General features: G+C 36.8%; 1 protein-coding gene across 1 annotated transcript; it reads right to left on the minus strand.

Moving 5' to 3' along the window:
* Window positions 1-27,142: 27,142 nt before the first annotated feature.
* LOC131074475 (PHD finger-like domain-containing protein 5A) lies at window positions 27,143-53,378 on the minus strand. The gene is made up of 2 exons (XM_058011096.2): window positions 53,187-53,378; window positions 27,143-27,780 (listed from the first exon to the last, which is right to left on the minus strand). The coding sequence occupies exon 2, from the start codon at window positions 27,747-27,749 to the stop codon at window positions 27,417-27,419; it is 333 nt and encodes a 110-aa protein (XP_057867079.1). The 5' UTR covers window positions 27,750-27,780; window positions 53,187-53,378; the 3' UTR covers window positions 27,143-27,416.
* Between the last annotated feature and the right edge of the window lie 18,711 nt (window positions 53,379-72,089).

Below are 72,089 nucleotides of genomic sequence, written 5' to 3' on the forward strand. Positions count from 1 at the left end.
GTGATGTGTACCCTGGATGTAATGAAGGATGCATTTGGCGGCTTTCCAATGAAGCTCATGTGGTTCTTGCATGAAGCGGGAAACCATGCCAACTACAAATGAAATATCAGGGCATGTATGGGTCAAGTAGATGAGACTATCCACAAGCTGATGATACAAAGTGGCATCAACTGGTGGAGAAGAACACTGAGCCTCAAGCTTGACTCTGGAAAGAAAAGGAGTCGGTGCAAGCTTACAATCAGCCATATGAAAGTGTGCAAGTAGATCAAGAGCATACTTGGGCTGCGATAGTGTAATCCTGGAAGGTGACTGTGAAATCTCTATCTTGAGAAAGTAGTGCAAAAGACCCAAGTCAGTCATAGCAAATTTGTCATACAAAGAAGATTTGACCCTGCTAATGATGGATGCGATACTCCTTGTAATGATCAAATCATCAACATAGAGCACAAGGATCAAGTGAGAGTCATCCTGTCACAAAATATAGACATTCGGATCAGAATGACACCAGGTGAACCCTGCTAAGAGAAGAAAGGAATCCATCTTGGCATACCAAGCCCTAGGGACCTGCTTAAGGCCATAGAGAGATTTCCTTAGTTTGCAAACCAAGGAAGTATCCTGGATGAAACCTTGCGGCTGCTCCATATAAATCTCCTCATCAAGGTCACCATGAAGAAAAGCACCCTTCACATCCATCTGATGTACAACCCAACCATGAGCTGTAGCAATAGCAAGTGTCAAGCAATTGGAATTCATCTTGGCTACGGGCGCAAAGGTCTCAGTATAGTCAACACCTGCAACCTGAGAGAAACCTTTCGCAACAAGTCGAGCCTTATACTTATCCACACTACCATCCGCAGCATACTTGGTCCGATAGATCCACTTACATCAAACCATCTTTCTCCCCTTAGGGAGATGGACTAAATCCCATGTGTTGTTCCTCATCAAGGAACTATACTCTTCCTCCATAGTTTGGTCCCACTCAGGAACCCCTGATGCTTCTCAAAATGTATGTGGATCGGAAGTGATAGCAATGAATGCATGTGGAAGATCCTAATGTTGTGATCGAGTTCTCCGTGTACCTGAAGGATCCCCAACAAGAGAACTCGCAGACTCAAGTGTCTATCGAGCCTAACGAGGTCTAGGTGGAGGTGGAGAATGAGGCTCCTCAACTACAAGTGGACCCTGCGGAGCTGTAACCCTATGAGTCAGAGTTGAAGGAGTCTCATCATCTGAATCACTAGCATCACTATCCACAATGGAGCAAGGTGGAGGAGGTAGAGAGGCTAAGCTAGGAGAGCTTTCCTCAAAGTGAACGCTCCTCTCAATGAACACCTCATGTGTCTCAGGATCCATGAATCTATATGCCTTAACACCCTCAGGATATCCAATAAATATGCAAGGTCGACTCTGAGGTTCCAATGCCTTGCATTTCTATGGAGGTATGCGAGCCCATGTTGTTGGCATATGGAGACTCCAATGAGACATTGTGTGTGATTGCAGGTTTTGTCATTGATGGCAACCTTGCAATCCTATGGCACTGGCAAAGCATTACTCAGGCAACCTTGCAATCCTATGGCACCAGCAAGACATTATACCAGCAAAGCATTACTCAAACAAAACAATGCTCCGGCATCAACAAAATCAATCTACACCGGCACCGACACAGAAGATGTACACCGACATAGAAGGAAATATGTATACCGGCACAGAGGCTGACAGGATTTTTGATATGTAATATTTTGTTTATCACTGTAAGCCAACTTGGCAAATTGTAAAATGACTCTTGTATATAAAAGAGATCATTGTAGGCATTTGTAGGATATGGATAGAAAGCAATAAATAAATTATAAGGCAGACCTAATGTGCGAATTGTAGGTCAAGGGTATATGTAAAGAACAGAGCAAGAACTGGTACTGAATCTGACATTGAAGATGCTATTGTAAAGCAGTATAGAATATTGGATTTGTGTAAATCCTCATTGTAAGTCAGTGTGACTTCTTATTGAGCAGTGAGCTCTAAGCAGTTGGCCTTCCTGCATGTGCAGGCCCCTATTGTAAGTAATATTCTCTTATTGGCCAGTAAGTGAATATTGTGGGTCACAAATCCCACCGAGGTTTTTCCCACACCAGGTTTCCTTGTTAAACATCTTGTGTTATGGTGTTCTTTTCATGTGGATGCTTTTGATTCTATTATTTGCATTAATTCTTGCATACCAGTATACTGTTACTTTATATTCTGCATATTCAGTTTTAAGAAAATTTCATTACCGGTCAGATACTGATTCACTCCCCCCTCTCAGTATCTGTGGGAACCCTAAAGATTGGTATCAGAGCCTGGTCCTCTATTTTCAGAAGCCTAACAGCTTGAGGAAGATCTTGACACCGGTAAATATGGAAAATTTGATGAAGCAACTTGAAGGAGCTCTTACTGACTATGATGCAGAGAAGTTGAAAAATATCAAATTAGAAGATGATTTAAAAGCAGCTCAGGGCATTATTCAGGCATTTCAAGAAAATCTTACTGTTACAAGAAACAAGAGAAGAGAACTTTGTGAAAAATTGCAAAATGAAAATGATGAAAAGGAATCACTAAATGATATGATAAGAAAATTGAAACAAGAGATCATGACAACAAAAAATGAAATGCAGGATATGACTATGAGATTCTGCAAAGAGATTGAGGACATAAAGAAGAATGAAGAAGAATTGACCAGAAGACTAAGTGATGCAGCAAATGAGAACACAAGACTTAGCTATGAAAATGACATGTTGAAGACAGATCTGATGCATACTCAAAATGACTCGAATGAACTAATGAGACAAAAAGAGATCTTGGAAAGGGAATTGGAAACTGCAAATCAACACAAAGAAAAATTCAAGAAAAGCTCAGAAGAACTTGGTACCTTACTGAAGAATCAAAAACCCAAAGGTGACACATTTGGAGTTGGATTTGAAGTTGGAGAAAGCTCCGGTACTGCAAATACCCAAGATCAAAGCAAACCGGTAAGACCCTCTAATACTTACAAATTCAATGGAAAATGATTTAACTGTAATAAATATGGTCATAGGGCAAATGAATGTAGATCTAAGAATTATCAGAACATCAATCCTCCCACTGGTCAATGCACCAAATGCAACAAAATTGGTCATAACTTTGAAAATTGCAAAATGAATGTAAGATGTTATGTTTGTGGAAGATTTGGTCATTTATCAAATAAATGCAGAACACAAACCGGCATAGGTTATGGGAAAGCTATTCAGAAAAATAATGCAACTTGTTATGCATGTAACAAGATTGGTCATATTGCTAAATTCTGTAGAAGTAAAGGTACACCGGTAGATAACAAAAGTACTAGCTTGAAAGGTAAAGAAAAGGTTGAAGAGGTTAAGCAAGAATTTTCAAAGCAATGGATTAGAAAAGGTGATCTAAATATTGGGGTTACTCCTCCACCGGTAGAACCATCAAATGTTTCACCGGCAGGATAATATGATGATCCACTAGCAAGACAGAGCAATGCTCCACCGGCAGGATGTTCTTCATCAAATTGAAGAAAATTATCTTGAGGGTTTGGCAATTTAATGACACATGTGCTATTATTCCCTCGGTTAGAGAAAAGAAGTTGAAAATCCTTCATTACCGGCAAATAAAGTTGAGTTAATACATTGTTGGCAAACAATTAATGTGGTAGGTAGCAGAAAAGACTTTATAAAATAAGGTTTTTGGCTCCATTTCATTTCACCGTGAATTCAAACTTTCAGAGAGCGTGAAGATTTCCGAGCTAAGGCATTCTGAGAAAAGAGGCAAAGAACTTCAACAATCAATCCATCCAAAGGCAGAAAAATGTATTTATCATCACGGCATCCTCCTCTGCACCTGAATTCATAGCAAACCCTATAGTAGTCAAGGTTATAAAACAACCTAGGCCCATGTTTCAGCTAGTTCCCGAGGTAGCTAAGAAAGATGACAACACAGGGGCTTTTTCCCAAATTCCAAAGGGTGTTGTTTATGCAGAAGACCCTAGAATGTATATTCATTGCAACATAGAGGAATTAGGTGATGAAGAAATAAAAAACATGTATAAATCTGTTATATGTGACAATGCCAGAAATGTGAAACCTGAACATAAAATTGTTGAAACCCTAGGATTCACTGAAATCCTCTGCATTCTTGAATTTCCCAAGGAAGTGGTTAGGATAGTTCTTAGCAAGGTACATGGCTCATTCTTTTGGCTTGACTCAGTGCATAAAATTACAAAGGTAGTTGTGAAAGCAGTAATAGGGTTACCTTCCACCGAAACCAAACCCGACAAAACCAAGAAGGTCTCCAATGACCTAGTAATGAAATTAACTGGTGCAACATCTGACAAAAGATCATTGAGGGTTAATGATGTGACCGATACAAATGTGAGATTCATTAGCATGATTCTAGGTTACAAAGCAACTCATGCAAATAGGCTTAACTCTGTTTCCAGTTTATGCATAAAAAGTGCTTATGACATGGTTAAGGACAATGTAAAAATTGATATCTATGAATGGTTAAAAGATGAGTTAATTGACAATTTGGCAAAAATCAAGAAGGATAAGAAAGGAACCTTTAGATTTGGAAATTTGCTTGTATGCTTAATGTTACATATAACCAAATAGGCTCCCGGTATAGGCTATAAGGATTTTGGATTCGACATACCTGTAGGAAGACAATTATCTGACTTATTCAACAACATGGGTGAAAATAGAGAAAAGAATATCAATGAGTATTTTCAAGCACTAAAGGTCAGAATGAATAAAAGAATCAGACTATCACAAGAAATTGTCAACAAATACAAGGATGATATATGGTTTGTAATAAAAAAGGATGAGATCTGGATGGAAGCAGTCATCCCAAGAACAATCTGGGTTATAGAGATGGGGTATGAAATAGATGACCACATAGTGGAAACTTATGCCAAAGCACTTCTGGAAGCCCCCAATGAACCAAAGGAAGAAGTATTTGGTAGTGCTGAGACCATCGAAAGTCAAATTCAATCTAAAAAGAGAGTAAAGAAAGTTGAGGCATTTGTGAGGAAAGGAACCAGGCAAGCAAAAGCCATAAAAGATGATGTATTAAAGAAAACCAGCATAACAGAAGAAGAGTTGGCAGCCCAACAGCCTGAAACTCATCTATCACCGGTAGATACCTCCTCAGAAGGAGATATGCCAGCAACTTTCAAAAGAGTTGTTAGGAAAAGAGACCCCTCGCCGGTATCCACTCCTTCACCTAGAAGGACAAGACAAAAGCAACAAGCTGTGAGGTCTCCAGTCAAGAAAGCCACACCTAAGAAAAAGCTGACCCCCAAAAAGAAGAAGAAGACAAACACTGACTTGGCCCCTTTTGACATATTACTGAATGAGATCACAGAGGAAGGTAAATTGAAAAACATAGGGAAAATCTATGACACCCTATCAGATGATGAGAAAGGACAAGTCGAGGAAAGTGTTATATTACACATGGACATGTATAAAAAGTTTTTGATGCAAGTCCTAAATGAAATTCCTGATGAATTATATAAAAGATTTTAGGCCAGAAGGCAAGGAATAGTTGAGTTGGATAGGAAAATTAAAATAGAAAAATTACTTGCAGTATACCCGGTCAACTCACCTAAGGAAATTGATGATTTGATAGCTCAGGCCAACCGAACAGTTTTTTCCACTTCACACCAGCAAATATCACTAATGGCAGGTAGAGTTACTGAAGTTTCAAATGAAATAGAAGATGGTTGGGATACATTCTTGGTTGAAAAAGAAAAACAAGAAGAATATAGGAATCCCAAGCCCATTCTGGTATATCAAAAGGACAAAGGGAAAGGTAAAGTTGGTGGACCACCAAGTATCAAGATTAGAGACAACTTACCCCCACCTCCTTTAAATACTCCACCGGTAAAAACAACAACTGCAGAAGATCAACCGATAGCTAAGAGCATGGACACAGAGGATAATAATCCTAATCTTGAAGTCCTATATACTGTGAATGTTGATACTCAAAAAATCAACATAGTGGTAGATAAGGATACCACAGATAACAAAGAGCAACCGGCAACAGGAAACAAAGAGCAACCGACAGCAAATTCAGAGAAAAAGATGGAATTTGGAACACAAACAGAGCAACCAACAGAGCTAAAGGCTCCAGAACAGATGCCACCGGTAAGAAATGATGCAGGAAATACTGTGCTTAAAGAGATGGAGACACAAACAAACCTACCAGAGGTCAATACCAGCATGGTCACTTCCACCGGCACTTAGTTTATTGGGTCACCATCAAATGTAACAGAGGTATTGCTCGAATCTATCAAGAAAATAATTGATTATAGCTCACAAGCCTATAAAGTGATAGATGATTCAATTCCAGTTTTGAAATCAATAGCTCTCAATTGTAATATAGCCAACAAAGATTCTTTAGGCCAGTTGGATACACTTTGTAAATATATTTCTGAAAATTTTGAGCAAACAAAGGTAGAAACTATAAAGGAAAGTGTAGAAAAAGAGAAACAGAAATTCTTTGAGGAAGGAATAAAAAAGTGTAACAGAGAATTTGACACACTTCTACCAGAACTGTGCAATTTATTAAAAGAGTACAAAACTCTGTACAAAGACACCTGTAAGATAAACTTTTTGACCACGGATGTAGACAAAAAGATGAGCAAGGTACAGGAAGAGATCAATAAAGTTGCTGATAATTTTGTTAAATCACCCGATACATTATCAATTTTTGAGAAAAAGATAACAAATTTTGAGGAAGAATTGCTCAAATTAGAAAGAGAAAAAGAGAAAATAATAAACAAGGCAAAATTTTTGAGATCTAAACTAAGTCCAAGATTGGACTATTTAGCATCTTTGTGTAAGGAAATCTCAGAGGCACTAACACAGGGTAGCAAAACACCGGTAGAGCACTTGCAACATCTCACCAGTACAGTATACAAAACTGAGATAGCAATAAAGGAGAGCAAGAAGTTTATGGATGGCATAAACTTAATTTTGGGAGATATTCTTCAGATAATAACTACCCAACTACAAGGTTGAGGTTATGAATTGGTACAACTACAAAATCTACTAACCTTTGTCATTGATGCCAAAGGGAGAGTAGTAGATGAGAAAATTCAAAACACAGGGATCACATGCTCAGGGGGAGCTCTCACATTTTTGGTAACATTTTTTGTTCTACACATTTTTGGATATCTTTTTGAAATTTCTCATGAGTGTTGCCATCAATGCCAAAGGAGGAGATTGTTGGCATATGGACACTCCAATGAGACATTGTGTGTGATTGAAGGTTTTGTCATTGATGGAAACCTTGCAATCCTATGGCACCGGCAAAGCATTCCTCAGGCAACCTTGCAATCCTATGGCACCGGCAAAGCATTACTCAGACAACCTTGCAATCCTATGGCACCGGCTAGACATTATACCGGCAAAGCATTACTCAAACAAAATAGTGCTCTGGCATCAACATAATCAATCTACACCGGCACAGGCACAAAAGGAATTATGTATACCGGCATAGAGGCTGACAGGATTTTTGATATGTAATATTTTTTTTTATCACTGTAAGCCGACTTGGCAAATTGTAAAATGACTCTTGTATATAAAAGAGATCATTGTAGGCATTTGTAGGATATGGATAGAAAGCAATAAATAAATTATAAGGCAAACCTAATGTGTGAATTGTAGGTCAAGGGTATATGTAAAGAATAGAGCAAGAACCGGTACTGAATCTGGCATTGAAGATGCTATTGTAAAGCAGTACAAAATATTGGATTTGTGTAAATCCTCATTGTAAGTTAGTGTGACTTCTTATTGAGCAGTGAGCTCCAGGCAGTTGGCCTTCCTGCATGTGCAGGCCCCTATTGTAAGTAATATTCTCTTATTGGCCAGTAAGTGAATATTGTGGGTCACAAATCCCATCGAGGTTTTTCCCACACCAGGTTTCCTCGTTAAACATCTTGTGTTATGGTGTTCTTTTCATGTGGATGCTTTTGATTCTGTTATTTGTATTAATTCTTGCATACCGGTATGCTGTTACTTTATATTCTGCATATTCAATTTTAAGAAAATTTCATTACCGGTCAGATACTGATTCACCCCCCCGTCTCAGTATCTGTGGGAACCCTAACAATGTTTGACACCCAAAGACTCTGAAATGTCTCACAATCGGTTTCCTACCAGCCCAAGCCTCAAAAAGAGTAATACCTTGCAAAGCTTTGTGAGGAACCCGATTCTGGATGTGTGTGGCACAACTGATAGCCTCTGCCCAAAAAGCGAGATGAAGAGAACGTGCATGTATCATACAGCTACCCATTTCTTTGAGAGTTTTATTCTTGTGTTCTGCAACTCCATTTTTTTGTGGAGTGTATGCGACAAAATGTTGAAGATCAATCCCCTCAAATGTACAAAAAACCTCAAGTCTTTTGTTCACATATTCCCTTCCATTATCTATGCGAAGAATCTTCACCTCTTTCCCAGATTGCTTCTCCACATGAGTCTTGAAGTCCTGAAATCTATCAAATACTTCACTCTTATGAATAAGAAAGTAGACCCAAGTGAAGCGGGAGAAGTCATCAATGAAGGTGAGGACATAGCGGGCCTTACTAAATGAAGGTGCTGGAAATGGACCTGCTACATCGTTGTGAACAAGTTGAAGAACTTCCAAAGCTCTCCAAGCTTTCCCTTTATCAAACTTTTCCTCGGGATGCTTGCCCATGGAACAACCTAAACATACACCCTCTGAAAAACTGATTCGAGGTAGACTTGTGACCATGTCTTTAGTGCTGAGCTGCTGAAGATAGCGGTAGTTGAGGTGACCAAACCGCTCATGCCATAGCTTACTTTCTGAATTTGAATGAGTAAGCAAGGCCCTAGAAGGTGAAATTGGCACAAAGTGGGAGAATGAATAAAGCCTTGAATTGTCATTGACTTGTCCCACTACTACCAAGGCATCATCATCAAGTTCCTTTACCACAACTGAATCTGGTGTAAACTCAACCTTTTTCCCATTCCCATAGTGAGTGATTTGGTAGATAGAGATAAGGTTGGTAGACAAGTTAGGAACATAGAGAACATTCTCAAATGTTCCATCATCCATGTCAACTGAACCTTTCCCTTCAACCTCTACTTGTGTATTATCACCTATGTAAATGTGAGGTACCTTGGATGGCTCCAATGAAGAAAACTGCTCCTTTGTAGAACCCATGTGATATGAGGCACCTGAGTCAAGTATCCACTGCTGTGAAGAACTTGTTGTAGCCACAAATGCTTGCCCTTTTCCCTTAGAATGTGAGGAAGAGGAAGGAGATGAATCCTTCTTTGTGTAGGCGGATGGCAAGTTGATGTTGTTTTTCTTAAGAAGATTAGTTAACTCATCAACTTGCTTTGTGTGGCATCGATGCTCATCATGACCATACTTCTTGCAATATGCACAAGTTGGCTTATCCTTCTTAGGTGGTGTCCCCTTCTTGGAAGAGGATGAAAAATCGCCTTGTGATGGAGAGGATGATTGTCCTTTTTCCTGTTGTGGCTATGACTTAGATTGCTTCTTCTTCTTGTTGGAATCTTTGCCTTGACTTCCTTGATTCCCTTGATTAGCCACCAAAGCCTTACACTTTGAAGACTTGAGAAACCCCATGTTCAACAACTTAGATTGTTCCAATATCAACATTTCTGTGGAAGCATCAAATGAAGGCATAACATAGGAACTCCCCACTGTCAAACGATGAGTTTGGAAGCTAGACACAAATGTTGCATATTCTGGTGCAAGCTTGTCCAACAAGTTGAATATCAACTGAGCATCCTTTTTGTCAATTCCACAATCCTTAAGCTTTGCTCTTAGCTCATTTGCTTTGGTGACATAATCTTGGATTGTATCAAAACTCTTGGGATCCAAGTTGGTGAGCTCATTGTCAATCTTATAACCTCTGATTTCATCAACTTGACCATACAATTTCTGAAACATATCCCAAGCATCTTTGATTGTAGTACACTTTTCAATATGAAAGATGAGGTCATTTGATACATACTTGCGCAAAGTTCCAAGAGCCATGCAATTATTAGTGAGCCATTCTAACTGAGCATTAAGACTGGCCTTAGGATCAGGTGGTGCTACTATTGTTCCATCTATGTAATGCATGAGACCTTTTTCCATTAATTTGCTCCATACTTTAATTTTCCATGATGCATAATTATGTGGACTTAAAGGTGGAAATTTATGAGGACTCATTGCAACAAAAATGGAAGAGCACAAGGAAAGAGAGGCACAATCACACAAGACACCCCCCCAAATTCACTCAATCAAATAACCCCCCCAAAAGTGATGATTTGACACTTTATACTTAGTGCATGTACAATGGGCCACTTGCAAAAAATGGCAAAGTGGACTTCTGATTTCAATTTTACAACTACCTCAATAAGGCCAAACGAGACTCAAACTAATAATGCAAGAGATCTAAATTAAGATCCAAGCAATTTACAAGTGCCAAATAGGCCAAATAAGACCAATATCTCAAAGTATAATTTCTACTTAAAATCTCTAAAAACTGATCATAGATTATGAAACTAGATGAAAAAACATGCACTTTCAAAAAAAATGGCACCTGAAAAGGAGGTCGTATGAGTTCAAACGAGGCCTTTGAAGTTGTAGAATTGAGGATTGGACAGGTACATCTAAGAGAATCTGAAAATTCCAAGAAAACCTGTGCACCAAAACCAGAAAATAACCACACCACTGCGAAGAGCACAAAAAATTAGTCCAAACTAAAAAAATTGCACCCAAAAAGGAGCAAAATTGAGCAAGTTATGGGCCTCCAAAGTTGACCCAAAAATCCAAACTGTTCAACGGAGAGGGGTCTAAAAATTTCCAAAGAAAATACTGACTAGGCGTTGACTGGATGTTGCTGACTGGGCGCTGACTATGCACTGCTGACTAGGTAGAAGCTGACTAGGCAGAAGGTACGGATCCCAAAAATAATTTTAAATTTTTTTATTTTTTTTCAAAAAAAAAATTCAAACTGGAAAATAATTTTCAGAAAAAAAAAATATTTTAAAAAAAAAAAAAAAAAAATCCGAAAATTTTATACCGTATCGCTCGAATTGGGCAGAAAATTTCCTCCACACCCAAAAATCGATTTTCACCAAAATAGGTCGAATTTATACTCGATTTTTATGGAAATGGCCTCTCGGACACAATGGTGAGGTTGAAAATGCTCTAAGATGCCTCCAAAAAATGCAGTCCCTTAGATCCAAAAACAGAAGCCTTCCACGATGTCTCCAAAAACCAATCAAAGAAGCCCTAATGGCTCTGATACCATGTGAGATTATGTCAAGATCAAGGGCACAATGAAAAGTATTAAAATAGAGACAAAAGAATGACAAGAACAAACTGTATTCTCATCAATATGCAAAATGATCAACTGGATTCACTAATACAATGAATATAGGCCTTCTTATATAAGCAAGGCCATATGGATGTACGAGCACACAATCATGACATGTGGCTCAATGAGAAACAAGGGTAGGTAAGAAATACTAGGGGCAGGTAGGAGAAATAATATAATATTCCACAAGAGGTGGATGACCCACCGAATGTGGAGTGTAACAACAAAACAAGACCACAAAAGGTGGAATTTCTCCTACAGGCTCTATCCCTATGTGCACACTTCCCTAAGTGTCTCAAATCCAAACTATGAAGAAATGCATTATCCTAAGTTAACTTAAGTAAAGTGTAATAATATCCATAATGAATATTTATTTACAACAACAATATGCAAAGAAAGCACAGAGTGGCATAACCAAATCATCGAGCAAGGTCATAGCGAATCTGCCAGTCTACGAGGCAAACTAACAACCCTGAGAATGACCATGCAAAAGGATTTGTGTTGCGTAGATGTCTAGTTGCTTAAGGAGGATAGTCAAACTTTGGAAGATACAGCAGAAATGATCAATCAATTCAGCAACCACATTAAGCAAATTAAAGTGGATAAATCTTTTGCTGTGGAAGATTTTACGAAGATTTCCAAAGTGGAGTCAGTGCTCACAGTTTGCCTAGATCACTTGGATTCACACAGGGATAAAGTACAGATGGTGAAAAAGAAGAAAGAACTCTGGAAGAAAAGGGTAATACACATAAGCCTGCCACATGTAGCGGTAATTCAAGAGTTCTCGAAGGTTCATCGGGAGTGGAGCGTAGTGAAAGTGATTATGGTGTCCGTCCAAAATAACAACTCGGGCAATCCGACTGAAACAAAATCGACGACATGACTAGCACTGCTGGCAGTTGTTTGCCAGCGAGTCTAGTTGTCTCTTATTTTCAGTTATGCAGTTAGGGTAGTTTCTCATTAACTCTTTCAAGTTAATTTTACCTTTGGTTAAAACTATTGGTCTGGCGACCTATTTATAAACTTTGTAATGACTTTGATGGGGTTCACTAAGTTTTTGAAAAAACTATCTTTTTAATTTTAGCTGAAAACTTTGTGTATGTGGAAAGTTGAGGACCATTTATGAATAAAAATCAAATGACAGTTATATTTGTCTTCAAATCTGTGTGTTTGGTGTTTGAAATTTGATTTCTGTGAGAATCTATTTCAAGAAAGGATCTATCATAACTTTCTATGTATGCAGAAAATATCAGTGGAATTCATCTTTTAAGCTTTTTCATTTTGTTTTAGTGTAAATGTGAAGTCTGACGGCTTTATACAAAGAATTATATATGAATCAATGCTTGCGTTCATTTGGCGTTGACTGGTGAATGCAATTACCTTTATGTGCTTTCTAGTGAAAAGTATAATATTGGTTGTGTGTAATTTGGAGCTAATTAAATATTTATTAAAGGGAGTTATACCTTAATTCAGAGGTTAATCAATATAATGATTTTCCAACTGTTTGGTGAAATTTGTCTTTCATTTCTTGGGCTAAAGAGTATAAAAATTAAATAAATTGTGAGAGACAAATCTCTTTACCAACAAATTTTTGGTGACTCTATTGGGGAGAACGAGAAAGTTGGTTTTAAAAAAAAAGTCGTCGTTATGGTGATGCTTTGTTCTTTATAAATGGTGTTGCCTCACGAAGGGTTTTTACCTATTTTACAACCAAATTTAAATTGGGTGGAAGAAGAGAAAAGTAACATTATCTCTGAGTTAGATACTCTAGCCTGGAGACATAGAAGAAGTCGAGCTGAATATGATAGAATAAGTGCTTTCCTCGACGAAATAGAAAAACAAGCAGATCATCCTATGTTAGTTTTTGAGAGGGTGATTGTTCCTAGAATTTTATTTATTCGAGTCCCTGATAATCAATTACAAAATCCCAGACGCTTGTTACCCTGATCGTTCCACACTGGACTCCAAGCCTTATACTATATCCCAAAGAAGGGAGGGGGTTTTGATCCTGTCTTTGAAGAGTTGCAGAACTTAAATTTGCATCCTACCTTCTCACCTCAAAGAAGGGCAAGAAGTAGACCTCCTTCCCCATTGCCATCATCACCTGTGCCCTTAGTTTGTCAAGCTTTGACCCTGCACGGTGTTGCCTTGTCGAATATATTCGCATATAATATCCATCATATATCCTACATACAAATGTTCTCCAAGATCTCATACTTATATATGAGCCTTATTACAATATGCCTTGTTGTCTTTCAAAAAGATATTACAATTAATTACATTTTGCATTAAATAAAATCATGTCGGTCAGGGTGTCGGTAATCAATCTTTTCGGTGCTGGTGAATGTATGCTGGTGTAGAGTCTGTCGGTGTCCGTGCCTGTCGATATCATATGATTGTAAGGTTGTCATCAATGACAATATCTCCAATCACCTACAATTTCTCATTGGAGTGTGCATTTTCCAACATATTCAACCCGACCCCTCTCAATATCATACTCCCAATGGCAGCGAATAATCCTTGGGGGGTTGTTGTGGGCCCGTTGAACTTAGGTTTGAATCTTAACCCCTTGCCAAAAGGTGCTAGGGATCATTTGCCAAAATTTAGTGGAGATGGAACGATCACCATTGATGAGCACCTGAATGCCTTCAGTGTAGCATGTGGGGTAATAGCGGTTCAACATGAGGACGTTGTTGTCAGGTTGTTTGTCCAGACCCTAACAGGGGTAGCAGCCAATTGGTTTTATCACTTACCGAATAGTGTGATAACAACCTAGAAAGATCTGAAGACACGATTTGAAGCAAGATTTAAAGTAGCTGAGGATGAACATTCCCTCTTAACCCAATTATCCCAGTTCAAAAAAAGAAATTCCTGAATCTATGAGGGACTTTGTGGCAAGATTTGATAAGATCTTGCAGAAGATTCCAGTGAATCAAAATCCCTCAGATGACAATCTTAAGTGTTTCTTCATTAATTTTATGCCTTCTGAAATAGGTTCCCTAATTCGTAGGCAAAGGGTTGCAGATTTAAATGTTGTTAAAACTCTTGCAGTTGAATTAGAAGATGATTTAATCATAGTGGGTAAATGAAAAAGAGAAGTACGGACACCTAGTGCTCAACCTTCAACTTCTTCTAATCCTGTCATCCAACGGTTAATGAATGATGTGATTTCCCTAAAGAGACAAGCTCCTAAAGCAAGTAATTCATATTCTAAACCATACCAAGACATTCCTAGAAAATATCCTAATCAACAGGGAGGAAACAATTACCTCCCATGCAACAAAGACTTGTTATTGAAGTGCCACCTCCTAAGACAAATACATGTGTGTTTCATTTAACTGATGAACACGATGGTTCTTCATGTCCAGAGATGGTTCGTTTTTTCTCAAATGATCAGTAAAGGAGAAACAATCTTAGAAGCTGGTGAAGGAGGTTCCCAAAGTATGCCTGGTGGCTCTGAAATTCATTATATGGAATATGTCTCTGACTCGGAAAGGGGAGGAAACATGTTGGTCTCTTTGGAAGATTCCTCATATGCAGTTCTTACTAGAACTCAACAAAATTTGAAGTCTCAAGATGTTGTAACACCGGTCCATAGCACTATAAAAGGTAAGGAAATTTTGACTCGTCATGGAGGTGTTTCAAAAGTTGTTCAAGAAGTTGCTTCTTCAAGTTCTGATTCATTTAATAATTCTTTTGATATCATTGAATTTTGCAAGTCATCCTGTGTTCAAATCACCCTGGCTGAGTATCTGAAATTGAACCCTAAGGAGTTAGATAGACTAGTTGAATTCATCAAGGGAAATGATTCTCATGCTTTAGCAAGTGAAACCCAAATGTCGGTGATTTGTAATTCCTCAGGGCATGAAAATGTCAGTCCTACCTTAGTAATTTCAGAAGTCTCATAAAAAATTGTTCCTCAACAAGTTGAATTGGTTCAACCTAACCTTGAAAATAAACCAGAACCTTTCTATGTGTCCTTGTATATCAATGGGCATAAATTGAGTAATTGTATAATAGATTCTGGAGCATCAAACAATGTCATGCCCTCAGTAGTAGCAAAAGCTTTAGGCTTAACCTTAACAAAGACCTTTGGAAAATGTTATTCCATGGATTCCAAGCAAGTTCCTTTGTTAGGGAAAATTAAAGATGCACAAGTCGCCTTAGTAGCACATCCTGACAAGAGAATCAAGTTGACGATTCTGGTGGCTGACATCCCTGCTAGTTATGGTATGTTGTTGAGTTGTACCTTTTGTAAAGATATGGGAGGGGAAATTAGAATGGATTGGTCTCAGGCAATGATCACAGTTGGAAAATGGAGAGTCATTCTGCATCCTGAAATAAAAGCTAAATACACAATCTTTCCTTCAGATGATCCGAAAGCTCAGATTTTGTATCAAAATTGTGGTTTTGGAAGTTATATGATATCAACTGATCCTCAAGGTGTGGATAAGGCCATATATCCAGGTATGTTTGATGAACTATGGTCTATGGAATTTGATGGGAGTTGTTCATCTTTTGGTTCAGGGGTTGGGGTTGTATTAATACCTCCTCAAGGTAAAGTTATTCCTTATGCTTTCAAATTGGAATTCCAAAACACTAATAATACGGCTGAATATGAAGCTTTGTTATTAGGTCTTGCTGAAGCGAGGAGATTGCAGATCAAAATGTTGAAAGTTAGAGGTGATGATGAACTTATTGTAAAGCAAGTGAGAGGTTTATTTGCTATTAAAAATGAGAGACTGAGACACTACAGAAATCGTGTCTGGGACGAGATTGAAGCATTCAATGCTTTCTCAATTGAAGCTGTACCAAGGGAGTTTAACTCGAAGGCTGATTCTTTGGCGGTATTTGCAGCTTTATTAGTGTCTCATCCTGATTTCACAACTAATACCTAGAGGGTAGAATTAGTTTATAGACCTAGCATGCCTGACAATTCCGAATCCTGGCAGGTATTTGAAAATGATAAACAAATTCAGAACTTTTTACAGTGTGCTGAGATTTTCACCTCCTTGTTTTATGAAGGATTAGAGGTGAGTTGTAAAGAGTTTTCTCCCGATTCACCAGAAGGGCTGCATGATGGGGTGTTACAATTGAAAGGAAATAAAATCCCAAAGGGTTTAGTTTCTCTTGAACGTCTTTTTGATAGAAAGGATGGATATGTTAAGCAAGGGGAGAAAGAGACTCTTGTAATTCAAAATTCTGGTGAGTATGAACGAATCAACATTGGTACTGAAGAAGACCCTAAATTTGTTAATTTGGGAAAATGTTGTTCCAAAGAGGAGAAAAGAAGGTTCATCAGCCTGTTGGTTGAGTTCAAAGATGTTTTTGCATAGAGCTACGACGATTTGAAGAATTTCAGAGATGGTAATTTCCAACATCACATTCCTTTGAAACCAGGTGTCAATCCTTTCCGGCAGAAGTTAAGGAATTTTAATCCAAAAGTAGCAGAAGCGATCTTTCATGAGGTCAACAAGATGTTGAAATCCTAAATTATTTATCATTTACATCATTCCACCTGGATTCCTAATATCGTCCCTGTTCGGAAGAAAAACGGTGAAATACGAATTTGTGTTGATTTCAGAATCTTAAACCAAGCAAGCTTGAAGGATAATTATCCTCTGCCGCAATAGATCATATTTTACAAACTATTTCAGGATCAGAGATGATGTCCACGTTGGATGACTTCTCTAGATATAACCAAATCAATGTCTCGAAGCAAGATCAACACAAGACAACCTTCATTACTCCCTGGGGTACCTTTGCATATAATAGAATGCCTTTCGGATTGATTAATGCAAGGGAAACGTTTCAGAGGGTGATGGATCTTTCCTTTGGGCATTTGAGGGATAAGATCATTGTGGTGTATTTAGATGATTTGACTATTTTCTCTAGGAAGAGGAAACATCATGTACGGGATTTGAGGAAAGTTCTAGTGAGATGCAGAGAGCATGGAGTATCATTAAATCCTAAAAAGCCTATTTTTGGTGTCACAGAAGGAAAACTTCTTAGACATATTGTTTCACAGGAGGGAGTAAAGGTAGATCCACAGAGAGTAAAAGCAATACAACAACTCATTCTTCCTTCCAACAGAAATGGAGTGAGGTCCTTCTTTGGACAAGTGAACTTTCTAAGGCATTTTATTCCCGATTTTGTTGAGACTACTAAATATATTGTAAATATGATAAGTGAGAAAGTAGTTTTTAAGTGGAATGAGGTAGGTAAAAAGGCTTTTGAAGAAATAAAAAGGGCAATTGCACATGCACCTACTCTAATTAATTCGGATTTTAGTAAAGACTTTATTATTTATTGTTATGCATCAGAGCATACTATGTCTGGAATTTTAGTGCAGAAAAGTGAAGATAATGAGGAAGTTCCAATTTCCTTCATGAGTGTACCTCTAAAGAAGCACGAGTTAAAATACTCGCAGACAGAAAAGCAAGCTTATGCAGTAGTGAAAGTTGTGAAACAATTCAGGTACTATATACTTCATTCACATGCAACTATCTTTGTTCTGAACTCTGCAATGAAAAGTGTTTTAACCCAGCAGGATGTTGGTATCAACAATAGAGCATCTTGGGTGTCTAAGATTCAGGAGATCAATTTGGACATCAAGCCCACTAAGTTGGTCAGAGGACAAGGCCTTTGTAAACTAATGGCGGAGAACAAGTTTGAAGAGGAGGAGAGTCTGTCCTTAACTCTATTTGTTAGTCATCAGGATTCTTGGTTCACCGATGTTGCCTATTATCTCACTTATGGAGACTGTCCAGATCATTTTTCTCCTAGGGAGAAACGGAATTTGAAGTTGAAAGCTGCAAAGTACATTATTTTTTATAGCATACTATATAAGAAGGGTTTAGATGGCACCTTTCTCAGGTGTGTAGACAAATAGCATCAAGAGGCTTTATTGAAAACTTTTCATGATGAGGTGTGCGGTGGTCATTTCTCTTCTACGATTACTACATATAAAATCTTGAGAAACTGTTACTATTGGCCAAGAATGTTTAGAGATGCATATGCTTGGGTGGCGAAGTGTGAAAAGTGCAAATTGTTTACAGGTAAAGCCCAATTGGTTGTCTTACCTTTTAGACCTGTAGCAATTGAGGAACCCTTTAAACAATGGGGATTGGATTTCATTGGTCCTTAGAACCCAACTTCCAATGCAGGGCATACTCACATATTAACAGCAACGGATTATTTCACTAAGTGGGTGGAAACTATCCCTGTGAAAAAGACCACTACAGAGGTTGTGTGTGTGTTCCTTAAAGACAATATTCTTGTCAGGTTCGAGGTTCCTCAGAAAATAGTCACAGATAATGCCTTAAATTTCTCTTCATCCGAATTAGTTTTATTTTGCTATGATCATGGAATTTATTTGGCATGCGCTTCTAATTATTACCCACAGGGTAATGGTCAAGCAGAATCAAGTAACAAAGACTTAATCAACATCATGAGGAAGTTGGTTAGTGAGAGTTTCAGGGACTGGCATAAGAAGTTACATGAAGCACTGTGGGTAGATTGAACTTCACCTAAGCGAGCCATAGGGATGTCCCCTTTTGAGTTGGTATATGACATTGGTGCCCAAATCTCTCTTCTTCTAGAATTAGCGGCTTCAAAATTGCAGACTATAGTAGAAGATGCATTCTTTCAGAGCTCTTTTGAAAAGAGAATTATTACTTAACCAAGATTGAGGAAGAGAGGGAAAAGTTGGTTGACAGGACTACAGAACATTAGATGAGAGTGAAAAAGATTTTTGATCAGAAGGCAAGACCTAAGAAGTTCATGAAAGGTAATTTGGTGTTATTATGGGATAAAAGGAGGGAGTTGAAAGGCGCTCACGGCAAATTTGAGTCACTGTGGAAAGGACCTTATGTAATTCATGAAGTAAGAGGTCCCAATTCTTTTAAACTTGCCTATCGAGATGGATTTGAATTACCCCTGTCCTACAATGGGTAGGACTTAAAATTGTATCAATTGTAAGCAGAAGTCCCTTGCCAGTTTGTACATACAGTTTTTGTTGTGTTTAGTTTAGGTTTGCAAGTTTTTTTTTTGTGAGTTGGACCTTTGTTTTAAGTCATTTTGCGAAACTAGGGATTCTAAGGTTCATTGCTTGGGAATTTACAGTTCCAATCCCCATGCAGAGCCATTGTTGGCGGTACATATAAAAATTTCCATTATATATGTCGCCTTATTGAGTTATGTCCCTAACTGTTCCTTTGGTCGCGTTGTGTGCTTTGAATTCTCTGTGTAATCTAGTCTTCGTTGTTTTCTTTAAGTTTCACTATATTGAACTTGAACCTTTTGGTTCAAGGTTCAAAGTTCAATGGGCGTCGTGTTAAAGTTTATTCTCCCGCACGACTTCATAAGTCTTCTTTAGTCTTTGTCGGTGTTTAGCATTGCTTGAACCTTGAACTTGAACCTTTTGGTTCAAGGTTCAAAGTTCAATATTTGTCATGTTTGTGGTTTTGCATTGCTGATTGTCTCTCACGGTTCAAAGTTCGATATTTGATTTCTTGGAAATCATGTGACTTTTCATGAGGTAGCGGCACGGATTTTGAGATACGGTTGACGGCGGCAGAAAAAGGGAATATTCTTTCTTAATAATTTGAAAGTTGTCATTTATAGCAAGTATGGCGTGGAAATCCATGTTTTCAGATATGAAGTGACTTGTTCTTAAATGCATGCTCGATCGCAATCATTTCAGAGTGATGTCGCACGAGTGGAGTAATGATGATAATTTGTGGTAACCATGGGTAAGATTTTCTCGCCTATTTTAAATTGAGCAGTTGTCTTGTTGAGATTGTTATTTGTGAATAAGTTTTAAGAAGAGTTTTTGGAGCGGGAGGAAAATAGACGGTGACGGGGGTTTTGTAGATGACAAAGGAAGGTATGTTCAACAACTTTCCTAATTGCTACAGTTTTTAAAAGATCTGGGTATATTGTTTAGCTACTTGTTTCCGTTTTACCTATTTTATTCTTTGTCTGGGTCGATTGGGGAAAAATTACGGGTTAAGCATGAGGCCTACTTTGCCTAAATTAATGAACTCTTCTTCCCTTGTAAGTTCTTTACCAGAGCTCGCTGATACAACTTTAGTTCAATTAGATTTAGATGTTTTCTTAGAAAGAGTAAGGAACCTAGCTGTTGATTCTATGATAAAAGACATTGCACAAAGTGATTTATTGGAAGCGGCAGCATTTCCCACAGCTACCCCTTGTCCTAAGTTGGTTTTAGAGTGCATGAATCACTATGATAAAGCTAACAGATGCATTAGGAAAAATAATGGTGAGGTTTTGTTGTCTATTGATAGAGAGACAGTAATCGCTGCCATGGGTATCCCACATCGGGAACCCCATGAGGATTGGACTATTGGAAAGTCTTATGGGGTTTATTCTAAGAAGAAGCAGTACTACAGAACCATTATTGCACGGAATTGGCTTTTGAGATTTCAAAAGGGCAGTTCAAGGTTGCCAAGGTCGTTAACCTGAGAGCATTTGATTCTTGGAATTAGAGATTTGGTAATAATGTTAAGCAGAATTAGAGGAAATTCACACTCCTATTGGGAAGACTGGAAGTATTTCTTCATTCAGGTCACTCTCAACAAAAAACGGTTCATTGAATGGGGCACCGTTATTGCAGAGAGGTTGCATGAGGGTTTGAGAAATTACCCTGGGATGTCAAATTTCTACATGTCTTCATATCTGTTATATATGCTAGCTTGTGTGAGGGAGTAGCCTGGACTGTTCCATGCAAAATGGGTTTAGGGTATTAAATTTATGAATATCACCCCCATTTGACCCAAAAAGGACATGTCGATAATTACCTTCGCTGGAATGATATTTTCGCTGGGAGGTTGACTTTTGAGTTACAAAATAACATGCACAAAAGAATGTCAGTAGAAGCGGTTGAACTAATTAACATCTATGGTAGCTTATTTACTCAATTCAATCACTTCACTTACATAAGGGTTGGAGGTTTTAAAGGTGAACCCTTTAGGCTACCTAGATATGTTTCAGACTACTGTGTTTTGATTGAAGTTCTCAGGCAGTTAGCCTATGTTGTAAAGGATTATGGTGAAGATTCTGGCACGAGTGGAATTTTTCCTATTGATTTAGGCCATTACAGTTGCAGGTTAGTTTCTGATGCATTGAATCTTGAGTTGGAATTTAAGAGGTTTCAGTTGAGAACTTTTGTGAAGAGAGACAATTTTGACAGCAAAGGTTGTATTGCCCAGTATGTGAAAAAGATAATGTCTGATCAACATGTGCCACAGCTGGAGGATTATTGGGAAGACTGCCCAGATGAGTTTGAAGTGAGAAAAAGGAGTTGGTCCAGGTTAACTCTGAAACAGATTCTTGACATGAAATTGCAGATGGATACCTCTAGTGTCACTATTGATAATGAAGATGTACTGGATTCCAAAATTCACGAGACGGGTACACAATGAACCCCTTCTAGAGGTAGATTGGAGCAGAAAGATGGAGGATAGTATACAAGCACGCATCTTCAGTATAATTCGTAGAACTGAGAATTGGCTAAGAAACTGCAAATTTCATCCGAGAAAGGCAACCAGTTCAAGAAATAAAGGTGGAAAAAGGAAGAATGTAAGCAAAACTATTGTTTTAACTGACATCCTTGTTTTTGTTGCAGGAAAGAAGCAAGCTAAGATTAAAGAAGAAAAACTCGACTCTGAAGCTGCACACTCCATTGGTGGCCGGGTGACCAGGTCAAGATACAAGAAGAATTTTCAGCCACCTACCGCTCATCTCATTCTTGATTTGGACGCCGAGGAAGTATAGGGAAATATGACAACCCCTGTTTATGATGCTAACAAGTTCTTAGCCGATTCTGATGCCGCTATCCAGGATTCACAGGTGCTTGATGTTTTGTCTAATGCAGATAATTCTACATTGTCTCCTCTTAGAGGGCCTTCGCCCACGCAATCCAAACATCTGACTATGGCTCCTAAATGGTTAAATGATTCAATTACCAAGAAAAAAAATATGGTGCCTATTTCGGTGTCAATGAAAGATGTCGTGAGCAAATGTTTGGGAAGAGCCACAAAAACTAAGTGGCTAAAAATGGAGACCATGATTGGTTTTGATGAAGGCACAAAACATTGGACCGCAGACATTGCCAAACCTACATCTGATAAGGATGTTATCACTGCTTCAGAGGCTGATTATACTATTGAGCGAGTTGATTTGGGGGTATGAACCAGAGCAATTGATTTGAAACATTTAGAGACTTCAACCAAAAGGATTATCTCCCGCACTTGGAAGGACGAAAAGGATAAAGTAGAGTTGAAGCAGAGTTTAATGCAAATGGCTCAATACATTCATGCTCTGTAGAATAGTCCGTTGCCATTGTCCCAAAGCTCTGTTCCCTTTAGTTCAAAATCCCTTGGTAATCAGAAGTTCTTTGATGAGAATCAACAAAACAAGATGATTGCAGAGATTTTCTCTGAGTGGCTCACATCGATTGTGCATCAAGGAACTAATTATATATCCGATTTAGTTCAAATTTTCAAAGATGCTAAAGAAGTTACCAAGGAATTGGATGTCGACTTAATCTCGTGGCAAAAAGAAAAGACTAAATGGGCAGTGATTTCAAAGAAAATGTGCGATATTCAGCGCTCTGGCTTGATGAATTTTCTTGTCGAAAGACAAGTGCTAGGGTTAAATGAAGATTTAATGTTCATATGCAAAGAAAGCATAGAGTTGTGTAACCAAATCATCGAGCAAGGTCATAGCGAATCTACCAGTCTACGAGGCGAACTAACAACCCTGAGAACAACCATGCAAAAGAATTTGCGCTGCGTAGATGTCCAGTTGCTTAAGGAGGATAGCCAGACTTTGGAAGATACAACAGAAATGATCAATCAATTCAACAGCCACATTAAGCAAATTAAAGTGGAGAAATCCTTAGCTGTGGAAGATTTTATGAAGATTTCCAAAGTGGAGTCAATGCTCACAGTTTGCCTAGATCACTTGGATTCACACAGGGATAAAGTATAGATGGTGAAAAGGAAGAAAGAACTCTGGAAGCAAAGGGTAATACACATCAGCCTACCACATGTAGCGGTAATTCAGGAGTTCTCGAAGGTTCATTGGGAGTGGAGCGCAGTGAAAGCAATTATGGTGTCCGTCCAGAATAACAACCTGGGCAATCCGACTGAAACAGAATCGACGACATGACTAGCATTGTTGGCAGTTGTTGCCAACGAGTCTAGTTGTCTCTTATTTTCAGTTATGCAGTTAGGGTAGTTTCTCATTAACTCTTTCAAGTTAATTTTACCTTTGGTTAAAACTATTGGTCTGGTGACCTATTTATAAACTTTGTAATGACTTTGATGGGGTTCACTAAGTTTTTGAAAAAACTATCTTTTTAATTTTAACTGAAAACTTCGTGTATGTGGAAAGTTGAGGACCATTTATGAATAAAAATCAAATGACAGTTATATTTGTCTTCAAATCTGTGTGTTTGGTATTTGAAATTTGATTTCTGTGAGAATCTATTTCAAGAAAGGATCTATCATAACTTTCTATGTATGCAGAAAATATCAGTGGAATTCATCTTTTAAGCTTTTTCATTTTGTTTTAGTGTACATGTGAAGTCTGACGGCTTTATACAAAGAATTATATATGAATCAATGCTTGCGTTCATTTGGTGTTGACTGGTGAATGCAATTACCTTTATGTGCTTTCTGGTGAAAAGTATAATATTGGTTGTGCGTAATTTGGAGCTGATTGAATATTTATTAAAGGGAGTTGTACCTTAATTCAGAGGTTAATCAATATAATGATTTTCCAACTGTTTGGTGAAATTTGTCTTTCATTTCTTGGGCTAAAAAGTATAAAAATTAAATAAATTGTGAGAGACAAATCTGTTTACCAACAGATTGTAAATAAACTCCATTTTCATTGAAGTTATGGTGAAGTGTGTTGTTTCTTTGCAATATGCATGGTCTCTTGTTGAAGCTTCATTTTAGATGATAGATAATTGAATTGAATGAAAGATGTTATTGAATGCACTCGCATGGAACCCACCTAGTCCAAACCACTAGCCTGTTGTTGACTGGAAGAGCGCCTTGTGTGGTCAACTGGCATAGAACAAGCTTAATCCCGAGTCATAGCACCTCTGTTGTTCATGCATTATTTTGAATGGTGATCAGTATCTCATGGTGTACGATTTGGACATATTTGAAACATCCCTTAGAAGATCGCACTGAGTTGGTGTTGAATTGTTCAACCTGATGGTGAGACTCAGCCCACTAGGATTCCACCTAGTCATTCATCCATCTTCTCGCATTCTAGGTCTTAGAGTAGACTTCCTGAACCTTGTAACTTTTGCCATTTCTTTATCTTCCAGTCAGTAAATAGGACTTGTGATTCCAGCAAATCAGACGTTCAAGTCGTCAAAAGTAAGTCCCCTTGTGATTCCAGCAAAATCACATCATACCGCAAGAGCTTATCCACACGTAGAGAACCTACATATTAGAACCTTGGAGTTACTCCGATCGATCCTTCGGCGAGATCTTCAACAGTCGGGAAACTTTGTTCAAGAGAGGATAAGGTACCTTTAGGTATTTTATTCTGTGTTTGGTCGTGTACAAAAGACACATCAACAGGAACCAGCCAAGGGAGTGATCTTCCCGATGTAGTCTTACAATGATGGTCTCAATGCTAGATTTTATGAGGGTCTTGGAATTACTTTAATCCCAATGGGGTAGCTAAACCTCTTGACAGCTTTTATGATTGCTTTCCTCTAGTAACATAAGCAAGGAAGTATAAAGAGATCATTCCAATCATTCAAGGACCATTCCAATCATCGTTCCAATCAATCAAATCAAGCAAACAATCAATCAACAAATCACTCTATCAAATCAGCATTCATTCAATCATCAATCACCAATATATCAAACCAGCCTTCATTACATTATCACTCACCAATACCTCAAATCATACAATCAAAGGTATCCATTCAATCAATCAATCACTCATCGATCATTCAATCAGTTGATCAAGGAGAACTTATCCAAATGAGAAATATTCAGGACATAAGGACGGTTAAATAATCTACAAGTAATTTGGCATGAGATATTGTGCATTGTTTATTATATGGGTATCTTTTAGACATTGATCCTAATAAGATTGATATAGCATTACATCTCTTTAAATGTATAAATCATGTATACATTTATCTCATAGTCAATCAGATGTAAAGTTGGAGGAAATAAGCTAGGGATGTGCAGTTTACCACTTCCCTCAAACTAAGTAGACCATCCCAAGGGATGGAACTTATCATAGTGAGGCGTTCTTGCCACTTGTGGGCCAAGGGGTGAATTGTCATAGTTGGATGCTACGCACTCTTGGGCTTTAGTTAGGCTGAGCAATTTACTGATGCCCTTTCGAGTTTTCCTATTGAACTAAACTATGATGGGTTACAAGGTAGTTAGCTAGTAATGATGTTTAAAATTCCATATGATGTAATTGTTCACTAACCCATATATTTGTTCATTGGTTCTTAAGTTTATTAATGATTAGATGAAGTCACTTAAGTATGTTACTGTTATAGATAAATTATATGGTTGAAATTGTCAATTTGGACACAAGAAGAAAATCCCAATTTGAGGACATTGCATGTTCTCATGTCTACTTACAAACCCCCATTTCAAATGTCTTTTTTATTCATTCTTAAAACCTTGATGTACGGAACAAATATGCATTGCAGTAGTTTTGGAGAAACATAGCATCGAGTGTGCTACAAATACTAAGTAAGAACACACAGTAATCTATTTCTTCTTCTTTCAAAAGAGCCAAAGATCAGAACAGCCAAGAAAAATTACACAACCCATAATGACGGGCTGGAGACATAAAATGAGTCAATCTAGAGAAAAGAAAACAAATTTCCATTGGGATCAACCCTCTCATGAGTCATCATTGCCAAGTATCCTTTGCACCTTGCTACTAAATCATCCACGATGCTAGCTAAGTTCTAAAGCGATAATGTTGTCAAAGTCAAAACAGTGTGCTGCCAAAGTGAGGCTACTATCAGAGATTCAACTGTTTTTTCTATTGCTACTGAAGTAATTTGGAACTTTCTTTGATCTCCTAGACTTGTCCATTCATGCCAATTTCTATGAAAATCAACACACTAAACCAAAATATATATACGACTGTCACCAAAAAATGACATCATAGACAAGGTTGACTGTCAAATTAAGCATCTGCTTGCTCATGCCTGTCAGTTTATTATATATGTAATTGAAAAAAAAAAAAATTTAACTCAGAAACTATACAATTCCATATAAAGAAATCCTACATAGAAAATCAATGAGATGCTTACAATGAAACTTAATCCCTGAAACCTGTACAATCTTACCAGATGAAATGTCAGAACCAAGTTTGCTGATAGTTTTGCATTAGTCACACTTTGTCACCCAATTATTGCATATCCCTGTCACTTTCTCATTCAGATGTGCTGAATCACAATTCTTTTATTAAACACAATGTATGGTTTTCACACTTTCTGACACCTCTAAATAAGTCGCTAAAAGATACTAAACATTAAGATGGGCTAATTTCCAACCTTTCTTATCCATCCTATAAAGGTTACTTGAAAGAAAGATGAATCAAGTTTGAACTTGCGCATTATCATGATCAAAGATTATTGACAATTTTCTTGATACATATTATGTCGCAGCATCTGCAAGCAGTATAAGCACAGAGAGTGACAAACACAAAATCCATAAGAACGTGTAATTTCATACAACAAATACAAATCCTATCTGGAAATATGAGAAAAAGCATTTCAAGTTTCAACACATAGTAAGACACCATTCTCAAAACTAAATAAGCTTTGGATGATTACACCATATCGCCAACAAGTTCATTTAGTGTACCTCCATGTACAACTCTTTTTAAAGAAAAAATACAAGTATTCCAGTGTACAGGCTAGATAATTAAAATAAAGCATGTACTGCAATGATCAATGAATAGATACTCAAAAAAACCCCTGCTACTATCTCTTCTTGAAACCATATTTCTTCCGTTCATAAAATAGATCTGTTTTTGCACTTCCAAGATTGACTATTTTTGGGCATCCATCCCTATCTTTCTCCTGTTGGGTGCATTCCTTGCAGTAATATGCATCAGAAATACCTAATCCACCACAAATCACACACCTTCCCTGGTAGGATCCGTAGTTGCATTCATCACAAACTCGAACAAGGGTACAAGGTCGCACATAAGAATCACAAATTACACATTTACCATCACATTTCTCACAAAGTCGACCTATAGCAATTCCTGGCTGCTTTCTGCACATAATGAGATCAGGATGATGCTTGGCCATGGTTGACTGCTAGATTGTACTGTGTCTTGACCTACAAAACAAATAAGATAAAATCCATCACATACCATTTGAAAGAAAACCCAACTAGATGAAGAAAATTGACACTAAAGAAAGAACAAGAATAGGAAAGCTGATTTTGCATTTCATTATATATGCAGATGTAAAACTACAAAATTTAGAGTTCCCATAGTAGCTCCTACAAAACATGGCTTAAAATAACAATCAAGAACAAATGAATGACTACTTGAAAACTCTTGTGTTTTGTTACGTATATGCTTCTTTTTGTGGGGAAGTTAAATTTTCTGACCATAGTAAGCAGTTTCTGCACTCAGAAAATTCACACTAACTGCAAAGTAGTTTGTAAATGTTGTTCAATTCTCAATTCAATATGCAAGATATATTCTAGTTATATTTTATTGATCTATGTATTGTCTACTTATACGATGAATCTGATTGTCTACTTATATGATGAATCGTGAGAGGAGCATTTTATGATTTCTATGTCCTTTCTCACGAATGCCACTCAATATAAGTATAAAACAAATGGGGCAAGGTCAAGTGATGCCTTGATCAGTCATGACCGATCAAGACACCACTTGGTCGTGCCTCTTTGTTTATGCTAACTAACACTATGCTTTCACATTAATACGGATCGGTGTATTGCAACCGATGGCATGTGCTAACTGCTAGCGACTAGCAACCGATAGTTATCGGTGTGTTAGCCTTAACACCCGATAATTATCGGTGTAGGCTTAGCACACCGATAACTGTCAGTGGTCTTTATAATACAACCCGATATTATATGCAACCCGATACTTTAATCGGAGTTTTCCTTCAGTCATTTATTTATCATCATATATATTAATCGATATACATTAAATACGATATTTACTAATCGATGAACATGAACAAGATAAATGGATCGGTTGATTATATGCAAGAGCAGAATAGCTATCAAAGAAGAATTAATTTCTTGAAGGTTTTATCATAGTTATTGATATGATAAATGATTGAATGAGAGACTTCATTTATCTCTCATTCAATCGTTTATCTTACCGAAGCTATTATGCGTTAACATAGTTTAAAAAAAAAATCCAATCAAAACAGCTGATCTGAGCATGGTAATCTACAAACACATACTGCTGAAAATATGAACAAATACTCACAAATCTGAACTCTCAAAACTGTATCTATCTTTTTATTATAACTGAAAAAATTACACTCCACTAGTTCAGCACTCAAATATGCACTCTTTGTCCACTCTATCTTTTTTATTTCATTGGAGTGAACTAGATCTTTTTTATAGGAGAGGGTTTACAATGAAAATCCCCATCTCAGTGGAGTGCCTAGGCTAGGAGAGATAATTTTGAAAAGCTAAATCAGAAAAACGCCTTCTTCTAAAATATGAATAGCAGCTTCTCTCAGAATTTAGAATCCTAAAAATGTAAGAAATGGAAAGAGAAAGATATGAAAAGCTAAAACTTAAAACTCAAAACTGAATGTTGCGCTGTATTTGGAGTGTGTCCTCCTGAAGTACAGCTGCCAAGCAACAGCTACAGAGAAACTAACAGGGAGGTGGGGCCCACTGGATCAACAGCCAATGGCAAAGGAAATTCGGCCCCATGACCAGCTGTCATGAATTCCCCCTTCTTTACCACTGAACAATAGCTCAGGGGCTTCCGTACTAGAAATTTTTGAAAACGTGAGTATCTGAAAGTAGCGATGCTTAAGGAAAGAGCAAAAGCATTGCATAGACTTCTTAAGGAAAAGGTGGGAAACAAGGAATGTAAGGAAAACATATCTAAATGGCAAGTAACTACAGATCTTGATTCTCATTCTCATCTTCAATTCATAGATGATAATGCTTTAGTAGGTGTTGCTACTATCTTTGAGGCCACCAATTTCATATTAAAATAATATTGTAATATTTAGTTATAATGGTCCATTAAGTTGTTAGGATACACTTTAGGAATATTCTTTATTCTTTTAGTTGTCATCTGCTTTTCTTAGTTGTCAATCTTATCCTTATCAGATAAACCCTATATTACCCTGAGTTTTCAGGATGGGGGGATGGAGGGACACATTTTCAAGTCTCCGATTTTTCAAGCCATTTTTGGGGATGGCTATATAAAAAATAGGGAAATTTTAAATATTCATATGATAACATTAATATTTGATAAAACATGCATATATAGATTATAAAACCTTAATATATAACATTTGTGTTAAATTGAGAGTTCACATGAGAGTCAAAGTCAAACAAAATTGCTCGTCTCGAATGTCATTAATGATGATGGAGTGGAAATCTGGACACCATCAAGACTTTGTTCTTGACATTTGTCCCAACTCGTGATAGTTAATCTTAGGTTAATTGTAACACCAATTTTGGAAAATGTAAAGGTCTGGATTGAGATCAAGAAAACTCTCCTGAAGAAAACCTGATTTCCAGACAGGATAAGTCTGATTGCAATAAATAAGTCTGAAGACACCCTTATAAACTCGGAAAATTAAGTATTTAGAGCCCAAAATTGTATGTCCAAGTCTGGAAATATCACTTGGAGGTCTGAAAACACTCAGAAAGTGACTGATTTTTTATATCAAAGTTGTAATAAAAGTCTGATTTTATGAGGATTGAGTCTGAATATGCCCTCCAATGTTTGAAAATACTTAGAAAATGGTGTATTGAAGTCCGATTTTATGATTCTTAAGTTTGAATACACCCTTTGAAGGTCTGAAAATAGCTCCAAAAAGTCTGAAGACACACTGAAAATGATGAATATCAATGGCTGGAAGTGGTTACAGCCATGTCACATGCTTGCACTTAAGTTGTTTCACCTTTCTAAGCTAAAAAATGGTCACGCCTTGGCATAACTATGTGGCCAGAAATGAACTTTCAGTTTGAAGACAACCTGGTATACTTAGAAAAATGTCAAAAATGGTGCCCGGAAGTAATACCACAATGCTTGGAAAAGGGTGTGGAAAAATCTGATTTTTAGTTCTTAAAGTCTGAAGACACCCTTCCAAGGTCCAACAATGGCTGCCCAATGTCTAAAGACAACCTACAACTTCAATAAATCAGTCATTTAAACTTGTCGCAGTCATAAGAAACACTTGTAATTGATGGATTTTACCTTCCCAAAGTGAAGTTTGTCAAATCTGGGCACAAATAAAGGGCTGGTAATGAATATCTAAGTCTGAAGACAAATCTGAAAGTGTTTCAGACTTAGATCAGCAATGGAGGCTCCACCAAATGCCCAAAAAACTCATAAGGATGATGCACAAGTAAAATTTCCCAAGTATAGAGGTGGCTGGAAATAAAGAATAAATCTAAAGACAAGTCTGAAAATGAAGCTTCAGACCTACAACAACAATGGTGAACTCTGAAAAAGTGTCTCCAAACCACTCCAAAATAGCTTCCCAACAAAATCGCCTAAGTGTGTGATGGCTGGGAGTGAAAAATTAAATCTGGAAATGCACACTTCAGCCAACAATGGTGTTCAAATCACTTCCAGCAATGGCATCAAAATCTGATCTGAGTGTAATGGCAGCCCCCAAACATCAATGGAGCACAACAATACCTCCAAATTTGCCCAAAATGTGGCACAATCTGCCTCACAAACAAAATCGCAGCCTCCCCAGTCATGGCGCCACCTTAAGTTCGTAGAAAATGTGGCTTAATCAACCACCCATACTTGTTGTAGCTTTCCTCAATGGCAACGCCTAGGGCTGATTGGACAAACAAACTCTTCAAATCTGCAACTTAGCTTCCAAAAATGGTGTCCAATGGACACTTGGGCAAAATCGCCTAGCTGGGAAACCTCTAACTTGCCTTCAATCTGCCACCTGACTATCACAATCAACACTCATAATATTATTTTAATGCTAGGCAGACATACTTAACACATTTTCACCTTGAAACTTCACCACACAAGCAATGTGGGATAAAACATTGTCTTTATAGCCTGCCTGGGAAAATCGATTTGCATTTGGAAAATAATTAATTAATAAATGATCATTGCAAATCATTAAATAATTGTTTTTTATAATAAAATAATCATTATCGAATGCAAAACAATTAAATTTGGCCACTTGCATTAAAAATATTTCAAATTTGGCCAGTTGGGGGAAAAACATCCCATATCTGGATAAAAATCTAGATGAAAATTCTCTCACTTGTCACTTGGGGAAAATCGATCCCTATCTAGAAGATTATCCAGATCAAATATCATCATAACACATACCGGGGGGAAATTCGCCACACATTAGGGCAATTATCCGCATTAAAATCCATCAAACTTGCTCATCAATTAACTGGGGGGAAAATCGACCTTCATCTGGATAGGCAATTTCATCCGCATAAAACTTCATAAATAATTCCTAGGGAAATTCGACCTTGATCAGGAAAATTTCCAACGCTTGACAAATTTTGCCCTCCTGGTGGAAAATCACCCTCCATCAGGATAATGAAAGGGGGAAAAACAGGGCCCATCGGAAATTTGGGGGAAATTCACCTCCCATCAAGATTTTGAGTGGGGGAAAACCATGGGTCATCGGAAATGTTGGGGGAAAAATACCTCCCATCAAGATTTTTGACCTTTTGACCATTAGAACATGGATTTTCATCGGGAGTTTAATGATTTTTCCACTCAAAATCATCTGGACCCTTCAAATTTCATCATTACGCATCGGTACTTAGCCAAATTTATAAAAATTTGGGCGAGAAAAGGAATTCCATCAAGATAAAGTGCAAATTTGACTTAAATAACCTCCTAGGAGAGAGAAAATAACCCCTAAAGGACCTCTTGATACTTAGGCACAAAAATATCACCAACTTGCAACACTTAGGCAAATTTACGCTCAAATTTAAAACTTGTTGCAACCCCTACACTTAGGAAAAATTTAGGATCACACTTAACAATTTGACATTTTAAACACATGATCCTATTCAAAATTCAAAAACCCTCTCATAAGCAGAGGCAAACACTAGGAAATTACCAAACCAAGGCAATCTAAGCAAAACACCTACCCTAAAAGGCAAAAAAGTGGGGCTCCCCATTTGCAATGGGGTGATGTGTGAAAACGTCACAACAAGTTCATTGGCACAAATAATATTACCTACAAATAAAGGATCTCACAATCTTCAAATATAGGTATCTTGACCAGATCGTACTCAAGGCTGAGACCTAGCCAATGGTTGTGGGTATAGACCAAGCCAAGTTTGATAAGCATAATCATGAAGTCGTTATGCTCATTATATTATCAATAACTAATGAAATGCTTTAGGAGATTCCTCAAGAAAATATTCTATAGAGATTTGGAAAAACTCTGAGATCTACATGAGACATCAAATAAGGGAGAGGGCCTCCTTCTTGAAGAATGTGTTATTCCCAATCATGATGGACAAGAAGACATCTTTGTAGGATTATTTGATGAAGATCAAAGACATTCATGATCAATTAGCATCTATTAGTTGCATGATGGAAGAAGACATGGTGGTTATAATGTAGAAAAGCTTGCCACAATTTTATGAGCATTTCATAGAAACACTCAACATCATGTCTACCAATGTTGACCCATAATTCGATGATTTGTGCAACAAACTCTTGTAGCAAAACATATGGAAGTAGTTTGGTAGAGATAGTGATTCACCTACTCTCAGACAAGCCTTTGTAGCCAAGGATAAGGAGAAAGGCAAGTGGCCTCAAAAGAAAGGTTAGGGACAAAATGAAGATACTTTGAAGCATTTGAAGACTATCACATGTCATTATTGTGGTAAAATTGGTCACATGAAGAAGTACTACAGAAAGAGATTGGCTGAGAAAAAATTCAACCAAGGAGGGCATCCACCAAAGGCTCATGTTGCAAAGCATTCTAAGCAAAAGGACTCAACCTTCTATGCTTTTATGGCCAAATGACCAGCATATCACTCCAAGTCCTATGTGTTGTACATCAATTTTGGAGAATCTAGACCATTTTCACACATGAAGGATTGGTCATTGAGTATATGGCTTCCTTAGATTCAGTGATCTTCGGTGGTGGTGAGAAGCATACAATTGTTGGCAAAGGCAATGTTCAAATAAACTCTTAAGGGACATCTCTTATTTTCCTCAATGTGTACTATGTTCCGAGAATGGAGCTCAATCTACTCTCAGTAAGTCAGGTTATGGGCCACTACCCCAAGTTGGACATCATTTTCAGCACACACAAGTGCCATATTGTTGACAAGGAGTCCAAGAAAACCATTACACTTGGTATAGAAGATCATGGTTTATATCGGCTTGTGGAGAGGTTTAAGAGCACGCATTGGCTGCAAAGAATTAATTTGCTATCAGTACTCTTTGGCAACAGCCAATGGGCATCTCAATCTTTCTTATCTCTCTCACTTGGCTCAAGAGAATATGGTTGAAGTTTTTCTTGAGATCCAGCAATAGATACGGGGTGTTTGTGGAGCTTGTTAGGCAAAGAAGCAGCATAGAAATCCATTTTCAGAAGGACAAGCTTGGAGAGCACAAAAAATCCTTCAACTAGCTCACATGGATACATGTGGACCAAGGAACACACCATTGGTCACTAGTGCCAAATATTTTCTCTTGTTTGTAGATAATTACAGTAGGAAAATGCGGGTATTTTTCCTAAAAGAAAAATCATAAATGTTTAAATAATTTTAGAAGTTCAAGTCATTAATAGAAAAAGAGTTAGAATTTGCAATCATAACTCTTAGGTCTACTAATGGGGGTGAATTCTATTCAAATGAATTCATGGACTTTTATACTAAACACAGTATCAAATGCCAATTGAGAACACCTTATAGCCCTTAGCCAAATGGCATAGTTAAGAGGAGGAACTGTACTATTACAAAGATAGCCCGGTGCATGTTGCAGAACCTAAGTGCTCCAAAGAAGTTTTGGGCAGAGGCAGTTTACACTGCAATGAACCTTCTCAATAGGTCTCGAACGCAAGCAATGAAAGAGAAGACCCCAAATTCTAGATGCCAAGTGAATCAAACTAGACTCCAAGAGTCAACAATTAATGCTCGCAATGTATAGTGATAGCCTACAAGCTAATTCATGTAGACACTGACCATTTGGCATTCATTAAGGATGCGGTGATCGATGCAGAAGTTGGGCCTTTTCAAATATCTTCTAACATCAAGGTTTCTAAAGATCGACCTCTAAAGGCTACAGATTTAGGTGTCTATCTTCCATTAGCTACAACTGAAGGAGGGGACTTTGATGGTTTTGAACATGTGCAATCTCATAGACAAGCCTAGATCAGCATCTAGATGATATAAAACCAAGCAGCCCAAGTCATAATGACCAGGCTAATTTTGATGAAAAGTTTTCTTCAAATAAGCCTAAGTGGTGGGAAAAACTCATTGGTGATGTTCGAGATGATGAAAAATCAATGGTAAATCATCTAGAGGCAAGAGCAACAACAACACAGTTAACTTTACTCTTATGGCTAACATTCAGAGTGCTTATGAACCCCAAGATTTTGCAGAGGCAAAAGGTAAACTTGAATGGGAAAGGCCATGGAAGTCAAACATCAAAATCTTATGAAGAATACAACTTGGATTCTTTTAGATCTTTTCCACTAGGGGGCTGCAAATGGGCGTACAAGTCAAGTACATATTTGATGGTACACTTGACAAGTACAAAGAACGGTTGGTGGCTAAAGGATTCTAGCAAAAAGAAGGTATTGATTATGAGGAGACCTTTGCTCCTACAGTGAAGATAGCACCATCCAATTGGTTTTGTCCATGGCAACACAATTTGGCTGGAAAGTCCATCAAATGGATGTAAAGAGTGCCTTCCTCAATGGTGACTTAGAGGAAGAAGTGTACAGGACTCAACCTCAAGTATCAACTTGCAAGAAAGGAGCATCAAGTATGCAAACTGACAAAGGCTCTTTATGGCCTAAAGCAGACACTCAAAGCATTGTACATAAAGATTGACAGGCATTTTGATAAAAAGGGTTTTAGGGAAGTCCTCCAAATCCTAACTTGTACATCAAAGGTGTAGGCAATGGCATCATCCTTCTAGTTATATATGTGAATGTTATCATCATAAGAGATAGTGAGGCACATTTGATTGAGCAAATCAAATGGGATTTGAGCAAGGCTTTTGACATGACAGACTTAGGCCTCCTATATTATTGCCTAGGTGTAAAGGTTTGGCAGACAAGCAGAGGTATTTTTATTTCTCAATATAAATATGCCAAGAGTTTGCTAGACAAGTTTAGAATGACAGATTGCAAGATCTCGTCTACACCTATTGAGAAAGGGCTAAGCTTTCAGCCAAAACAGACTCAAAGGTGATCAATGAGTCAACATTCAGATAACTAGTAGGCGACCTTATCTATCTTACAGCCATTAGACCTCACTTGAGCTATAATGTCAGTTACGTTTCTCAATTCATGACAACAGCTAAGGCAAAACATTGGGTTGTTGTAATGTGCTCGCCTAAGATCTTTCAAAATTAAAAATTATTTCTGCTAAAATTTAACCACTGCTAATTTTGGGCGACAGTAGACAACACTTTTTAATAGGCCAATTAAACCACCCAAGGTAGTCGACCGTCTAATAAATAGGTGGTTTCTTGGAAAGCAGCCGACCCTCTCTTAAATGTGGCCCATTTACTCTTAAACCCTGCAATTTCTTTAGAATATTAATTAATTAAGATTAACAAGGGCAGTGATTAAATAAGAAGGGTTCATGAATTCCAAAAATCATCAAAAATAAATTCAATATATCAATTTGAGTATCAATTAAGCATATAAATTCAGGAAATTCATCATCTAATATCAATTCATTTAGCTATATACATAATCAGAAATCCCTTCATGAATCAATCTAAAAAATCATTGCTCACCAATACATCCAATCATCAAATCAAAGGAAATCATTCAATCATCCATCCAACATCAATTTAGAAATAAGGAATCAAGAGAACAAACCAGCAATCAATCAAATAACCATGCTTACATCAATCATTCAAATATCAATCAATTCAACATCAATTAACAATCATCTAAAAGGAATAAAAACAAATCAGATCATCGATTCATGTCAGAAATACAAAAAATATACTCAGCAATACATATAACTTTGTAAATTCATTCAAGAGTCATTCATAAAGCATTCAAATAATATTCAAGGGACTGATTGTCAATCCATCAAGAAATATTATTCAGCAATAGTACACCATATACATCAAGAAATCAGTTTTGAATTCTAGGTAGTATTTGGAAACCAAACAGGGTCCAGGCTCATTGGGTGAGCTAAGGTTTGGCGGGGCAGGGTCTTTTCGTACCTTTGTCATGCTAGGGATGGGGTCCTTGGTATTGTCACTGTTGAGTTAGGGATGGGGTCCTTAATTCAGCAGATTTGCAAAAAAAATTCGAAGAATTTACAATTTGACCTTTGGGTATTGTGCTATGACTTATTGACCTATACATATGTGTGTGTGTATATGACAATAGTTTTAATAAATACATACATACATACATCAGAGTAGCTGGAAACTCCTTTGTCCCTCCCTGGTTGCACGTATCCCCGTATCCAAAACGGATACGTATCCGATACGGCCCAGATACGTATCTGATACTATACCCAAGCATGCCCAAAAAGCTGGATACTAGATGATTTGATTTTTAAAAAATTTGACATAAATCTTTCTAAATTTAATTTAAAAAACTTCATTCCTGCATTTTCAAAAAAAAAATTTGGTATAAACAAAACATACACCAAATGAGAAAGACAAATGAAATGTTTTTTTGTTTCCGTGACCCATTTTTGGGGTTATCTTCCAATGCAACTCTACTATTTTTGCATATTCTAAATTATTAAATCAACTTATAATTTTTTATGTAGCAATTATGTGTCTATATTGCTTTTAAAGTAATGAAAATCTCCTCCAATAACTTAGAAAATTGTGTTAAATATATGTGTATGTATTTTACATGAATGTCGTATCCAGCCGTATCCATATTGGGGTTCTTCAAAAATGGCTGTATACCATACCGTATTCGTACTTGTATCCATATCCATGTCCATGCAACTTTGACATACATACATACATACATATATATATATATATGAGTTTGTGTGTGTATTAAAATGAGTATCATATTTTAAGTGAATATTATTGTTTTAAAGAATATCCCAAAAGGGAACATTACAATTGCAGCCAAGAGGGTGTTGAGATATGTGAAAGGGACATTTGACTTTGGCATTCTATATAGTAGAAGCAAAGATCCTCGATTGATTGGGATCATATATGCAAATTGGGCTGGTTCTGTTGATGATAGGAAATTCACTTTTGGGTATGTTTTCAGTCTTGGTATGGATGCAGTCACATGGACCAGCAAGAAGCAACAGGCAGTAGCTCTTTCCTCGACAAAAGTAGAGTATCGGGGAATAGTCAAAGCAGCATGTGAGGCGGTATGGTTATTGAAGATGCTTTCCGACATGCAAATGTCTCAAACAAGGTCTTCACCCTTGTTTGGTAACAATCAAGGGATGTTCAAATTGGCCAAGAATCTAGTCTTCCACAAGCGTGCAAAACATATGGAGCTTAATTGTCATTTCATAAGGCAAGTTGTAGAAGATGGATCAATGATGTTGGAGTATGTTCCAACTGAGGACTAGACTCCAACCATTCTTACCAAGTCTTTGATTCCTAACATATTTGTAAAATTTCAAGATAAGCTTGGCGTAGTTAATAAATTGACCATTAAGGGAGGGTATTTAAAAATTGTAATATTTAGCTATAATGGTCAATTAAGTTGTTTGGGTAGACTTTAGGAATATTCTTTATTCTTTTAGTTTTCATATGCTTTTCTTAATTTTTGATCATATCCTTATCAAATAAATCATTTGTAACTCTTATTTAAGGAGATTTTCACTCCTTTATTAATAACAAATATCTTGGTAATCATTCTTTGTGTCAATACTTTTTGTAATTTCTCAACAAAGCTTTGGATAAGAATTTAATTGCTTCGAGTCAACAAATTAATGAGCATAGTGTTGTGAGGTATTCACGCATCACCCCAATGCAAATGGGGACCCCCACTTTTTGCTTTCTAGGGTTAGCTCTTTTAGTTTTGTTGTTTGTCGTTTTAGTGTATTAGACTTTGCATTGAAGGGATTGAGTTTCTCAAAGGTCATTAAGTCAGGTGGATCTCCTCAAGGTGGAGTGAAGGAGGTTAAATCAATTGAGTGATTAGGGGTTATTTAGATCATTCCTAGGGTTTTTGTGTACTATTCAGTCACGCTTCAAGTTGCTAAATCAAACCTTGGTTGAATGCATAGTGTCCTCCTAGGTCCCGTACCTTGCCAAGGGTCAAGAGCGAACTTTGTCTTTGAGTCCCATCCTTTCTAAGATCATTGAGCGAATTCACCTATCTTATCCTTGTCCTTCCAAAGGACGGTGAGCGAAATTCTCACATCTTAACTTTGTCCTTACCTTGGTCCAAGAACGAACTGCACTTTGGGTCTTGTCCTTACTAAGGACATAGAGCGAAATCCTCCTTAAGGACATGAAGCGATCTGCATGCCTTGACTTTACTGCTGGTAAAACGAACCTAAGTATGAGTCTAAGAGAGAACTTGGTTTACAATCATGCCTGTGTTTGCCATGGTCAAAGAGCGAATTTGGAGCTGTCCTTAGAAAGGTCAGCCAGCAAAGCAACTATAGGTCCTGTCCTCATCAAGGACAGAGAGCAAATTTTCCATATAAGGCTTGTCCTTGGAAGGGACATAGAGCGAATTATGTTTTGAAGACTGTGACATTGGGCGAAATTGCTTGCAGTCTTCTCCTTGCTGATGGTTGACCGAACTTAAGTATGTCTCTTGGAACGAGTTTTGTCATGTCTTTAGAAGAGTCCAAGAGCGAACTGCACTTTGGGTCTTGTCCTTACTAAGGACGTTAAGCGAAATTTGTTGATGGTTGATCAAACTTAGAGGATGTTGGTGAGTGAAGTTCATTATAGGTCTTGTCCTTGGAGCAGTCGTAGAGCGAACTTATGCCTTGTCCTTACCATGGTCTTAGAGCAATCTTGATTCATGTCCTTACCTTGGTCAAGGAGCGAAATTTGTTTTAGGTCCTGCCCCTAGAAGGGGCATTGAGCGAATCATCTTTTGAAGACTGTCCTTCCAAAAAACATTGGGCGAAGATGTTTATAGTCTTGACCTTGTCCGTAGGCTGGCCATTGAGCAAACTTGGAAAGAACATAGACCGAATCCACATTTTGAACCTATCCTTAGGCCGATCACCAAGCAAATTTGATTTTAGGTCCTGTCCTCATGAAGGACTCAGAGCGAAACATGTTATAGGTCTTGTCCTTAGAGAGGACACAAAGCAAAATGCATTTTAGGGCCTGTCCTTAGGCTGGTCATAGAGCGAACTACTTGTTAAGACCTTGATCACTCAAATCAAATGAAGCAATTTAACAAAAGCGTATCTTGCAAAGGTCTTAGAGCGAAATGTGTTATTTGTCTTGTCCCTAAGGCGGTCATGGAGCAAAAATTGTACATTATGAGTCCTGTCCTCATCAAGGATAGTGAGCGAATTTGATTTTAGGTCTTGTCCTCATCAAGGTCAGAGAGCGAAATATGTGATTTTAGGTCATGTACCTCATAAAGGTCCTAGAGCGAATTTCCCCAATTATGTACCTCACCTCCAAGTTAGGGCAAATTTATGAAGTTGTGTACCTTGCAAACAACTTGGAGCGAATTTGGTGAAAATGTGTACCTCACAAGCCTTCCAGAGCGAATTTCTAAGACATGTACCTTCCAAAGGTTTGAGAGCGAGTTCTTGAGGCATGTACCTTAGAGAGGGTCTAGAGCGAAATTCCTTCAAGATATGTATAGTACCTCCCAATTTGAATAAATTGCATGTACTTTGATATATCATGAGAATTTGATGTCCATTTGTTTGTTTTGTAGGAAACAAGGAAAGAAATCAAAAGGATCGAGTTGGAGGAAGATTGGAGAAAGGACCTCAAGGAGAGAATGTCAATATCAAGATCAAGTTACAAGGAAGACATCCTCAAGGAAACTTCATGAACGAGCACAAGCAGATGACTACACAATAAACATTTACTAATGCAAGAGAAAGATCTACACCAGCATGCAAAGAGAAGGCTTCATTTACAACCAGAGCATACTTAAGAGGATCTCGATTCTCACCACACCTTGGAGGCATGAAAAGATCAAAGGAATGTTGAGGATAAGTTATACAATCACTCCAAGGCAAGCAACCGAAGATGAAAGAATGACTTAGCTACATCAATACTTCCCATCACCACTACTTTGAGCGAGCTAGATAATGTTGAGTATCAAGAGATATCTCTCAACATCCCTTCAAGGTGATAAGTCAACTCTACAAGTGCAAGTTGAAGCGGCGTCCTAGTTGTCATCCTAGTCACTACCTCCACCAATCAGAGAAGTTCCACTTTAGCATGTCTAGATGCAATCTACCTAACTCACTAGTGACGGCGCAAACTCCAATGTACCTACCCCAGACATCTATTGGTCCACACTCATGAAATGTAATTTTCTCATTGGCTAAGGAGAAGTTTGTTGTAACAAACCCTGATTAGGGTTTCCATTGTAAAATCTTGGCCATTGATGGAGGATCAATCCTGGCCATTCATTGTAAATGAGCTCTCTATAAAAGCTCAAACTCTTCATTTGTAAAGGGTTAATAGTTAATAATTGGCTAATAGTGAATAGAGAAATAGATGGTTAGTGAGTAGAATAGCAATTAGAGTAGATTAAGAGAAGGAAGAATTGTTGGTATGACTTGTAAATGAGATACTCTTTTCATTGAAGTTATGGTGAAATTTGTTATTTCAACAAGCCTCATGGTTCTACTTCTCAATTTATTTTCATGTTGATTAGATTGAATGGAAGAATTTGTTGAATGTATTCGTGTAGAATCCACTTAGTCCATACCACTATCCCCTTACTGATTGTGAGCATGCTTTGTGTGGTCAACTGGAATAACATGAGCTTAACCTCAAATCGTCCTACACTCATTGTTTATGCATTAACTTGAATGGTGATCAATGTTTGGCGGAATTGGTTCGAACATCTTTGAAACGTCCTTAGAAGATTGCACTGAGCTTGTGTCGAATTGTTCAATTTGATGGTGAGAACTAGCTTGGTAGGATTCCATCGAGTCATTCATCTATATTCTTACATTCTTAGGATTAGAATAGACCCTCTCAACCCTACCTGTTTTGCTCTTTTTTATCTTCCAATTGAGTAGATAGGACCTAAGTTCCAACAAATCAAGCATTCAGGCATTTGAATATAAGTCTCCTTGTGATTCCAGTATAATCACATCAACCAACAGAGCTTATCCACACGTAGTGACCCTACATTCATGAACCTTGGAGTCGTCTCAAATGATCCTTAAGCAAATCTTCAGCATCCAAAGGATTTTGTTCAAGAGAGAATAAGATACTTATGGTATTTTATTATGTGTTCGCATGTGCATAAAAAACACATCAACACATAGGTCTAATATTTGTATCTTTAATGAGTTTCAACAAAGGATTGCTTCTATTCTAAGATTTGATATATGACAACTTCCTTTGACTTGTCTTGAAATTCCACTTTCAGTTGGTCTTCATAATTGTCTCCACTAGAAGTGGATCAATGATAGGTTTAGAATAATGAAGATTAATCATTGGACTTTTAAATGGTTAACTTTTGTTGGTCGTCTTGCACTCCTTCAATCAGTCTCACAAGCTCTTCCTATCTATAGATTTCCGGTGCTGTTTGATTCCAAATCCTTCTTAAAGGAATTTGATTCTTTATCTTGGTAATTTCTTTGGGCAAGAGATTTGGATTCTCCTACGTGGAGCCTACTTAGTTGGGATTGTGTTTGTAGACCTATGCAAAATGATGGTCTTGGTCTAAGACTTTCAGAATGTAATAGCCAAGCTTTGGAAGCTAAACTTTTTTGGAGATATGTCAGTATCTATAGATAGGTTTAGAATAATGAAGATTAATCATTGGACTTTTAAATGGTTAACTTTTGCTGGTCGTCTTGCACTCCTTCAATCAGTCTCACAAACTCTTCCTATCCATAGATTTCCGGTGCTGTTTGATTCCAAATCCTTCTTAAAGGAATTTGATTCTTTATCTTGGTAATTTCTTTGGGCAGGAGATTTGGATTCTCTTAAGTGGAGCCTACTTAGTTGGGATTGTGTTTGTAGACCTATGCAAAATGATGGTCTTGGTCTAAGACTTTCAGAATTTAATAGCCAAGCTTTGGAAGCTAAACTTTTTTGGAGATATGTCAGTATCAAAATACACTATGGGCTAAAATTCTTCGCCATAAATATTTAGTTGGTGTGTTGCTGAGGAGGTTCCATGCATGAGTTTGGTTGGAAAAGGATCTATAATTTGGAATACTATAAACAAGGGTGCATCTTTGGTTAAATGAGGTCCTTTTGGGATTATCAATTATGGACACAATGCTCTTTTTTGGTCAAACTCTTGGGACCTTTAACCTTCAATTGTTCACTCGTTTCCTCATCTTCTTGATTTGAGTAAGATTTTCTTTGGAAGCTAGCTGGTCTAAAGTTGCTAATTTCAAGTCTTCTCAAAAGGGTTTGGGTTGTTGGCCTGTTGGGGGTGATTTTAAATGATCAGGCTTCTCTTTGTTCTATTTTGACAAATTGACCTTGTTGTTCTTTAGAAGAGGCTGATGCCCTTGCGTGGGGGTTTGATCTAAAGGGAGTTTATTCAGTCTGAGTGGCTATCAGCTCTCATAGCAGAAGAGAAATTGGTATGAAACTTTACCTTAATGGCAAAATTATAGAATTCTTACAGTTGGCTGAAGTGTAATTTTTTAATATGCCTTCTTAGCCATAATAAATGTTTCACTTGGGACAACATACAAAAAAAGGTTTCCAAGGTCCTTCCAAATTTGTTCTATGTAGGGTTAACAAGGAGAGTGTGTCTCATCTTTTCTTTCAGTGTTCTTTTTCTGCAGGCTTGTGGAGGAAATGATAGCATATTTGGAATCAGCCTTTTTTCATGCTTATTCTATATCTGAATTTTGGGCTAGTATGGGCTAACCTCCTACTTTACCCTCTGTTCTATTAGAGGCTTGGGATTTAGGCAAAGAAACGAGACTCAGACTCGGCTCAAACTCGGCAAGGCTGACCCAGACTTGGACTCGGGACTCGGAATCAGACTTGGCTTCAGACTCGGCTGGACTCGGGAAAGTGAAAAACTCAAGAAATTTAGAGATTTTTAAAGATTTAAAACTTGTTTCATGCACCCTTCATTGAATACACCTTAAAGACACAATAACATCATCAAACTCCGCTCATTTGATGACATACACAAGTATACATCAATCACATAAGCATAAATGCAAATTGTAGCTGAAGGAAATAACAAACATAGATATATAAATATTATCAAATGTATACAATATTACAAAACTCATGGAATAAAAAATACATGTCATCATAAGATCATCATCAAATGTTCCGTACAAATACCAAAGGTAAATACAACTACAAGCCTATGGCTCAAAGGAGCCTGCACCCTTCGGCTCCAACCCCCTGCAAAGGCGTCTAAGGTAGGTCCTAGATAATTCAACAGCCATAGCCGCTCCCCATGACACCATGCCATGCTCACCAACATCAAGAACATCTATGTCACTATCTGCCTCTGAATATCCTGTCTGTGGTCGTGCTCTCTGCTCCTCCTTTGCCATGGCTACAGTCTCAGCCTCTATATCTACCTAGTTGATCCAATCAGTGTCAGACTCAGAGGTTAAATTTTCCCTACTTCTATCGACGCAGTTTCCCCCCATATTTTTCGACGAGGGTTTGGGGGCAGCGCCCCCAAGGTGGGGTCACAGGGCAGGGTCGAGGGGCAGCGCCCCGCAAGGCCAAAACAACTTTTATTATTTAATAAAGGCGTCGGGTGTTATTTTTCTATTGGCTGACATGTTGTAACCCTATTTTTTCTCATTCTCAGATGGAAGTTGTAGCGAACAAAGACGAGATCATTCATTTTAAAAAAACTTTTTAAAATGTTTTTTTTTGTCATTTTATTTAACCCAGCCAGCGGCCGAGTTTCAAGCATTGGACTCGCCGAGTTTGGTGATTTTAGGTCGCCAAACTCGGCGAGTCTGGCGCTTTTGCCTCCTGGACTCAACCGAGTCCGAGTCCGAGCTTTGCAAACTCGGGAGGCATGACTCTGACCCGGACTCGCCGAGTTTGGGCAAGTCCGAGCCATTCTCGTTTCTCTGCAAGAAATTATTTAGGTCCTACTTTCATTCTTTGAAAAATTTGGCTAGAAAGAAATCATCGGATTTTCCAAGGTTATCAAAGTCTTATTGAGTATATTTGGCAAAAGGTTTTAGATTCAATGAAAGAAACTATACCCACTAATCATAATTCTAAAATTAGATCTTTGAAAAAGGTGATCAGAGTTGGCAAATGGTCTCCTCCTCCATAGGAATTTTTTAACCTTACATATTTCTTCACAAGGCAATCTAGGTGTTGCAGTGATTGGTGGAATTGGAAGGGATGGTATGTTGATTGTAATTAGGAAGGAATAGGCGGATTCCAATTGCCTTAGGTAGCATTGGAATCCGCCCAAAGGGTTGGCCCCTTCTTCAACGTGTAGGGTTGGGCCCTATACCTCACGGCACTCCTTAAACCTCGCGCCACACTCAACGTGTTCCTAAATAGGGCCGACCCTATTCCATCAAGGCAATTCACTAAAAGGGAAAATAATAAATAAAAGTTAATTATAAAGTAAAGCCGACATAACTAAGACTTTGCTCCACATATAAATAAATGACAACTTCACACTATTATACACACACAAGATCCTTCAATGCGAAACATACATCTGCCTAAATGTGAACTTTGAAGGAGCAATATTAGTGAATTATATCTGTCATTAAAGGTGCGAATTTCAAGTGCAAATACCATCATAAGGAGGGCGAACTGATCTAGGTCCAAGGTGCTAAGGTTGCAGTCCAGTCTCAAGCAAAGGTGCAGACTTAAGATGCAATAAAATGCAGATCTAGGGTGTGGACCTGATTGCTGTTTGATGTGTTAAAGGGGGCAGACTTGAAGACTTGATGATTATGAAAGTGCAGACTTGTTAAAGACTTTATCAACTCTAAGTGCAAACATCTTCAAGTACTTGAGATAAGTGTTGTAATCATTATATGACTATAATCCATAATCAGATCTGAGAATCTTTTCTGGCTGGGTTTTTCCTCCTAGGAGGTTTTCCCAGGGTAACCGTGTCTTGTTCTTATTTTTGTTGTTCATTTCTATGTTATGCCTAAATCTAGAAATCTCTAAATCTTTCAGCTAATCAACCTAGTTAGAAACTAAATGTTGATTTCTGAGTTTATATTAATCTGAAAGTATTAAAATCAACATAGTATCAGAGCTATAGGCTAGATCAACTTTCAGATTTTTTAGAATTTAGTACTACTTTATTTCCAGATTGTTGTCTCATTCACAGGTCAAGTCAATGGGGCTGAAAGTTGAAGATAGGCTTGATGGAAATCTCAATTTTGCTGCATGGAAGGTTCGAATCATGTTGGCTCTAGAGGAAGAAGATCTTCTTCACTTCATAGAAGCGAAAGAGCTAACTGAACCTACGGATGCAACTGAGCTAAAACAATTCAAAAAAGATGTTGTCAAGGCCAGAAAGCTTCTCAATGATTTAGTTAAAGACCACCTAGTTAACTCCATTGTCTCACTCACTACTACAAGGGAAATGTTCAGTCATCTACAAGGTACCTATGAAATTAACAATCTCAGTAGGGCAATTACTTTAAGACAGCAACTACTTAATATCAAAATGTCAAAAGAAGATTCTATTATTTCCTATTTTATGAGAATTTCAAAACTAAAGAATCAGCTAGGTTCAATTGGACATAACATGGAAAACAAGGACCTTGTCATGATTGCCCTAAATGGTTTACCACACTCATGGGAGTCCTTTATTCAAACCATAAGTGGTAGAACTGAGTTACCTACCCTTGATTGCCTTAAGAATGATTGCATTCAAAAAGAATCTCGCCTTATCACAAGAAGGCAAACCAAAAGTCTTCATGTAGATGACCAACACATGCTTGCAGCCTGATGCAAGAAAGGTGGAAATTGGAAAAGCATTATCCAAAGAGAAATAGAGAATTCAGACCACCTAGTTCTCAACACTCTTGGAAGAAACCAAGAGATATCTCTCGTGTTCGATGTTTCAGATGTGACAAATTTGGTCACTATGCTAAAGAATGTCAGAATGATCCTACTCAAACAGAAGCCAACCTAAATGAAGTCTCAGAACAAAATGATGACTTCTTATTCATCTCTGCCCTGTCAAGTAGCATACCTACAGACAGTAATACATGGTTGATTGATAGTGGTGCTTCCAAACACATCACAGGCTACCATGATCATCTTTCAGACTTAGTAGAAAAAGATACCAATCTTAACATGGTAATTGGTGACAATGCTCGATATTCGGTAAGCGGTTTCGGCACTACTTTAAATTTAAATTCTGGTATTTCACTTCACCTTAGTGACATCTTGTTTGTTCCTGGAATTAAAAGAAACTTAATTTCTATTTCTGCTCTAGAAGATAAGGTTATCAAATTGCATTTTCTGAGGGAAAAGTACTTGCTTGGCCTAAGAAATCTAGTTTTAAATCTACTCGTGTAATTGGTAATAGATATGATAGTTTATATAAGCTCTCTACTAATCCTGTTCAAGCCCTCATTAATGAGGCTCCCGAATCCTATGAGCTATGGCATAGAAGACTTGGACACTTACACTATCAAGCACTTCCCTCTCTTTGAAAAGAGAGTCAAAGGTATACCTAAACTCGGTCAAATTCATGATAAAACTTGCAAAGGTTGTGCTATAGGTAAAAATGTTAAAAGCCCTTTTCATAAAAGTGAAAATAGAGCTAAAAATAAACTAGAACTTGTTCACTCTGATTTATGTGGTCCTATGTCTATAGCATCTCCTAGTGGATTTCTTTATTATGTAATCTTCATAGATGATTTCTCTAGGAAAACTTGGAGCTACTTCCTGAAATCTAAAGAATCTGATGAAGTCTTAAGTAAATTTAAAGAGTTTAAGGCATTGACTGAAAACTCCTCTGGTAAAAGAATTAAATGTTTAAGATCTGACAATGGAGGTGAATACACCTCCGGTAGCTTTTATGATTTTTGTGTTGAGTCAGGAAATAAGAGGGAATGTTGTGTTCCATACAATCCTCAGCAAAACGGAGTTGCTAAAAGGAAGAATAGAACTATTGTTGAGGTTGCAAAGGCTATGATCCATGATCAAGATTTGCAGACCTTTCTATGGGTTGAGGCTTCTAGAACAGTGGTATATATTCAAAATAGATGTCCTCACCGTGTTCTAAAGAACATGACTCCTGAAGAAGCCTTCACAGGATCCAAACCGGACATCAGTCACCTCATAATTTTTGGAAGTCTTGTTTATGTTCATGTGCCCAAAGAAAAGCGAACCAAGTTGGAGCCCTTCGAGAAGAAAGGCATGCTAGTCGGATATAGTGAATCCTCCAAGGCCTTCGGGATCTATATTCCTGGTCAAAGGTATGTTGAGGTAAGTAGGGACGTTACTTTTGAAAAAGATATTGCTTTAAAGAAATCAAAAGGTTCTTTTGTTATTGATGAAGCTAATGACAATCAAGATATGAATGTTGATACTAACCCTGAGATTCAGAGGGAGCCTGTTGAACCTCCACCTCAAGAAGAACATAATGATCCACCAGAGCCTATGAATCCCACTAACATACCTAGTGACATTGTTGTTACCAAAAAGAGGCCACTTTGGGTAAGAAACACCATTCAAAAAGCCGAAAGATTTGTTGCTCCCAATGGCACCTTCCGAGAAACCAAGAGACCTCAAGTATTCTCCAACTACGTTGCATTGATGTGCAATCTCATTGAATCTGAACCTTGCAATGTTGAAGAAGCCTTAAACCATCATGCCTGGAAGCTTGCTATGGATGAAGAGTATCAATTAATCATCAAGAATGATGTTTGGGACATTGTGCCCAGACCCAAAGGTAAATCTGTTGTTTCCTCTAAATGGTTATTTAAAATTAATCATAATGATGATGGTAGTATTGAAAAATATAAGGCTAGATTTGTAGCTCGTGGTTTTTCTCAAAAGGAAGGCATAGATTATGAAGAAACATTTGCTCTTGATGTTAGATATACCTCTATTAGAACTATAATAGCTATTGTTGTTGCTAAAGGTTGGAAGCTACATCAAATGGATGTTAAGATTGTCTTCCTTAATGGTGTCATTGAGAAAGAAGTCTATATTGAACAACCTAAGGGATATGAGATTCAGGATAGAGTAACTCATGTGTGCAGATTGAAGAAAGCCCTGTATGGTCTCAAACAGGCCCCTCATGCTTGGTATGAAAGAATTGATAAATACTTGTTAAGTTTAGGATTTTGTAAAAATGATGCTGACTCTAACATCTACTTTAAGTTATCCAATGATGAAATGCTAATTCTAGTTCTATATGTGGATGATTTATTTCTTAATAGCAAAAATGAACTTATCATTAGATGTAAGAAAGAACTAGCTTCAAAATTTGAAATGAAGGACTTAGGTCTAATGCATTATTTTCTAGGTCTAGAAGTATGGCAAAGGTCTAACGAAATTTTTCTAAGTCAAGGAAAGTATACTATTGATATTTTGAAAAGATTTTGAATGATGGATTGTAAACCTATGTCTACTCCTATGGAATCTAATTTAAAGAAGTTAAGCATTTTTGCAGCTAATTCTGATTTTGCAGATCCATTAGAGTACAGGCAGTTGATTGGATCACTGATGTATCCAGTTAACACTAGACCAGACATATGTTTTGCAGTGAATGCTCTCAGCCAGTTCATGAGCATGCCCAAACATGTTCATCTTGTTGCAGCCAAGCATATCCTAAGATACTTGCGAGGCACGGTTGGTTATGGGCTGAAGTATCACTTCAATAACCTTGGAAAGTTATTCAGATGCAGATTGGGCTGGAAGCGTCAAAGACAGGAAAAGCAATTCCGGTATTTGTTTTAGCTTAGGATCCGCAATGATCTCTTGGGCTTGCACAAAACAATCCTCAGTTGCACTAAGTACTGCTGAAGCTGAGTATATTGCAGCAAGCGTAACTTCTAGAGAAGCAGTGTGGCTTCGTAAGCTTCTTGCTAGGCTGTTTGGTCAACCTTGGGATCCTACAGTTATTCATTGTGATAATCAGAGTTGTATCAAAATGTCTATCAATCCAGTGTTTCATGACAAGTCAAAACATGTGGAAACTCATTATCACTTCATTCGAGATATGGTGCAAAGAGGCGCCATTCAGCTGAAGTATGTCAGCACTGATGAGCAGGTTGTAGATATTCTTACCAAGCCTCTGTCCAAAGTGAAGTTTGTGTACTTCAGGGACAGACTCAGTGTTTTGGAAAATGAAACCCTGATTGAGAGGGAGTCTCAACCTCAGTGATAGATTTGTTTGTATCAAACCACCCTCTGCGAGCAATGTAAGGTGGTATTGTAATCTTTTCAGGGAGAAGAGTAATTGTTAACCATCCTCTGCAGGCAATGTAAGATGGTAGAAAAGATCCTCTCCACCTTCTGTGGGCAATGTAAGGTGGATCCAATCTATGTTTGTGTGTGAGCTGAAAGATTATATTATGTAGTTTCATTATATGCTTGTGTGCAAGATGGGAAGACTACAATATTCTGATTATGTAATCTATTCTTTGCTTGTGTCCAAGATGGAAGATTATGGTTATGTTCTCCTCCCTAATTAAGAGGGAGTGTTGATTGTAATTATGAAGGAATAGGCGGATTCCAATTGCCTTAGGCAACATTGGAATCCGCCCAAAGGGCTGGCCCCTTCTTCAACGTGTAGGGTTGGGCCCTATACCTCACGGCACTCCTTAAACCTCACGCCACACTCAACGTGTTCCTAAATAGGGCCGACCCTATTCCATCAAGGCAATTCACTAAAAGGGAAACTAATAAATAAAAGTTAATTATAAAGTAAAGCCGACATAACTAAGACTTTGCTCCACATATAAATAAATGACAACTTTACATTATTATACACACACAAGATCCTTCTATGCGAAACATACATCTGCCTAAAGGCGAACTTTGAAGGAGCAATATTAGCGAATTATATCTGTCATTAAAGGTGCGAATTTCAAGTGCAAATACCATCATAAGGAGGGCGAACTGATCTAGGTCCAAGGTGCTAAGGTTGCAATCCAGTCTCAAGCAAAGGTGCAGACTTAAGATGCAATAAAATGCAGATCTAGGGTGTGGACCTGATTGTTATTTGATGTGTTAAAGGGGGCAGACTTGAAGACTTGATGCTTATGAAATTGCAGACTTGTTAAAGACCTTATCAGCCCTAAGTGCAAACATCTTCAAGTACTTGAGATAAGTGTTGTAATCATTATATGACTATAATCCATAATCAAATCTGAGGATCTTTTCTGGCTGGGTTTTTCCTCCTAGGAGGTTTTCCCAGGGTAACCGTGTCTTGTTCTTATTTTGTTGTTCATTTCTATGTTATGCCTAAATCTAGAAATCTCTAAATCTTTCAGCTAATCAACCTAGTTAGAAACTAAATTCTGATTTCTGAGTTTATATTAATCTGAAAGTATTAAAATCAACATGGTACAATGTTTGTTCACTTCTTTTTCTCTTCAGTTATTGGAATTGCTACAAATAATCAAATGAAGGCACAAATTGTCTTAGTAGCAATGGAGAAATCCTATGATCTAGCTTTAAAAACTATTATTTGTGAAATGGATTCAATGGTTTTGGTTTTCCTATTGAATAATGGGAAAGTCTCTCAATCTTCTTTAAGGTTGGCATTTGTATGTGAAACAAATTCTTCACCGATCAAGAAATTTTGATTCCATCTCTTTTATTTATGTTCCTTGAGAGTGGAATGTTGTTGCTGACTGTTTGGCTAAACGGGCTTCTAACGTTGACTATAACTAGAATATTACAAATTGGGTATCTCTTTCTTCAGCCCATTCCTCACAACTTCTTTTGCTCCATCATGATTTGGGTTGAGACTTAAATTTTGTGTTCTAGTTGTCTTAATTTCGATTTTGTGATTTCTGAATCTTGGTGGGGGTAGATTTGTAGTAAACCTCCGTGGATTTTCGATTCTATGAATTTTACTGACAGCTATTGCAATTTGAAAATCTATATGTAATGATTCAGCTTCAAAAATTAATATATCTTTTTCGCCCAAAAAAAATCATTATAAAAAGTGGCACAAACTTCTGAAAATTCTTGAAAACAGTACTGCAATTATGAAACATCTCAGAATATGTAGGAGTAATATTGGAAATTGAAGAGCTATATAGAACATTAATTTGTAGCAGAGAAAACTTCCACTAACTTCTCAAAAAAAGCTGAAAAGTGCCGGAAACAAATTTTAATTCGCTGCAAACGTTACCAGCTCCTCTCTAAGAACTTCTAGAAGTTTCCAGGAATTAAATACAAAGAAAACCAGAAACAAATTTCAAAAGTAAAATGGCTTCCAAGATTCAGATGTAATGAGGGCATTTATGCTATTGACTTTTAGGGCAAGATTTCCTTTTAGAAACTCAAGGAGGCGGAGAAAAGATAACTATCCAATAGGATGAAGGCCTTTAGCCTACCCACCTAATAGAGAGGAGGCCAAAGGTCCTTAAACACTGAACTAGGCACTTCAATTTTATTTTGGCGAGAAAAAAATATGCTATGATGATAATATTCTTTTTGCTCGTCAATTGTTATATCAGGATCAGAAAGACCCTCTCACGATGCAGGGCTCAACTAAAAGGAGAAGAATCGACCTTTAGAGACGTCCGTTTATGATCTCGACCTTTAAGTAGGGACTTCAGTATTATACAAATAAGGATCATCATAAGATGCGGGCGTGGAGAGAGGTCGCCTTTCCTAAACTGGAAGTTGCTGAGGATTATGTAGAATAGGCATTGTATGATTCAAACGGAATTTTTAATGTGAGGAATGTAAAAGGAAAATAATCTACAACTACAAGCATGTTGGAACCAGTAAATGCTTTTCAGGCTTACAAAGGTTCTGTTTTGGGTTTTAACTAAATAAATGGGGAGTTATTAACAGGATTTTTATTTTCTTTTATATTAAACACAGAGTTTTTTGCAACCAAAATGAAAGTCCCAGGTTAAAATCGCCCATCCAATTCATATTAATCTTACTAAAAATCTTCCTTCGATGTGGAAAGTTCCAAACATTTTTCCACCCTTGACAGCCCGGTGACCTCTTAAGAGTTTCGACGGACTGAAATACATCCATTTCAGAAAATAGAAAGAAAATGAAGAAAAAGATCTTCTAAGATTGATACCTGAAATAGCTGAGCTCACAGAGATTGCCTGGTGGATTTTCTCTTTTGCTGTTCAATATATGCTCCCCTAATTCCACCTGCTCTTTCTCTTGTATTTCACATTCATACAGTTGTTACAGTTCTCTCTAGAAAGGTCGAGAGTTGCAGCGGAATAAGTAAACTTATAGTGGGTGTAGGCAGGGACTCGTTATTTTTTAAGTGACTTGTAGTACAAGGAAGTGTCAAGGATATATTGATAATAATTATATTTATTATTATTATTAAGTTATTTATGTATTTATATAAGATACTTTATCAATAAATTAATAATGGTCTTTTAAAACTGTTTTTTTTTTAAGTTTTTCAAAAACTTTTTTTTTTTTAAATTGATAGTTTTTTTATGTGAAATTCAAATCAATTTTGCAATTCAATATGGATATACAAGTCTAGGATGACACCTCTTAAATTGACACTTAATGATTGAAGGTTTCTTTTTTCTCCAAATTTGTTCAAGTCATGGTCTCAACTTTATCTCGTATTTATTGCACCTATAGGCATTTGAGATGATGTAATCAAGGAACATACCGTCACTCTTGCCAATTATACTCAACCAACTAAATTACAACCTTTGGTAACACTCAAACATTTTCAATTCTTACATGAGAATCAAAGGAGAGATATTTTCGATTGAGTAATCAGCAATGAGTTAAGCATAGAATTTGAAACATTAGTGGCATCCCATAGTGTCTATCATATAGCCAAACGTCGTAAATACTTTGATAGTGCATCTATATTAGAGGGCATATTGTACACAAATAGTATGTAAAAAGATACCCAATGTCAAAAAAAAAAGATTTTCTTCTTAATTATGTTCCTCTATATGAAGAGGAATTGGACCAAGAAAGCAAGCATTATTCCACTATAGGTTATAAGCTTGGTAGATTCAATTGAAAAACAAGAAAAGTAAACTTATCTTCATATTGAAATAAGATGTTGCACATTAAGTTTAAGTAAATAGAGAGGAACAAGTGGAACTATAAATGTAATGAATACTTGGATGAAATACAAGCCATTATTTTAACCTCTACTTCTTATAGTTTTTTTTTTTAAGGTGAAAACAACATCAATAAAATAAATAAAATTTTATAAACTTATCATCACCGCCCTCTATAGCCTTCACTGACTCCCACCTTAGGTCATCATGTGAACTATTTTTATCTTAGAGAGTTTTAAGAAGTAGATTGAGGAATATATTAGGATAGACTTGGAGTAATATAACATGTGCACTTGGTTCATTTGTTTCCCCTTTTGTTATCCCTTTTCGACCTCATATTTAACACCCAATATTCTTATAGATGTGGGACATGAGAGCTCCACACTATACACTTTAACATAAAATTTGATTATACATACTTTTTGGTTGGCTTTACTGAATGAAATATGTGTTCATAGACAAGGTCCCAAATAACTTAGATGAAAGCAATTACTTCTATTTTCTTGATGGTTTTAGTGGATACAACTAGATCTAAGTAGCTCAAAAAGACAAAAATATTGACTTACCCCTAAGGGACATATGCCTATAGAGTTTTACTTTTAGACTCTATAATGCCCCTGCCACATTCTAGCATGTAGTTCTGGCAATTTTTGTGGATCTTACTACTACCCATGTTGAAGTATACTTGGGTGGTTTCACAATCCATGGAGAAAAATGTGATGAGTCCTTGAAAAATTTTAAACAAGTCCTAAAATGATGCGAAGAACAAATGTTTTTCCTGAACCACTAGAAGTATCTCTTAATAATGATTGAAGATATTGTTGTAGGCCATCATATTTCTATGTAAGGTATCAAAGTAGAACTTAAGAAAGTAGAATTTATCCAACAAATTCTTGCTCCAATAACTCTAACCTAAGTTCAAATCTTTTTGGAGCGTGTTGGGTATTATAGATGATTCATTGAAGGATATGATAGTATAGTAGATCCATTGTTCACACTATCAAATAAGGATTCAAAATTTAATTGGACCCTAGATTGCAAAGCATCCTTTGGACTATCAAAAAGACTCTAGTGACAAATCCGATCACTAAAGGACCTAACTGAGGAGAACCTTTCCACATCCACACAAATCTATTCAACCAAGCCATTAGAGTTGTATTGAGAAAAAATGAGAAACTAGAGGCATCCATGCCATCTACTATTTTAGCAAGAACCTTAGTCTAGCAGAGAAAAATTATAACATCACTAGAAAATAATTTTTGGCATTTGTTTATACAATTAATAAAATTTTCCACTATATCATTCGGTACAAATTTTCTGTCCATATCAACCATGTTGTCATTTGGTACTTGATGAATAAAGTATTAGTTGGTAGTAGAATCATTAGATAGTTATTATTATTGCAATAATTTGACATAACCATCATAGATAAACCAAGAAAATATAATGTTGTTGCTGAAATTTTGTCAAGAAAAACCTTAGAGGGAAAAGATGGACCAATCAAATGGCAATTTCCTAGATGAACACATGTTCACTATATCAATCTAAACACCTTAGTTTGTTGACTTGGCCAACTACCTTACTACGGGGAAGTGTCCATCACATTTTCATGCTAAAAAAATTAAAAGAATAATAAAGAAAATCTCAAGATTCAAATGGGTAGATGGATTACTATTTAAAATGTGTCCTGATCATGTATTGCAAACATGTGTATAGGAAATAAAAGTGTATGATGTAATTAGAGTCTACCATGATGAACATTTTGGAGGTCACTTCTCTACACTCATAATTGGACATAAAGTGTTGAGCACTAGATATTATTGGTTGATCATGACCAAGGATATAATATAGTATGTGAAGTGATGTGACCAATACCAATGCATGGTAAGGCCCACTCTATCCACATATATGCCTCTTTATACCCAAGTATCCCTCAAGCCGTTTAAAAAATGGGAAATTGATCTCATCATACCAATTGACCCATTGTTGAAGGGAAAACACTACATCCTTTTTTGTAATGACTATACCACCAAATGGGCAAAAACAAAATCATTATTTGCAACCTATAAGGAGAAAGTAGCAGACTTCATGTACAATCACATCTTTTAGATATTTGAAGTACCTTGGGTCTTAGTCTTGGATCAAGGGCCACATTTCATTTTTACAATGATTTGGAAGTGTTCTTTCAATGTTACCATACAATCCACATGAAATGTTCTTCTTATCACCCTCGAACTAATAAATAAGTTGAGGTTATAAATGAAGAATTGGAGGTTATCCTTAGAAAGACAATTTTAGCAAAAAGGACTAACTAGACTAATCAACTATCCAAAGCCATCTGGGCCTACAACAAAGTATGGAAAACCACCATTAGATTCACTCCTTGTGGATTAGTATACAATAAGATACTTTTAATTCCTATCGAGGTTGAGGTAAATACACTCCAAACAAATCTAGAGATTGGAATTGATTTGATAGATGCTCAACAACTCCAAATTATAAAGTTGAACAAATTAGATGATATGCACCTAGAAACATTGCAACACACATAATTGATCCAAATATAGAGGAAAGAATGGTATGAAAAATATATAGCCAACAAACAATTATAGCTATGTGATTGTGCCTTGATTGTGTTCTTTAGATTAGTACATTTTCACCTTGGTTTGTTCCTTTTCTTCCATATGTGGATTGTTGGAGGCTGGGAGGATTTCTTACTTGAGATGGCATACATCTTGGATGTTATTGTAGGTACCTTAATAAAGCATGAGAACATGTTGGAGATTCATTTGGTTTCATGTATGTCTATGAGGATGCATTTGATTGATTGACCCTCATGCAATGTATAAAATAAGTGGGATCATGTTAGGAATAGGTGTTGTACACCTTGCATAACATGGATTATTTTAATTATGTTTTTTATTTGTGGTGTCATCTAGATGGTGTGTTTATCCACATTAAATATTTATTTGGATCCATTTGTAAAGTTATTTGTAGCATTGGATTAAAAATTTATGTGTGGTTGCACATGGAAAAAATATTTAATATCGAGAAACTTAGTACTAAAAAGTAAATGTGGGGTTAATGGTATTGTATACTCATGGTCTTGAGGCACATGGTTTTATCTTATCACTTAATTGTTTTGTGTGAGCCTAACTCTATAAATGCAAATATATTTTAGTGGTTGAGGTAGGTTGTTAGAGGTTTTGGATTGATTGTCATTGTATTGAGTCTTTTTTCGAGGAGTGCACATATGTGAAGCATGGCATGGGATGTGTGGATGCATGCATGGACACATAGAGGATGCACTGGAGGAGCTTGATGTTTCAAATGTATTTGTGGAGACTTTGTAAGTGTATTGTAATAATTGTATTACTAACTAATACATTAAGCGTGGATACTTTTGGAGGTTGGATTTTTCCCTCTTAAAGGTTTTCTCAAGGTATATCTTGTGTTATATTGTGAAATGCCTTTGATCTTTGTATATGATTTTTTTGTAAACTACTATGCTTGTTATTCTCTCCTCAAGTTATGTAGAAAATGGTTTGATCAACCTATATGATTTTTCTAACATTATTGATGTTAACTATTTTAAGAATGAATTTTAAGATATTGTAGTGCCCAAACTTTTGGGCAAAAACACATCAACAATTTTTTTTAAACGCTTAATTACTTGTGATTTATGTAATGTTTAGATGTGGTTGTTCACTTAGTTCCACTAATTTGATAACTTAAGTGTCAACTTTATTAGGTCTTTAATGCAAGCAATAAAATGTTTTATTTAACTCCTAATTAAAGGGGTAACATGTAATGTGTGTTAGTTAAGTGGGGGTAATTCATCCTCCTCCAGGGCCCCTTACTTTAATATCTTTAATAGGGTATAGTTCTTTAATATTATTAAAGACAATAATCCCTAGAGGTGACTTTTAAATTCCACCCAAATCTAAAAACATTTCAATAATTAAATTATTTAAAATTTTAACCAAATGTAGATGACCATATAATTCATCTTAAGTATAATTACTAGTAAATTATATTTCATTTCCTTATAATTACTAATAACCCCATTTCTATTTAAAGTTGGTTAAATTATTCCAATAATGTCAATACAACTTTAATGTTGATTATATGGTTCAATTGCATTCTTCAATTTTAACTATATTAGTATTAATATAATTTCTTTATATTAATATTAATTTAAAAAATCATAAGTATTTATCTACCAACCTTATTATTCCAACACCATAGTATAATCATTTAAATATCTCTATTTAGGCATATATGAAATATATACATACCCAATTATTATTTCCTTGAATATATACATGTATATATATAAAATTAACACACACACACACACACACCCACAAATACATTCCATAAATACACCCCATTCTTATCAACTAAATTTTATTACATATATAATCCCTTTATATATGTATACAATTACACATACATATATATATAATATAAATTGTTTACTTTATTATACAACAACCCTAAGTTATAATTTTATATTGTTTAAAACATATTCTAAAATACCTTTTTGAAACTTTGCCCTAACTTTTTTATAAGTTAGGGCATCTATTATTTTCTACCATCATTTTTTTTCATGTAGGTTTTGAAATGGTCATGGCGGATGAAGTTTGCAGGCATGGGCGACCGACGTATTTGCTTGGCGGCATTGTGTGGTGGAGGTGGGAGGAGCAGGGTGGATGTCGTGGTAGCCACCACCCACAGCACGAGTGTTTACCCCTACGACTGTGGGGATGTTCCCCCCACAGCCACGAAGCTTCAGCCCCGTGACTGTGGGGTGGCCTCCCCATAGTCGCAGGGGTAAACCCCCGCGACTGTGGGTGGCCTCGACCCCCACAACCCTCAGCTCAACTTCCATTTCGTTGCCCCCTTTTTTTCTTAATTAAATTTTAAAAAATAAGAATAGAACATGTTTTATATGATGCATTTATGTGTGTGTGTGTGTGTGTGTGTGTGTGTGTGTGTGTGTGTGTGTGTGTGTGTGTGTGTGTGTGTGTGTGTGTGTGTGTGTGTGTGTGTGTGTTTATATATATACACACACTGTATATACATAGTGTTTCTCATATCTGTTTTCTTTTTAACAACAAGATTTGTTATGTTATATATATGTATGGGTGGTTGCAAGAAGTTGAGTCCCACTTTTGGGCAAAAAGTGGAAGTGTTTTCTCTGTTTTTCAAATTTTCTATTGATTGATGTCAAAATTTGAGGCACTTAGAGATTGACTCTCAAAAAACTTCAGTAATTGAAAATGTACTGCTCAGAGTCTACTTTTCAAATATGTAATTTATTTCAATACCCACATGGTAGAAATCGTGTTTTAGTATGCATGTTTAAAAACCACTTTTTCAAAATGCTTGTTTCAGGACCATACTACATGTGTACGACCATAATTTTTTGACGCAAATAAATGAATTTTTGCAAATCCTTCTCGGAAACGACACCTAAGACACCAAATATTGATGAGAATGTTTTTGCTTTTTTTTTTATTGAATATATATTTTTGGTTAATTTTTAATTGACAATAAAGTACATTTTCAAAACATCGGGTGTACGACCACCATAATTTGATGAAAAATTCATATTTTAAATTTTTTTCTTTTAATCTTCAAAAGAATTGTATGTAGATTGATGTCATATAATTTATTTTTCTAAAAACCTAAAAACAAAAATGTTAATAAAATTTTACTGAACCTCAATATTTTAGGTTTACGTACCACTCTTGACTAATAAATAATGAAAAATAGTAAAAATAATCTTATCACTATGATTTTTATATTTTTGAAATCAAGACACTGAGAAATCTAATGGGTTTTCGTTTCATCAAAAATTTCGATTAGGAATGCCCTCAAAAAATTAGGCCAAGGCAAAAATTTAATATTCTTTTGCCTTAGCCATTTTTTTGGAGGTCCAAGCATAGGCTTGGTCCCACCAAGCCTAACCCGAAGCCAAAACCGAGGAAGAGGGTTGTTTCCCGCTAGGAAGAGGGTTGTTTCCCGCTCCAACTTTTATGAAACGGGTGCTCGTTATTTGAAATTCAAAAAATGGGTGTCTGTTTCGCTTTGTACTGTTGAAAGCGAAATGGGCACCCATTTTTAGAAACGTGTACCCAATTTGAAAACGAGCACTCATTTCATTCAAATAATGGGCGCTCATTTCTTAAAAGATCTGTTGGGCAAAAATTTGGCCCAACAGGTTTGATCTGTAGAGAGAATGTTTTATTAAATAATTCTCTTTTCTTGTCTTGTTATCTCTCTGACAAGGAGATCCCTTCGAATTTGAATTTTGGTGCAGCCATGGGATCAAATCAATGCAAAAAGAGGCGAAGGAAGGTTCTGACAGTTGAAGACATTGCAACAAATAGAGAGGAGGCAAAATGTTAATGAGAAAGAAGAGCAATAATTAAACAATTGAACAACGTTGGAGCTTCAAGTTCAACAATCATTTCAGAAGACGAGAACATCGAGGACACCATAAATGTTAAAGAAGGAAACACAATAGAACCAAATTTAGGTGCATCTTTTCTTCCATTATTGGATACAGGTATGTCTTCACAGTCCCATGTTTATTTGAATGAAAAAATTGGTGATTTAGTAGAAGCAAGTTACTCATTAAATCAAACCCCAAATGAAAGTAAAACTCGAATTGAAACTGAAATTGAAACCGAAATTGAAATTTAAAATCGACCAGCATTTGAAATCAATAATGTGGATGTCGACATGTAAACACCAATTAAAAAAGAAACATGTTTGAATGATAATGAAATGAATGAATATTTTCAAATTAAAAGTGATGTGCTAGACAATCTTCCTGGCTTGGTTTCATGGAGATAGATTAGGACACATGCAAATAGATTGTTTAGACAAATTTTTTATAATAAGAATTTTGAGTTTCAATGTCAATTAATGTTACAAATAATTAAAATGCCTAAAATGCGGAAAGTGACAAAGAAGTTAGGCTTTTATGTCAAACCCAAGAAGAAGGATGAGTCTTTAAAACAAGTTGTATCAACTTATGCTGGCGCCTTTGATACAATCGGAAAGAAAAGTTGTTCTAAAGACAGGAATGCGGCACGGCGAGCAATAACAACTACTTTAGCAAGCAAAATAACTTCTAATAAAAGAATGATGACTAACATAAGTGGATATCTTAATATTCATCGTAAAACTTTGTCAAGAGTTGTAAAGAGAAGAGTTAACTTTGAAAGTGACCCGACAAACAATTTGTGGACTTTTAGTGGTAAACTACCAAGGTTTGATATGAAACTTACTGGTGAAGTCAAAACTTTGATTGAAAAATTATGGTATGATAATACGAGAGTATCACCTAGTGCTAGAGATGTGCTTAAATTAAGAGTTGGGTCAAAAATTCATCATCCACATCCAAAACAGCTTTTTGACACGACTCAAACTGAATTGTACAATTTGTTTTTTGATGATAAGGTGTTAAATATTAGCATTAGTCAAAGGTCTTTTGAAAACTGTAAACCTTGGTATGTTTAGGTTAACAAGGAAAGAGTCACATGTTGTTGCAAAACTCATGTTCAATTTTGTTACCATTATGATGTATTTTGATATATACATGTTACCATGCATAGTAATGGAATGTTGCAAGAATGTGGTATAAATATACCACGTGAAACTATAAAGGAGTTTATATCAAGTTTTTTTTTATAACCCACCTAATGAGCAATATTTTCTTTCCAATGCATGTGTTTTTGGTGTATGTGATATATGTGGCAATCTTGCATTGTTGGAAGAATGTTTGCATGAAAATCTTTCAATTGATTTTGGACAACAATTACTTGATGTAAAAAGATTTAAAACTATTGAGTATCCATTGAAGGATGGAAAGGTTGGAAGATGGTGCAATCTAATTACTGAAAAAGATCATACCTAAATATGTTAACACTCTCAAAATGCTAGATGGCTCGATGGTCGGTTTTGAATATGTAAGAATACATTTCCTGTTGGTAGTATAATTTCGGTCGTTGACTTTGCAGAGAAATACACACTTGCACCACAAGATGAGCTCCAATCACAATATTACAATTTAGTGTAAGTAGCATTTTTTGTTCATATTGTCTATAGGCATGCACCTGATAGTACAGAAGAGGATCATAAAATTTTGAGAGAGTACCATTTCTATATGAGTGATATTAAATTACACTCATTAGAGTTTGTCCAGTATTGCTTCAAGACCTTTTATGATAATTTGAGGGAGAGAGAAATTCAGATGACACGACATTTAATATGGTCAGATAATTGTACAGGGTAATTCAAAAATGCTAGAATGTTTTATTGCATGTGTAGGATACATAAGCAAACTAATATCGAACACATGTGGAGTTTTTTTTAGGCTGGACACGAGAAAGGAGAACATGATGGTGACGGTGCATGTGTGAGCCCTTTGCAAAGAGCAACTCAAATTCGAGGAAAAAGCTAAATTTAAAAATGCAAGTGCAATTGTAGATTGGTGTAGTGCAAATTTATCCACAGGATCCAGTCAGAACTCTACAATCAGACGTTTCTTTTGGCTAGTTGATAAGGAGAATATACTTCCAAGATATGATTGTGATACAATCAATGGGTTAGCTAGATGGCATTCATTTAAGAGTTCTAATTCTAACACTTGGACTATATGGACTAGGGAGCTTGCATGTTTTTGTCAATTTTGTGTTGCAAGTGAATGGGAAGAATGCGAGAATATGGAATGGGTTGAAGAATGGCAACAAAAATCCTTAACACATAGTGAGACACAATATCAAGATGTTGGAAGTGTAGCATAGGAAATGTGGAAATCATCACAAGCAAATCAAAATACTAATCTTAGCTCAATCACAAAAGCTCATTGCAATGATCTATCCTAAACACACTCAATAAAGACATGAAAATGAAACATTCAAAACTAAAGACTATGCAAACCAAATGTAGATCTGATTGCTTCCTTCATGCGGCTCCATTGTTCTTCTTTCTTCTCCAAATAGCCTTTTGTTTGTGGATCTCACCTTCAAGTGCATAAACCTAATGTGAAAGCAAGATTGATATTGGCACAAGAGTACTCAAAGTGTGATTGATTCGAAAAAGTGATTATTCTCATTCGACAAAATGATTAGGGACCTTGATTGAAGAAAAATCATCCAATTTATAGACAAATTGGAGAAATGATCAAATTAGCATGATTCAATTCAAATGGAAATTGCAAATCAATATGACAAATTATGCACTTTCTATGCAAAATTGATTGATTGATGATTTATGACAATTTATGACAAATTGCTATGCAAGGATTTATGACAAGATTTTGAAATAGAAATAGACATTTAGGAATTTAGGAGAAATTAGAAAATTAAGTTGGAAATAATGACTTGGAATTTAGGAAATTGATGAAAAATAGGTAAATTAATTAATAATTTTTCATTCATTAATTAATTTACAAAAAGAGGAGGAATTAATTAATCAATTAAATAAACATTTAACTGTGACAAGAAGACTTAGGATAAATAAATAAATCATTTAACCTAAAGGGGAGAATGACAAACAAGATTAAATGAATAAATCATAAAACCTTGGAAGATGAATTAGAAATGCAAAGATGACAATTAGGTCTTGATGTAAGATTGATTTGATGTCGATCATGATTTTGAATTGATAAATGACCAGTGTTGATAAATGATTTGATTGAGATTGGTTGACAAAAATCAATGACAAATTGACCAAATTTACATGATTGAAAAGGACAAGGATCGATGACGAATCGATCACAATATGACAAGATTGACAAGGACAAAGATCAACCAAAATCATGACTGAAGATTGCTGTCGACAAGACCAAATTCGAAGGCGAGATGAATGAAGAATATAGAAGAATGACTCGATGCTCACAAATGATAAAAACCAAGTGCGTGACATAGGAGAAATGTTAATGCGACACAAAAACCTAAAATGTGGCAATGCGCAAATGTTAAAGTATGACTCTACAAGCGTTGACCATTTTTAGGTGTCTACATTTTGCCCCTCTTTGAGACAATGCGATTTTAAGCGTTGTTTCAAAGAACAATAATGAAGATGCCCCAGACAATAACAATGACATATGCATGCCCCCTCGAGGAATTGGCCGGAAACATGCAGAGAAGAGGCCAATTGATCGATAAAAATGATAGGATCGAACGGACTGAGAATCGGAGATCGGATGCATGAAGGACAAGCAATTGATATTGCAAAAGACCGCGACTAGCATAAGATGGAGAGGGTGCACATCCATCTATGCACTAACAAAGATCTATAAATGAGGCAAAGAGAATGAAATTTGCTCATTTGCACTAGCCCAAGAAGAGGATTTGTTGCTCTGGACAAGGACACTTGCAGAGAGATGGCGAACATTCCAATGGCGGATCACCTCGGAGAATGTGTACGCACTTACAAATGACCAGATGACATGGGAGTAGCGGTATGTATCTCAAAAACCCATATTTTCAATTTCATGAATTTTGATCGCTTGCGAGACATTGCGGGGCCCACAAGGAGTGCAGAAACTGACTTCTACGCTTGTGTAGGGTCTTCTGCGCTTGTGCAGGGTCTTTTGCGCTTGTGTAGGGGAACACAGGCGCAGAACATGTGACATAGGTGCAGTTGTGCCCTGGGAACTCAATATAGGTCAAAAACAGCATGCAAATGATTCGAAAAGGGGGGATAAGGGTAGGATAGGTCAGAATAGAAGAAAAACACCCTGATTTGTGGATGAAATGAGGAAATGCAACCCGTAGGAGCAAACCCTAAAACTAAAAAAAAATGTGCCCCAATTGTGATGCAAAGTCGACATTATCCATTGATCACACAGGAGAACCGACCTGACTACTTCATGTTACGACATAGACTCAGGAGCACGGATAGAGATACATTAGCAGGACTTGAGACATGGCAGGGATGAGGAGGATAGAGGGAGCACCCAGTGACAGAGGCACGTACTCCTTATGACAGACAGTGGACATTATGTAGTGTGATTTTATATAGTCAGCCTGCGGGCCATACTTAGGACAGATAGTCTAGTTTTGTACTCTGATATTATTGTGACATATGATATGATATGCATCGATATGATGGGATGTAATGTTATGACTTATAGTTATTTTCCATGTATGGATGACTTATGCACTGTTTATTGTGAAACATGTATGGATATATTTTTTATTTTTTTTAATGTGTTTTTGATGCATGGATAAAATGCGTGATGTAATGCATGATGTAATGCAAATGTACTAACCAAATGGATCTAGGATGTAGCATATGTGTGTAGAAATCGGAGCACTAGACTGGACTGACTATCTGAACTGATAGAAGAAATGTTAGTAAGAAAAAAAATGAGACGAAGGACAGTTAGAGATGAAGAAAAACTTGCTTTCAGTAATGCACTTTGTAGGTGAGAACCTTTATTTTAATGTAGCAAAATGGATGCGTAGCATCATGGCATTGAAGGCCAGAGCTGAAATGCAACCCTTTTTGCAAAAGACAGACACATCACAGACAAACAACAATCACCAAAAAAGAAAGGAAGGACCATGAACCATCCCGGTCACTCTAAATCACTCAGTGACATCATCGAGCAACATAGGAACATGATCGAAGCCAAAGATAAATCAGTAAAAAGATAAGATGCACAAATTCCAACAAATCAAACAAACATCTTGATCTTCATTGTCAAAAGTTGAAAGTGCTGATAGGACGATCATGCTGTCTGGTTTAGGGACATGTGGTACCTCATCTAAGACAGGACATAGTCTGGTTTCAAGTATACCACACCCTGTATAAGACCCATGATAGTAGGGACAAGGTCAAATGATACTCATGTTGATATTCGATTGATATGACAATTGTGATCAGTTTGAATGTCTGGTTGGAGTGAAAAAGTTCATCTGTTAACCCATGATTTCAGTAAAGCACAATGTGTGATTACGTGTCGTTGGAGGGATGCTCAGTGATCTGTCTATGCACAAAGGGATCATTTTTTTGTTTTTGCTTGTCGAGATTTTACGATTTTTTTTTTTTCAAGACTTTATTTGACTTTTTAGGGATTTTTTCGGGACATTATTTGATTTTTTTGGATTTTTTTGGATTTTTTTCAAGACATTTTTCAATTTTTTTGAGATTTTTTCAAGACATTTTTCAATTTGTTTGAATTTATTTCAGGACATTTTTCAATTTTTTTTGAATTTATTTCAGGACATTTTTCAATTTTTTTTTGAATTATTTTAGGACATTTTTCAATTTTTTTTTGAATTATTTCAAGACATTTTTCAATTTTTTTTTGAATTATTTCAGGACATTTTTCAATTTTTTTGATTTTGCCCCCAGTGTCTAGCAAGGCAAGGAATATGACAGGTGAATAAATAGGCTTTCTGAAATGTTGGTGGATAGAGGGAAGACAAAGGCCTTTTATTATGGAGACAATGCAGATGCAATTTTCAAGGGCTATGGCGTGATGGGACAAGAGACTGGATATGACAATGTAAAGCAGTGACATGGCACGAGGGACATGTCAAGAGGTTTTTGAAACCATGTTTAAATTTTGCATCTTTATGTCAGATCAAGATCAAGGAATGAAAAAGGGTGTATGGATAGTGATAAGATATGGATAGGATAAGCAAGACCAAGAATGGATAAGGGACATGGACTGAAGGTCGGGATAGGCTAAGGGATAGTGGTAGAAAGTTGCAATAAGCTAGGGAATATGGAGGAAAGGTTGTAATAAGCAAATGGATAAAGACCAAAAGCTATGATAGACTAAAAGCTCCAAACAAGATGCATGATGCTCATGATGATCCTCAGCCTTGTCAAGATCAAAGGTGGAAAGAGGAAACTGGACATGATGGACTATAGGATAATGGAGGGTAATGACAGGGGTTCGATAGGATAATGGAACAATGAAGGACAAAAGGATATGATAGGATAAAACCTGTCTCGATATGCAAGAAGTTCATAGATTATGCATGACGCCTATTTGCCAGGTTTTCATCACGGTACTTGCCCAAGGCGCCTGTTTGCCAGGTTTTCACCAAAGGACGAATTATTTTTCTTTACTTTTTTCTTTTCTTTTTTGTCTTTTTTTTTTTTTTTGTATTTTGACTTTTTCAATAGAAGATGGACACATGATAGGGGATGGAAGAAGGACTCAAACATCTTTTTGTTTGGATAGTAGCCTTGAAAAAAAAAAAAAAAATGGACCATGACCTTTAAAAGTATGCTCAAAGACGTTGGTAGGATAAGGACATGGAAAAAGAGATGAAACTAAGGCAAGGATTTATGCAGAGGATGGGATCAAAGGGATCGAAGGATGAAAAATATGCATTGGATAATGGATAGGGTATTGGAAGAATTGGACTTCAGTGGATAGAAATGTTGGCAAGATCGACATTGGCACACACCTTGAGGGATGATGGACTGATGGAGGAAAGATGTATTTTGGATATTGAGATTTGGATGGAGGAATAGCTTGGGATTTTGGGACATAAGGGCCCAAAATGGATGAAGAAGGTGATGGAGGAACAAATTTGAGAGGTTTGGATGGAGGAATAGCAACTTTGGATGCCAAGCTGGATGTTTCTTTAGGCTTTTGTGCTTCAAGGAGCCGCTTAGGGATCCACATGGTTTTTGATTTTTCATGCATTTGTGGTTCCTTGGAGTGCATTGCTTGCACAAGGGATTTAGGAACCCATATAGATTTTGACTTTGCTTTATTTTTCTCAGTGGCCCTTTGTGGCCTTTTGGATATTTCTTTTTCTTTATAGATCATATTTTTCTTTGCTTTGACATGTTGATTATATTGGACATGTTGATCCTTGAATACATGTGGATTTCTAGACTTATGACTTTTATACTTGGCATCCAAATTGCTTGGAAGAAGGAATGAATCTCGGTGTGGATGGGAATGAAATGGACTTCTTTTGGATTGATGAAATTGACTCAAGGATGTGTGCCTTTTCTGACCTTGCATAGAGGACGAAGGGATATAAGGACCTAAGATGGATGGAAGGTATGATGGGGAAGGTGTATGTTTTGATTTTGATGGAGGCATACCAACGTCTTGAGGGTGAGTTGTGTAGACATGACCCTTAAGATCTTCTTTGATATGGAGGGGTTCTTTCTTGTGAAGGTCTACTCCTTTGCCTTTATGAATATCTTGACTTGTAGGATACTCTTTTCTTTGGGAAGAAGATGTGAGTCCATTATGAGGTGGATATGATATGAGAGAAATAATGAGATCTTGAAGTGGATCGGATTGCACCAAAGTGGAAGAACCCATTATGCATGTCGAGGGTTCATGAACATCTTGCACTAACACGTTAGAATCATGAGGAGGATTAGGATCATGAGGGGAGCTAGGATTGTGTAGTGGACATGGTTCAATGATAGGCTCTTCAAGAGATGGAATGGGAGAAATAATGGGATCACCAAAAGAAATGCGCTCTTGGAGTGGATATGCTGGATTAGGACGTGGAGATGGAGGAACAAGTGGATCTTGTGGAGGATCTGAAGGAATGATAGGGTCTTGTGTTGGAAATGAATTTGGAAGGATACTTTGATCTTGACAAGGAGGAAGATCATTGGAATCCTCTTTAAAGGTGCTTTGCTCTTGACTTTCAATGGGATCATTGGAAAGGATGGAAGGGATATCTTGATCTTTCTTAGGGAATGGAGTGTCAATGGGATTTGAAAGGATATTATGTTCTTGGAATGGAAGGGGATCATTTGGGATTGGATGAACTGGGATATCTTGATCTTGCTTGGGGAATGGAGTGTCAATAGGACTTTGGATAGGATGGACAAGAATAGGGGAATCATCATGAGTTTCTGGGAACATGGGTTCCTGGTCAACAATTGGATGGGATGATAAGGTTTCAAGATCTTGATCTTGATCTTCTTTAGGACTTATTTCTTCATGCTCTAAATTATCCTCTTGACATGAGGTTGGACTTTGGATATGCATGGGGGATTTTGACAAGGAATCAATGTTTTGGCATGAAGGAGATGCACTTTGAACATTTGCGATGGACTCTAGAAAGGAATCAATGCTTGAACATGAGGAAGAGGGACTTCGAATGGGGTCCTCTAAAATAGGTAATGGCAATAAAGTGCATGGTTGCATCGGGTCTTGTATTTCTGAAACATGACAAGGATGTGCATCACGAATTGGATTATCGTGGCAATCAATTATGGATAGCCCTTGGATAATTGCATCCTTGAGTTTATTGTTTGATGAGGACAATATGGAAGGTTCTTGTGAAACTTCTAGAGGTGGAGGAATAGATGCCACTGGAGAGTCAATTTGTTTGCGAGGGGATGAGGCATTGCTAGACATAAGTGTATTATTTTGATCTTCCTCAAAGAACTCACTTGGTAGTTTCCTTAAGATCATTGCAATAAAGCCACCTTTCTTTTGAGGTTTTGACATGGTTGTATTTGGAATTTGAACTTGTTTTTGGTTTGATGTCATGTTTTGATTTTGAACTAGATGTTGATCAAATTGGTTTGACATGTTCAAAATTTGGCTTGGTGCATGTTGCAAGTTTTGTTTTTGAATGCTTGGTTGTGGCTGTTGACATTGATATTCCACCCTTGGTTGAACCATTTGTTGACATTATATATTTGGTTGGACATATTGTTGAAATTGAACCATTGGTTGTGTTGGTTGAATATGTTGGACAATTGGTTGAACCATTGGTTGTATTGGTTGAAAATCTGATTGATAGTAAACACCTTCTTGTTCTTGTTGTGGAGGCACATAATGTTGAAATTGATGTTGTCTCTTTTCTTGAAATTGTTTCATCATCTCTATTTGTGAGAGGAGAGCTGGTATGTCTGATCGTTCAAGAAGAGATCTTACATCAATTGGCTCAATCTTTGGATTTCGACCTGGAATTTTTTGAAACATTTTGGACATTTGTGATCTATTCTTGGCAATGTTTTTCACTCTTTGTTCCAAAATCTCATTTTCTTGAGCTAGTTTCTCCTCTAGTTTTTGTATTTGGAGACTTGTTTCATCATAAAAAGTTTGATCGATATTGCCTTGTTGTTGGGTTGGATATAATTGTGATTGCATTGTCGGTTGATATATCAAACTTTGTTGCATCATTGGTGCTTGGAACCTTGTTTCAATAGACATGTCACTATGCAAATGCAATATTTTTGGAATTTTTCAAGGACAATATATGATATGCAACTAAATGAAAACTAAATAAATGAGAATGCAATCTATGACAAGAATGCAACCTATGTTTTTGGTTATTTTTGAAGATTTTGATAAACTTTTTGGAATGCAAATCTAAAAGAGACCCTTAGGAAATTGGAATAATGTCTAGACCTCAAAGGACAAAAGGACCAAGTGACAAAAGGACAAAATGACAATGTCTCCCCTAGATGCTTGGATACTAAGCTAGGTTTGACCACATTAATGACAAAAAGAGAAAAGTTTTGACAAGGTCTAGACTTCCTAACAATGACTTAGGGTTTATCAAAGATTTGGATTACTCAAGTATGACAAAACCTAGTTTTGACACTATATGCTAAGGGATAATTACTATGCAAGTGACCCTAATATGATATGATAATGACCTAAGCTTAATGAAGAAACCTAGGGTATGCAAATGCAAATGTACGACAATGGTATTACTCTAATGCAAGAGGACATATGCAAATGGATGACCCTTATTGACATGCAAAGGAGTATGACTTAAGATGAAACTTAACCTTGATAGTTGACAATGACTTTGCAAAATGCAAACCTAAGATGAACCTAAATCTAAGTGACATGCATGTTGAGACAAGATTTTGAAGAATATTTGACAACCATGTTTGAAGATGTTTTGAAGTTTGTACTTTGTTGGATGAAATGTTCTTGTGTTTAACCTTGTTTTGTTTTGAATCAATTTGCCTTGTTTTTGAAATGAGATACAATTCAACTTTTGACAAACAAAGAAGACAAGATATTTCAACTTAGACTCAAGACAATCATGCTCATTCACACATTTCTTATGGTAGGCAAGGACATTAGGTACTTGAGAGGTAGACTTGTTATGGGATTCAAGGAGAATACATAGATGCTTGACCCCACGGGCTCCCCTCCACGACACTCACTTCTCAGGGCAGCCAAGCATCAGTCCCCATGGAAATCTCCCCATGGCAAACTTAGTATCTCTTCCAAGTATCTGAACTTGTCCTTCTCAAGCAACCTGAAGGGCTTTTTGGCCTCTAAAAACAAGGTGTTTAGTAAGGATTTCTGTTAAGCGTTACTCCTTGATGTCACGCAAGCGCGATTGAGACATTAAGCCCATCAAGATACCAAAAAAATGTAGTCACGCAAGAACGATTTAGACCGTGAGGTCCTACTTAGATGTTGATATGAGAAAGAGTTCAAGGGTCATCACTTCCAAGTAACTGCAATTCCCACGTAACCCTTCCTTCAAAGCTTTCGCCCATCAGGTATTTGTTTATAGTGAGTTAGAATGCCAAGGTATTCTAGCCATAATCACTTTGGGTCATTCCCTTCTCATGATTATCACTTGCTTGCAAAAGCAAATGGTTGGGAAGGCAGGCCCTCTAAAGGTGACACACAATCAAAGACATGAGCATGGTATTGAAGATCTGGATTTCTGATCACCCTAAGAAGGATGAGAGCATACTCTCCTACTCCAATGTCAAGCTCAACAATCAAAGAAAACATACATTCATTCCATCCTATTTAGAAATCACTAGGTGCTTAAAATATTAATTGCAAACACAAAGTTTAGTTGTAATCCAAGGCAACCTGCAAAACCCAAGTTAGAAGTTTGAGGTGTTTATTCTTTGACTATCGATTCTGCATAAAACATGTTAGTAGTTTCACTTGTTGTCTTTGCCATGCG

Source organism: Cryptomeria japonica, chromosome 5 (assembly GCF_030272615.1).
Source record: "Cryptomeria japonica chromosome 5, Sugi_1.0, whole genome shotgun sequence".
NCBI classification, from domain to species: domain Eukaryota; kingdom Viridiplantae; phylum Streptophyta; class Pinopsida; order Cupressales; family Cupressaceae; genus Cryptomeria; species Cryptomeria japonica.

Coding starts and splice junctions, on each gene's coding strand:
- LOC131074475 (XM_058011096.2), bottom strand. CDS start 27,749: ATGGCCAAGCATCATCCTGATCTCATTATGTGCAGAAAGCAGCCAGGA.